This window comes from Talpa europaea (assembly GCF_964194135.1).
Source record: "Talpa europaea genome assembly, chromosome: 7".
Taxonomy (NCBI): domain Eukaryota; kingdom Metazoa; phylum Chordata; class Mammalia; order Eulipotyphla; family Talpidae; genus Talpa; species Talpa europaea.
In genome coordinates this window covers 10,499,604-10,571,692 of record NC_140074.1, presented here as the reverse complement: position 1 = coordinate 10,571,692, position 72,089 = coordinate 10,499,604, and the positions used below count along the sequence as shown (strand labels likewise).

Sequence of the window (72,089 nt, the reverse complement as noted above, 5' to 3'; positions counted from 1 at the left end):
CTGGTGAATTCTCTCACCCTCCCACGCTTCTGACTGTACCCAGTGCATGTATAAACAAAACGAACAAACAAACAAACAAATAAATAAATAAATAACATGCCTCTATAAAAAAAAATTAAAAAAAAAAAAAAAGAAAATACTATTCCCTTTCTTCCAGTTCATAGATTAACAAAACATTAAGATTTACAAGAGTAGAATAGCAAAAGGGCAAAAGCCTACAATAAACATTATTGGGAAATGATTTTTTTCCTGGTTATAAAATTTACCTTCTAATCAGCAATATTTTTATTTTAATCATTTTAGATAAAATACTTTAAGTTTATTAGCTATTTTCTTGCTTTCTTAAATCATATACTCAATAAATTTTAACTTTCATCTTGCAATTTTAACTTTTCACTTAAATTTTAACTTTTGTTATGTATTGTGGTACTAAATTATTTCTAGTGTCCTCAAGAGCTTTTGGATTGTGTGGTGCTTTTACAATGTTGAATAGCCCCTCCTTGCTTATATTATCTATTGCTATGTCGCAAAATAAGATTTAGCAGTTTAAAATAATAAACAGTCATTATCTCAGTTTCTGAGAATTAGGACTCCAGGAACAGCTTAGCTGAGTGATTCTAGCTCAGTGTCTGATATTTTTTCCCCCATGTGTGTTTTGGCTGTGATTGTAGTCATCTCAAGACTGAATCTGGAGGACACCTTTCCAAGATGGCTTACTCACATGGCTATTAGCAGGAGGTCTTTCTTTCTTTCTCACTACATTAGCTGCTTGAACACCCTCATGACATGAAACTTTCTTCTCCCAGAGCAAGTGGAGAGGAGAGGGATGGCAAGGAGGAAGCACTAGTGCTTTGTATGACATAGTCTCAAAGTCAAGTACCACCATATTTTTTAGTCACTAAGTCTAGCCCATACACCAGCTCCACTTCTTTAGGAGAGGAGTGTCAAAGATTTGTGGACATATTTCAAAACCACCATACTGGAGATCCTTAAATTCTTACATCCTACTTTGTACAATTTTCTCTCTTGATGTTGTTCTTATTATGTCTGCCTGTATTGCCCCTTCAATCCTTCTAATTCATTGTTTCTGGTCTTCTTTGGAGTTGTAAAACAGTTAAAACTCCTTATTAGAATTATGTGTAAATAAGAATAAAAAATAGATTTTGGGTGAGGGCCTAAGAAGCTCTTCTGTAAGTAAAATACTTCACTACATTGAGTTCATGTTGTCTATCTTGACTGTTCATTGGCTAATAGTTGCTTGCTTCTGGTTATCTACCAAATATGAACTTTATGATTGAGAGATTATTATAATATGAAGCAACTTTAAGGAACAAAGAGTAGAGGAGGGCTTCTTCTCTCCACATCTTATGTCTTACAACTTTTTCTCCCCACATTTTCCCTGTTACTCCTGCTTGTCTCGTAGTTGTTGATACACATTTTTATATTAATCTTAATACAGTGGTTAAAAGCATAGGTTCTGAAGTCAGACTACCTAGACTATGTTCTAGGCTGGCTTTGCTACTTACTAGCTGAGTGGTTGTAGGCACATTAATTAACCTCTATCTGCCTCAGTAACAACAGAGTGAATCTACTTCACAAAGGGTTCTTAAGGGCTAAATGAAAAATATATACATATATATGTACACACACATATATGTATGTATATTTGCGGACATTGGTAAGCTCTGAATTAATGTTGCCTACTTTTTAAATTAAGTCTAAAAATGGAGTTCTCCTGTTGACTAAGTAAAATGCCTAAAATTCATAGACATTTGTGGTTAGTTTTCACTGTCCAGTGGCTAGCTCGTCTTTTAATCTGTTTTGTCTCATTCTTAAGTCCTATGGAATTCAAAAACTTTTACCATGAACCAAATTAAGATAATTAGTAAACTAAATCTGCTTCTAAGATCATCGCAGATCAAAGCTAGCTTGCATTCCCCATGCCACTGTCCTCTACATGACTAATTGAGGATTTGCTATACTGTGACCACTTACCACAGTGAGCCACTATTTGCCCAACTGGTAAAGATAGGCATTCTAGTCCAGGTCTCGTAAGTGGGTATTTAGGAAAGCCAATATCTGGACCGTGACATTGTACAACTGCAAGGGCACAGTTCCCTTTGCAGTTTGTGAGTGATGACCACTGAAGATAGTGAACAATCTGGATGGCCATATGTGGTGTTTCATGCAAGAAAATATCCAAGGAAATTAGATACTCATTTTCTACAAATTTCTGGAACAAAGTCATTTGGAGACACTCCTAATCCTTTATTTATTTATTTTTTTGCTTCATACCTTAACTTTTCCTTCTGTATCTGTTTCTTCCTCCCTTGCCTCACATTCTTTCCCTCCTCTGAGTTTAACAGCTTAAATGTACTTTCCAGTTGACTGCTGTGAAACATAATGTGTACTGAGAAAGTCACCAGGTTGGTTGAGTGCCTTGTTCAAGCTTAAACAGTCATTACTCAGACCCCTGGCTGGCTGTAAATGCATTATAAGCATTTCACATTCCAACCAGTACTGCCTGTGGGGATTTGGCCAGGCTACCCTACAAAGCCACTCATAGCCCTGCAGGAGTTGGAAGGACTCCAGAACCTCAGGACATCCCATCTTTGGCTCTCTTCTCAGCAGCAGTAAGGCATACCAACCATACTGTGGGGTGTGGAACAGGGAGTGGAACTGGGTGCCCAGAGAGTGGTGATATACCGAGATGAAAATGCATACATTGTACAAAAATATCAAATGATATAAAATATATATAATATAAAATAAAATAATAATAAAAAATTTGAAATGATGCTTCGAACTTACAATTTTCAAGATGTTTTTTTAAAAACCCTATTTCTAAGGGCATTTCATTGGAAAGTTATCAGATTTTTTTCACTTAAAAGTATAATTTTTCTGGGCCTCCCATGGTGGCGCAGCGGTTGAACTGCAGCCTCTGCAGTGCCGGTTCTTTCCCCGGACGCCTGTGAGGATCCCACAAAAAAAAAAAATATATATATATATGATTTTTCTAAGGTAAAGAACTATTGGAGCTTTGATCATGGGGGAGGCATGGTAACATAATCTGAGAATGTGTGGACCTGTTCCCCTAAATTATATTCAGTGCTGTAAATCAATGTTTCCTCAATTAAAAAAAAAAAAAGGTGGTGATATTGGAACTGCAAACATTGGTAAGGAGAACCCAGATTCTATTGATAGAAGAAACAGACTTAAATTGGAGTACAAAACTTGTAGCCCAACACACAGTGAATTTTGTGTGACTGCATTTAATTTACTTTTTTGTTATTGTTATTATTTACAAGAAGCATGCACTGGGCCTCCCCTGGTGGCACAGCGGTTGAGCACTGGGCTACGAAGCTGCCCGCAGCCTCTGCAGCGCTGGTTCGATCCCCGGCTGGCCGGCGAGGGTCCCACATGGCGCGCAGACCTCTCCTGCCACCCGCTGCTCCCCTCAGCAGTGTACCTCGGTCCTTCTGCCTGCTCTGCTCCCCACTCTGGCTCTGGTGAATTCTCTCACCCTCCCGCGCTTCTGACTGTACCCTGTGCTTATATAAATAAATAAATAAATTTTTTAAAAAACAAACTAACCTTTAAAAAAAAAAAAAGAAGCATGCACTTATCAATTCATCACGGTATAACCAGCACTTCATTTCCTAGTGTTTTATACCTAATTACTCCCTGACTCTATTACTTATTAACTCCCTATTAACTCCCTGACTCTTAGTTATTTGACATGACTCTGCCTGGATTATTGAAATATGAATTGTATCCTTAATGAGGCCCTTTGGGACTCACTGAGGGCAGAACTGGAAGACACATTCTCCTGATAATTGAACATTCCTAGACTGGGAACAATCTTGGACTATATACTTCCCTCAAAATTATGAATTTTTTCCCTATTAATCTTGTTTGGGATGATTAAGTTGAGAATATCTCTAAAGCTTTCTAGTCTTAGCTCATCCACGTTTAATGACTTAAGAAATTGATTAATTAAAATACTTTATTGATCTCTTCGGAGTTAAGGATGAAGAGCAATAAAGGAAGAAGGGTTTTTCTGTGTAGAATTTTTACAGGATTTGATAAAGTATAATTTTCAGAAGGTTAAACAATACCGAGGAGTTGTGATCCCATACTTTTGAGTTACAGTGTTGTAAATCAGTGTAACCTCAATTAAAAAAATTTTTTTTAATTCCTGACTTATATAAATATAAAGTGACTAGGTATCACTGATTTTTATTTAATTCATTAATGAGGAAACAAGTAAGATGTTAAGACTCGTTCAAATGAAAATTTAGGAGCTAAGTATAGGGAAATTTCCCTAAGTATAGTGAAATCTGAAAATGTTACAGTAAAATTTCTGAATTATACACAAAACTAAAGTCCTAAAATGTATAACATTTGAAGTTATCTTTTACACCAGACATAAAATATTTGCATTTCTGCTAGATAAATGTCTCTTTAGTTAGTATCTGCCGTGCATGGTTATAGAATAGTCTAGTCAATAGAAAACTAATCAAAGGTATGAGTCCAGAACTGCACCAAGTTAATCAAAGGAATAAGCCCAAACTGCATTCGATAATTTATTTTGCCTGTCAGTTTACAGTTGGCTTAGATCTGGTTGCTAGGAAATGGAGTCTGTTTCCCAAACTTTGAAAATATAACTTTATGATAAAGACATATGAAATGAGTTCCAAAATTTAGCATATGTATCTTGGAGGTAGATTATTTTGGATTTCAGAGATTGAGTTCCAAATGTCTTTAAGCACATGTTTAAGTGAGGTTATATCAGAATGAGAAACTCTCGTTCTAAATCTTTTTATATCCTTTACAGAAATTCTTGGGAATTATCATTGGTACTGCTCTGCAATGTCTGTATTTGAAACCCATAGCAAACAAAGTGAAGGTGAGTGAACTCAGTAAAAGTTATCTAAGTTTATATGCCATGATTACTACTGTAATCATGCGCACACACACACACACACACACACACACTTGCCACCTAAGCAGACTGACCAACCTGCCAATAAAACCACCAACCCACCAAACAGCTGACCAAGAAAGGAAATAAATTTTGCAAAAGTAAATACTTTGTACTTATAAGAAGCTCCACTATTTTGTCATGTCAAAATTCTAACTTGAGTAGTAATAATTGCTCATCTTTTGTACTTTTCCAATATTTGGAAGTTCACCAGTAAAGTTGTGTTCCTTTCTGAACCCTCTCCATCCTTCATAACCACCTTCCACTGAGAAGAGGTGGTTAATGTGAAGAGCAGTTGCTGAGACAGAAAAGGTCGTCCTTTGCAGCCTTTTTGTGAACAGAACAATTGTTACTGACTGTGGTACTAGGGAGGATTTCTATACAACATGCTTTCCTTTGGTGAATCAAAGTGCTAAAGGGATCTGGCATAGTCATACCCAAGCCATGTTTCAGAATGAAGCTACCTAATGTGAAAATAATTTTTTTCTGAAGTAATGTAGCTCCATATTTAGGCTTCCTTTTGAGGAATGTGGAAAGGTGTGGAGAATGACGTTAACTTGGTGATTTAAGGCCACATTATACCTCTTCTTTTCTTGCTGTTATTGTTATTTCTGTCTGATTCCTGGAGAGAGTCTCTTCCAAGGGCTCTTGTTCCAGACAGAGGAAGTCTCAACCAAGGGAACCAGGAAGTCTCGCTTATTCCCAGAACTGCTAAAGGAGGGAGGACTGAGGAAAACAATGATTGGTTTCTCCTGAATCTTCTTACAAACAGAAAATAAGAAGAGCAAAGTGCTACAGGGAGTAATAAGTCCAAGGCAAATGAAAAATGTGGTAATCATCAATAAAGACTGAATGATTTACTCAACAGATATTTATTGCTCACCAAACGACTGCCAGTCATGTGCTATATGCTGGCAATACAAAGGCAACAAAATAAGACAGAATCCCTGCTTGTGTGGAGATGATGGCTTAGCAAGGGATGGCCTTTAGTTACATAATAGCACATTAAATCACAGCACAGAGAAATATCAAATTATTGCTACAATAATGCTGTGAAGTTCATTGATTATTTTTCTCATACCATTCTTTTCCTTTTTGTCTTCTTTATATTTTTTAATCATGATGATTTTAAATTCTCTGGCAGGTAAAGAAGTTTTTCCACGTCATTGTTGTTGAGTTCTGGAGGCTGGTTTTCTTTATGTGGTTTGCCTTCCCCTGAAGGCTTGCTTGGCAATTTGTATTTTTCCTTCTTCCTGTTGTTTGTTTTCTAATTTGTTTTATGCGTTGGGACACGGTGCTGCTGGTACTGGTGGGCCTCTCTTTGGGGTGCTCCTGAAATGTCTGGAACTGGTCACCAGACTGAGTCCAGCACTGTTAGGCCAAAACTCCACAAGAGCAAAGATGCTGTGGATATGTTGATGGTACTGTCACTGAGGAGCCCCACCCTCTGTATTTGTTCAGTTCCAGAGGAGAATTGTAAGGTTCCTGTCTTGCAATTCCCTATCTTGCAACAGTGGCACAGGGGCTGCGCTTACTCCCGGTGCCTGTCATTCCTCTGTTTGAGGGATCGCACCCTGCTGGCTTCACTCAGCTCCAAATCGCTGGTGTGGGCAAGGTCTCCCTCCATACAAGTCTTCACTCACCTCCTTCTGCGGACCTCACCCTCTCTTAGTTCCATCGGGATCTTGAGGTCCCTTTTCCACAACTCTCCATCCTGCAACAATAGCACAGGGTTCTGCACTCACTCCTGGTGCCTGCCATTCGCCCCCCACACCCTGTTGGGGTATCCCACCTGGCTGTCTCCACTCAGCTCCAAATCTCTGAGTATGGGCGGGATCTTGCTCCATGTGCATCTCTCTGTTTACCTCCATCTGCGGACCTCAACCTCTTTCAGGCTTTTCAGTTGTTTTTATGGGAGAGTTTAATCCTGGCATCCCTTGCCACCTTGTTGGATCCATGTAAATGTTTGCTTTCTTTTCTCAGTTGTAGTCCCCATAGAATTTCCACCACCAGTTCACCCATGCACTGTCACCATAGTCCCTTGTGCTTTTCCTACCCTTGTTTTGATCCCTCTCCCTCCCCATCCCCTGCAGAAAGCCTCCAATTTATAGTTGTCTGTCATTTCTTCTATGTTCCAAATGAGGTCAGAATGGTCAAGCAGAATTCCCAACTTCCTTCTGCCCAGGGTAACAGTAATGATGTTCCTGTCAGCTTTTCCCTGAGAGAGGAAAGAGGAAAAACCAACTGTTTCCAAGAGGACATGACTTGGGGCCTTTGGGGAATTGTGGCAGCCAAACCAGTGTTCTGTGACATCCCATTAATAAGTTAGGTGTGGGGAGGGGGCTTGCTTTTATTATTATTTTGGTTTTCTTTAGTATCTTGTCCTTCAAACAATCTTGTTTCTGTTAAACTTGAATAGTAGAATTAATGAATATATAGGGGATGGTCATAAGTGGGAGCCCCATAATAGTTTAAGGACTGAATTTTTTTTTACATTTGATTCCATTTATTTATTGTTTAATTTAAAAAATTTTTTTACATCATTGTTCATTTTTAAACAATATTTGCTTCCCCCACCCCCTCAGGTGTAGTCCCCATAGAGTTTCCTTCCCCAATGCACCTGTGCACATCACCTCAGTCCCCTGTGCTCCTCCCTCCCTCCCTCTGATCCCTCTCCCTCCTCCTCCCCTGCAGGATGTCTCTGATTTACAATTGTCTGTCTTTGCTTTGTTGTGTTTTGTATTGTTATTATTTTTTTACGCTGATGTCTTATTTGGTTCCCCTATAATTCTGCTATAAGTGAAACCATCCGATATTTTTCTTTTTCCTTCTGGCTTATTTCACTGAGCATAATTCCTTCTAGCTCCATCCAAGATATTGAGTAGAGTTCCACTTGCTAGTCTGGCTTTTGTACCCTTCCTTCTCTACTGGCTGAATCAGCTTAGTACATCAACAGAAGATAGCTGAAAGTTCAAAATCTTTCTTGGGCACAGACAACTATATCAGTGATGCTTACGGAAGGAATATCCTTGACATTGCATAGGATAAAAAAAAAATTTAAATGCCAGGAATTATGTAGGCGCTTTACAATTATCATGTCACTTAACCCTCATGTTAGTATGTAAAGTAGATTTTACTACCATGTTTTATACATGAGGAAACTAAAACCCCAAAGTAGAAAGTGACTTGCCCTAAGTCACATAACAATTTAGTCACAGGGCCCAGTCTAGAATAGCTAAAATATTTCCTGAGCATTTTTTATGTACTAGGAATTGTTCTAAAATGCTTTGCATGACTTCATTTATTAGTCCTCACAATAACCTTGTGAGTAAATATTATTATCATTTCTATTTTACAGATGAGGAAAATGAGTCTCAGAGAGACTCCTTAAGGCTCCACAGCTGGTAAATTGAGGACTGAGATTTGAACCCTTGCAATCTGACTCGATTGCCCCGTGTTATTAACCATTATGGGAACCTACCATATTTTTAAATTCTATGCTTATGGCAGATTTTATAATACCAAGATGTCTTGTTGCATCTGGCCCTTTCAATTCAATGGCTGGTATTGAGCACAGGACCTTATGAAAATAGGCTGAAGAGGCAGTAGATTCACAGAGGCTGGAGTGAGGTGTTTAAACCCTTGAATTCTATAGCCAAGACCTCCTTGTCCAAGCTAATTTCCAATCTTAAGTAGTTCTAACTTCTCACCTGTAACTCACATTTTGTCACTCTAGTTTCAGCAAAACAGGAATAAACTTTGAATTAACAAGTAATAAGAAAAATACTTAGTCAACCCAGTCTCTTCACAACAGTATTTGCAAGCCCTAGGGGATCTTGAATTAATCTTTCATTATCCAATCTAAAAACTTTCTTCTTGCCTTTATTACTTGAAACATGACAGCCTACTTTCTTTCCGTAAGTGTGTCTTCTTTCTCTCAGATTTTCAGTTTCTTCTCCTAAATTGTTGTGCAAACTGAAGTTTTAACCACTTCTCGCATCATTCCTGCTTTTCCCTTCTTAGAAATCCCTGCTTATACCTTCTCTGTTGTTCCCCTCCCTTCCTTTCTGATATTCTAGTCAGTAAAAATGCTACTTTCCTTTCTTCTTTTTCTTCTCCTTGGCAGGTCTTGTGTCAAAGAGACAAAACTAGATACAACTTTGGGGTCACATTCTGACTCTACAAAGTCAGGCTCTAAACTTTGGGATCTACCTGTTTTACTTTACATTTACACTCAAACTCAAGGAAGTAGATTTGTATTCAGCCACTGTGTAGAGCTTGGATTCCATGTGACTCTTTGGGCTAATGGGCTTAGAGAGAATAGCCTGCTGTACCCACATGAGTTGGGAAAACCTGATAAGGGTTTTTAAATTGAAAAGTAATCAGTGATAAGTGGGATTAAATTTAATAAAAGGTGTAAAATTCAATAAGAAAATATTAGAATTTTGTCAAGAGGCATAAAAATATTTTTGATTAAAAACAGGAGAGGCTGTGCTAGATTGTTAAGTGTGGTTGCAGAGAATGCCGCTGGCATGGGAAGATTGATTTTACTTACCAGTAACTGAGCAAATTGAGTATGACCATAGTAGAAAATTAGCCTGCTCAGGGATAATTTCAACACCAGTGAAAATACCTAGTTAAATACTGCCCCAATCCTCTGCCTACTCAGGCTGTTATCTGGGCCTTGTGAGACCATCCTAAATCCTCTGTGCAACTAAACTGTCTGACCCATGCATGTTCCACTGTTTGTATAATCTGTGCTGTAATGATCAGCAGAAATTCTTGTATCACAGGGTTGTAAATAAACCTAGTACTAGTCAAAACAAGACACAACAAAACTTCCTATCAATCCCAATCACTTCCTCAATCTTCATTCAAATAATTCTAGTAATTCACGAGAATGAACCAGAAAGACAGGCACTAGTCCAGTAGAGCAAACTATAAGCTGTAGTGCTGGGTGGTAAACCTAGGCCACTTATTTAGGTGTTTTTAGCAAGGTTATTATATAGACATGATCATAATGCACATAGGAGTGACTTCCCAGGGTTATACCATCTGTCTCCCTCATAAGGATATAATATGCAACTGGTGAATCAGAGTTTGGGGGAGCAGGCCTGGTACCTGAGGACCCTAGGCAGGCTCCTCTTGGTTCTTGTCTTCAGCTAGGAAAGAATTCAATGTTGAGACCAAAGCTACAGAAAAGCAAGAGATTGATTGATAGATAAGAGGAAGGACAGGAAAGCTATCCGAGTGGAGAGGGGTTCCGAGCGGGTAGCCACTGAGCTGAAGAGAGATAGGTACTTAAATAGGTACAGTGGGAAAGGAGTGGGGATTTGGCTGTTGGGTGTGTCTGCATCTTATCTCTTGCTGATTGTCTGGGCCCGTGGGAGTGTCCTAGGCTAACAAGGCCCACTGAGTTTTCCCATGTTACCCAGCCTACTATTTTGAAACCAGCTTTGGTCCATTGCTATTGCACTATTTTGGTGTTTTGAACATTCCATTTTTAATTGGGAGAGAGGACCCTCTTGATCTGTGACTTTTTCTCAGTCAGGTTGATAAGTGGATGTGGTGCTCCCTGTTCCTAACTGACTGCCTGTACCCATTTCCTAACTTCCTCCTTCACTGGTGGATGACTAATAGTGCCAAAATGTCAACTCTATCCAGATTAATCTGTATAATCCAGATCTGTATACTCTGAAATGCTTGGGTAAGAGTAGTTAAACATCCCAGTTTCACTTTTCCCACAACTTGTATGAACCTTGGAACTTGGTTCCTCATAATTTTCTTAGGTATTTTCTGTAGGAAATTTCCTCATGTTCTAGTTTCATCATGTTTAGCATTTTTTTCTAATTACTGGAGGAAGAACAGAAGAAATGACATGAAGACCCATAAAGGTCCTTGTCTTGTCATTGGCTCTCCCAGGTAGCTTTCAAAAGTTTATGAGCTTATTCTATAAAACATTTAAAGAAGACCTAATACTTACCCTTCTCAAACTCTTCCAAAACATTTGCTAACTCCTTTTATAAGGACAGCCTACCACTAATACCAAAGCCAGACAAGGTCTGCACAAAAAAAGAAAATTACAGGTAAAGATCTTTGCATAGATGGGCCTTTCTGGTGGCACAAGGGGTTAAGCACCGCACTATGAAGCAATCTGCAGCCTCTGTAGCACAAGTTCGATCCCTGGCCGGCCAGAGAGAAACTCACATGGCAAAGCAGACCTCTTCTGTCTCACCTGCTGCTCCCCTCAGCAGTGTATGTCAGTTAATCTGCCTGTTTTGCTCCCCACTCTGTCTCTGGTGAATCCTCTTGCCCGCCCCCATCTCTGGCCTGTACCCCAGCTCTTGTATGCATAAATAGATATATCTTTAAAAAAAAAAGATCTTTGCATTGATACAGAAATCTTCAAGAAAATATTATGAAACTCAATTCAACAATATATTAAAAAAACCACACACTATGACCAAATGGGATTTATTCATGGGGTGCAAGGAAGGTTCAACATATGCAAATCTATCAATGTGATTCATCAATAAGCAAAATGAAGGATAAAAATCACATGATCATTTCAAAGAATATGAATATGCTAACTTGAAAAACATACACACCCATGTATTCACTGCAGCATTATTCAAAATTGCCAAGGAAACAACCCAAATGCCCAAAGACAGATGAGTAGATAAAGAATACGTGGCATATATGCCAGTGGAGTACTACTCAGTCTTAAAAATTAAATCTTGCCATTTGTGACAACATGGATGGGCCTTGAGAGGATTGTGGCACTGCAAAAGTCAGGAGGAGGAGGACAAATACTGTATGATTTCACTCATCTGTGGAATGTAAAGGGGAGGAAAAAAGCAAGCAAACAAAACAAAAATAAAAAGAAACTTTTAGACTCTGACAACAAAATGATGGTTATCAGAGAGAAAGGAGGGTTGCTGGTGAGCGTGATAAGATATATACAACTGTCAAGGTGAAAAAAAAAAAACTGTACAGTGTTCTAAACTGTTACCTCAATAAGAATAATTTTTGAAAGTCTCTGATCTTAGATCCCTGAGAAATGCCATGTATTTTGCCAGTCCAATTGTTTTTTCCATGGGAGAGATTTCTGCCTCCCTTAATAACCCATCTTGACTCCAGTTCCAGAGTTCTAGTGAATAAAATTTTGCCTTTGTCTTTAATCAAAATTCTGAAGTTTATCCAGAGGAAAATAAACATTCTAAGAAGACTTTGAAAAAAGGAAGATTTGCTATCCTATATTAAAAGTCATGTAATTTAAAAGAGGAATAGAACAATAGAACATAATAGAAAACCCAAAATCACATTCAGTGTGTTAGAATTTAGTGTATTATGCAAGTGATATTTAAAGCCAGTGGGAGAAAATGCTTGCAAAATCATGTATCTGATAAGTGAATGTCTATCCGGAATATAGAAATAACTCTTATAGATCAGTGATTAAAAAGACAATGAATTCAGTTTAAAATGGGCTAAGAATCTGAATAGACATTTCTCCAAACAAGATATATAAATGTTCAATAAACACATTAAAAGATATTCAACATCAGTAGGGGGAAACAAATCAATAGTACAATGAGATAATACTTCACATCTACTAAGATGGTTAAAATACAAAACACTAGCAATAACAAAATTGGTGAGGATGTGGGTAAGTTGTAACCTCATACATTGTGGGTAGGGATGTAAAACAGTGTAGCTGCTATGAAAAACTATTTGGCAGTTCCTCAAAAAACTTAAACATAGAATTACCATATGACCCAGCAGTTCTCTTGAATATATACCCAAGAGAAATAAAAATATGTCCACACAAAAACTTGTACACAAATGTTCATAACAGCCAGAGTCATAATTTTCAAAAGATGGAAACAACCCAATGTTCATCAATGGATAAAAAGATAAATAAATGTAATAGAATGGTATTCAGTCATGAAAGGAGTGAAATACTAATACATGCTGTAATATGAATGAATCTTGCAAACATTATACTAAGTGAAAGAAGTTAGTCACAATTAGCTCCATATTATTCCTTTTATATGACTGTCCAAAATAGGCAAATCCATAGAGACAGAAAGTAAATTAGTGTTTGCCAGGGATGAGAGAAAGGGGAGAAATGGAAATGGGTATAGAATGTCTTTTGGGAGTGATGAAAATGTCCTTGAATAAATAGTAATGGTTGAATAACCCTGTGAATCTATGGGAAATACTGAATTGCTCTCTTTAAGGGAGTAAATTTTTTGTTAATTTGAATTATATTTAAAAAAATAAAATGGAACAGTTACTGGGTTGGGTCTGTAGGACCTGGAGACAGAAACTTCTTTTGAGGGGTAAGGTGAGTGAGTTCAAGATAGGTAGGAGTCCGTAGCTGAGAGGAAGAATTTTTGAGGGTCTTGGAAGAAAATTTACTTCTAATCTTGAGAGCCATGAGCCAACAAAGACCTTCGTGGGCCAGAGAGCTTTGAAATAGACATTCAGTATAATTCAGACACAAGAGTTTTTTGAACTTCCTAACTAAGGAGAAAAATTCTGTGGAAATGTAGTCTAGGAATTTCTAGAAGAGTTAAGGATAGAAGACTTATCTGCTGTATCGACTTTTGGGTAAATTTTAGATTGCTTGATATATATACTATCCAGACTCAAGAGAACTGAGAAACACACCTTGCCATCCAAATAATAATTCAAGCATTTGCTCCTCCAGGAATACTTCCATATCCAACTTTCCCTGACTTCTTTCCTCTTCTGTGTACCCCTAACAGCCTATTCTTACCTATATCACTGCCCTTGCAGTAGAGGGAAATTTTGTTTGTCTTCTCCACTAAGAATAGCAGCCCAGTATGGTCAGTGATAATGTAACTCTGGGACTTAGCACAGGGCCTGACACCTACCAAGATCCCAGTAAATGCTTTGTTGAACCAATGAAGAATTGAAGAGGCTACATTGTAGGAAAGTTTCATTCAAGACAGAAATCTCTGTTGATAATATATACTTTTAAGACTTTTCAAAGCATAGTAATGATTTCATTATAATACTTTTTAATGCCTATTTGTTTTGATGTGATGATTTTTATCATGTGTTACTATTATTGGACTCCTACAAAACTAAAACTCCTGTTAAGGACTCTTGTCTTACTCATCTTTCTAACCCTCACAGCATCTAGCACAATGGCTTCTGGGCCGTAGTGTCACCTCATGGGGCACAGCACTGGGAGCAGGCATGGGACAAAGGAAAGCATATTCAAACTCCAAGGGGAGAAAGGCCTAGAGCGGCTTACACCCAAAAAGGTGCAGTCCCGTTACAAGGGCAGTCTCATCTTTATTTAGAACCAGGTTCAGAGAAGACAGGAGAGCGGAGAAGGCGGGCAAATACATGGAGGAATGCACATGCATGGGGGATGCATCACCATCTGGTGCAAGCTAGTGGCCAGGGGCTATTGCATGGGGGGCTCCATTATTCTGCTCATCAAAGCACACTATCTCTAATCCCTATTTGCCTAACTTTCTGCTAATTCTTTACAAGTAAGGTTTTCTAGCTGATTTTGTTCATCTGACCAAAATGTCTGCCTGCTGTTCTCAGCAGATCCTGGTTTCCCAGTATGTTCCTCATACCAAGACTTTTGTCTTTGGTGAGAGGCCTGGTGCCTGACTGTACATTTAGCTTGACTAGCAGGAACTCCAGGCACCAAGACAATAGCCCCTATAACAAGGAGTGCTGGGATTCCACACAGTAGATAATCGATGATGATCTGTTAATTTAAATTTAATTAATCATATTTAGGAAAAGCTGCCTTGAAAAGAGCCACAGATATCTTAAAATAAGGTGCTGAAATTGGCCTTTGAGGGAGGACTGCATTTCTGTTGTTGGTAGTAATGTTGGTGCAGGCTGCCCTGTTGTCTGCAGAGACATATATAGGATTACTAGAAACATTAATTGTGGAGAACTTAGAAGTTACTTGTCCTGTTGCCTCAAGAAAACTTGAGTACTTAAGGATTTCCATTCTTATTATATTTCTTTAGTTTTCATTGTTTGGTCTTCATTTTATTATATTTCTTTATTCTTTGAGTACAGAAACAAAGTTCTACTGCTAAACAGCTGTCCTCAGTTAGAAAATGTGGGGATATTCACTCGGCCAGCTTCCAGGCTCATCTACATGGGGGCAGCCTTGTCATCATTTCTCTCCTCTTTTTCAGAATGTGAGAGACATCTGCGAGCCAACAACAGAGAATTCAACACTCTGTTCGATTATCCAGTGAGTATCAGGCCTCTGGCTATTTCAGAAGGGGGCTGGTATTCTCCTCTGATATTCCCCCTTGTAGATCTTACAACACAGATCTTTCAAGCTTCTAAACAATGGGAGCTGTGCTGCTTAGGCTCAAAACCCAAGGTGAATCCAATGACCTATGTTCAGGGGAGACTATATCTCAGATTTGGGGTCTTACATATATTTCCTAGAAATACTATAGTTTTTTCTTACAAAAGCATAGTTTCAAAGTTTTCCTTTGTCATTTAAACATCTATGACAATTGATCTGCCATATGGATCTGCCTAATTCACTTGGAAGTGCCATAGTTTACCACTGTATTGATATACCTTAATTTACTTAACCAGCCTCCTATCGATGAACATTACCAATGTCTGCATTCATATCCCCCTCCAAAAAAACATCTCCAGAGTTTTGCTATGATAAGTGATCCTGAATGAATCATTATACATATATCTTTGCACTTTTGTGTGACTGTAGGATATGAATGTTTCCTAGAAGTGAATTGGCTGGATCAAAAGGAAAACACATTTAAATTCTGATACATATTATTGCATTGCCCTCAAAAAATATTTATCCATTTATGTTTCTATCTGTAGTGGAGACCTCTCACATGTCTCCATTCCTGCCAAACTAGGTACTGTCATCTGTCATCTTTGCCAGGCTCCTAGATGAAAAATGACACTTTATCTATCCTTAATTTTGAATTCAATCAATACTCTTTTCATGTTAATTAGCCCTTTGTATTTCTTTTTCTGGAAACTACCTATGAATGATCTTTGCCCATTTCCTATTGGATTACTTATTTTTCACTTATTTATTGTTTTTGATAAAGTAACTCATAAAAAAATATATATTGAAAAAGTCAGGGGCCTCCCTGGTGGCACAGGTGGTTGAGCGCAGCACTGTGAAGCTGTCCGCAGCCTCTGCAGAGCCGGTTTGATCCCCGCCGGCCTCGGAGCAACCCACATGGCACAGCAAACCTCTCCTGTCTCGTCCACTGCTCCCCTCAGCAGTGTATTTTATCAGTCTGCTTGTTCTGTTCCCTGCTCTGTCTCTGTTGAATCCTCTCACCCTCCTGCACATCTGGCCTGTACCCTGGCTCTTGTATAAATAAAATAAATCTTAAAAAAAAAAAAAAGTCATGCTCCAACACCCTTGCCCACATCTGCTCCCTATAGGGAAGTTTCTTGTTACAAGTTTCTTGTATATTCTTTAGTGTTCTCTGTGCAAACAGAGCAAATACAAATATATATGCTTATTTTCCTACTCTCTGACACTGTTCTGAACTTCAACATATGACCTGGCATTGTTCTTATAATCATAATTTCATAATAGCTTTTCCCTTAATTTCTTTCTTGAGCTGCATAGTGTTTCCAATGCAGATTTAGCATAGTTTATATAACCAGTTCCTTATGAATTGACATTTAGATTGTTTCTAATTATAACAGATGCTTTTATGCATATATAATTTCATGCATGTATATATATAGAAAGAGATAGGTAGATGTACATATATATTGAGAGAGAGAGGCAGATATATAGGCATACATATTCTTAGTTTGTAGTCTGTAGGATATTAGTTCACAGTTTCTGAGGTAAAGAGGTTTTAGTTAATAATAATATTAAGGTCATGGCTGTGGAATCAGCTTTCCCCCCTACATCTCGACCTGCAGAAGAATACTGTGGTGTAATCAAGAGAAGTTTGGCATCAGACAGACCTGTGTTTGAACATAGCTCTGCTCCTTACTTTGTATCTCTAGGCATGTCATTTTACTTCTCAGATCTTCATTTGCCTCATTTATGAGGGAAAAGGGCATGATAATGTCCACCTTACATGGTAGTTGTGGGAGTTGAATATGATTTTGAAAACCATGAGTTCTCTTTCCCAAAAAACTATTACCCCTTGAATAAAAGGGTGCCAGTTTCATACTTCTCTGTAGCTACATTTCCCACCATGATGTTTGGCATAGAAAACGTATTCAATAAATATGTACTAAATAGTCAGTGAATAAACATATTTATCTGATTCATATGTATTTACCAACCTTTTCATTTCCCTGTCCCTACCAGTTACTCATTCTTCTCATTTCTCTAATGTTTCCCCTATTTTTATTCCTTTTCATCTTCCCAGCCTCTATCTACTGATTCCCAATAGATCCTTAGCCTTCTGTTCTCCTTTATTCCTCCATTTAGCCCTCAGTCAGGTATCAGTGACCAAATAAACCAATAAATAGCCAAAACCAAAGCCTATAACTTCTATCGTATTTAAATTTTATCCCTGCTGCCAAAAAAAGCTAAACACTGAGAAAGTTCCTAGTTAAGCAGATGTTCTACATTCTTGAGATATTTCCTCTCTTTGACATTTAAGAGTAGAACAAAATACTCTATCTGTAAGATAGCTGAGAAGTATTTATACCTCAGTCTTGCAAGAGAATCATAATGACTCTTGTCTTTGTTTGCTAAACAAATGCTACCTAAATGGGTAGAAACCTGAAATACATTAATTAGCTATTAAATGAAGTGAAGAATCCAAGCAAAGGATCAGATGAAGACAAATTGTATGACTGACCCTTGAAAGTAGACAGTAGATCTGAGACACTGTGGAAGACGGTGGGAGGAGAGCACCATAGAGTGTGGTGGAGGACTGTGGGCCCTTTGATGATGGGAAAACTATGGTGACGCACCTGAGGGGAGAAATTCTTTATTGTGATTTTTTCCTGTTTCTGAGAATGGTCTTGGTCCTTTTTGTTAAGACTGGGAGTTGGGGGCAAGTACTTACCAGAGAAACTGTCCTTTGTTCCTCCAATTTTACTTGTTTTCTTTTACTTTCAGGACAACTCCATCAAGACCTCAAAATATAATGTCTTGAACTTCTTGCCCCTGAATCTATTTGAACAGTTCCAGAGACTTGCAAATGCCTATTTCCTCATCTTGCTGATCCTTCAGGTAATTTCCTTTTGGGGCCTTTTCCACAGAACACTTTATTAACCTCTCTGGGGTTAGGCTGTATAATCAGTTAATCTCTCCAAACTGAGAAATATCTTTTATTTCAGATAATAGACAAGTAGCTAGTCTCAACAGTGCTCTAGAGTAGCTGCGGTCAGGATTAGCCAAGGAAAGTAGGTCACCAAACCCTGAGGAAGGGGCATTCCCTTATCATGGCTAGGCAGTCAGAGTTCAGCTTGACCGTAGGAAGCCACAGATTTCACCCCAGCCACCTCCTCCTCCTCCTCCTCTCCCCAGCTTCCCTGCCAGAAAGTTAACTTGCAGGAGTGTTGAAGGAGAAAGGTTTAGAACAAAAGTGGGCCAGCACAGGGAAGGAAGCAGGGAAGGGAAGACCCAAATTGGAAGAAAGGGTTTTCCCTTGTGCCAAAAGGGTGTGGACGGGTTTGTGGTTTCCCTGTGTCCACGTAAACTCCCCTGTCCCCAGCAGATTCCTTATCAGAGGAGAAGTGGCCCTTTGCTGTCAAGACAAAGGTAGTGGGATTCAGGGCAGATCGGTGGCAACTCAGAACCTCCACTTGTGTTGTCCTTTTTGGGGAGATGTTTACTTATATTTGGGGAGCTTTACAAAGACTGTAACAGAGGAAAACAAAGAGTTGTATTTCTTACAAACCCGTAGGGATGTCAATGGTGGTGGGATAGGGAGTTGGGAGAAAATATGTTATCCTGTAAGCTTTTAACCCAAGTTTCTCTCCCTTCCCTCTCACAGTTGATTCCCCAGATCTCCTCCTTGGCATGGTACACAACTGTGGTCCCCCTGATAGTGGTGCTGTCCATAACAGCAGTGAAGGATGCCAGCGATGACCTGGTGAAGTGACCTCCCCAGCCTTTAGTCTCTCACCATACCTAGTCAGACCAGGGCAGGCGGGATGGGAGGTGGGGCAAGGCGGACTTCCCAGACTACCTAGAGCTAGGAAGAAGTGCCGAATGAGAGAGATGTCTCCTTTCCTTGTTTCCTTCTTTATCCCAGATAAATATTTATGTAATTCAGTTAGGGCAAGATTGGTGGTCTGTGCGTGGCCTGAAAGTGGTAATGTAAGACCTTCTCTGTCTTCCTCCTGACACCACTTTTGAGCCCATTTTTTGGGTTTCCTCCTTTTAAATAACCCACTTGTCCCTTTATTCCCTTCTTAGAATTTTCCATTCTGCTCTCATCCTTCTTCCTCCATTCCCCCTTTTCCCATTTGTATATTCCTCTTCCCTTCCTCCCTCTTTCTCCTGTTCATATCTTTGTTCTCCCCATCCTGCATTCCCCTTCTCCTCTCCAACTCTCACTGTTCCATTTCCAATGTTCAGTTCTGTTAGGTATACGCAGCTAGGAGCCCTCTGGTTTTAGGAAGCCTCATGACATAAGCAGAGGCTGACTCCTTTGATGGCCTTGGAGGGAGAAACTGGCCCCTAGTGAGTCTTCCTCTTTGCTCCTTTAGCAACTGGCTTGGAAAAGTGAGGGTAAGGACTCAATACTCTGCCTCCTAGTGGGATTTGGGAAGCCAGTCCTATTGACCTGCTTGAAATTTCCATAAGAGAGTTCTGATTTTGCCAGGATAGATATTTAGACCAAAATTTGAGAGCAGGGTCTTTCTCCAACTCTGTAACTTTATACCTGTTTAAACCCAGAATTAGTACATATAGTAAGTTAGGTTTTAGTCACAACTCAGTTTTACCAAAATGCAACTTTATTTCTCAATAAGTAAACTCATACCACCCCCCATCACCCAAACCTTTTAAAACAACCAACAAAAACTTAACTTGCCAATTCACAATAACCCAGTTACTTCTGATTAGAACTCAGGTCTCTTTAAGATAAACAGGCTGACAAATTCAGGATTCTCTATGTCCCTTTTCCAGTCCTGCCCTGGAAGGAGGGGATTCAGTGAGCCCCAACATCAGGACATGCGCGGTACTTGTTCTCCTTCTATTTGGCTGTTAAGTGGAAAAATCTTCCTCTTTCCTCATTGCCACCGTAGAAGCCTTTGTGTGTTGACTATCTGTGGGAAGGAGGTGAGGATGTGCTTGAGAATCCTCAGTTTTCCTTCTACCTGCTAAGGTGTATGAGACTCTAGGCCTGCCTGTCATTTTGTATTGGCTCCTCTGGAGGTCTAGACATAAGTCATTTTTTCTTATTCCTGTAGGCTTTGGTTTTTGACATTTAAAGTCAAGATTTTGCCTTCCTTGTCACCCTGGGTTTTTTTTCTGACTCCCGCTCCCTGCTTCTCAGATTCATGAAATCAGCCTCTTGGCCTGGTTTTAATGGTAGAAGGGCTTCAGGGGGGAAAAGGAAAATTATAAAAAGGGAGAACAATATTGGATAAATTTTTCATAATATTAACTTTCTATGCATTTTAACTAGTTTCCTGAATATTTGCTTGTGTCATTTTAGAAAAGGCACAAAAATGACAATCAAGTCAACAACAAGTCTGTTCTGGTGCTGACAAATGGCAGGTAAGTCCTTCTAGGGAAGCCAGTTTAGGAAAGACTGGCTCTGGGGAAGCTGAAGCTTAATGTGATGGGTACTTTGGAAAGGTAACTCAGGACAGTGAAAAGAACTTTGGGTTGACATAAGAATTTGTTTCTAAGTCTACTATGTCCTAAACTTGCCATGTGACTGTAGACCTCTCCAGTCCTCATATTTTGTATCTATGTAGTGGAGATAGTATTTTCTACCTTATGGGATGCTTGTGAAAATAAAAATTAAATATTGTGCATTAAATCAATTAGCAAATTATAACCTGGTATTAACATGCAGGTAATTATTATCACTGCAGGAATTAGCATGGAGACATCTGTCAGTAGACGATCACTGGATTCTGACATGTCTTGTTGACCTTTTTACTATAACTTTTGCTCATGTCATTTTTTTGTTTACATTTTTGAAGAAAGTACTGATGTTGACCCCATATCTGTGGTATTTGGTCATAACTATCTATACCGTTGGGCTAGTATTTATATTTGGTGGAGATCTGCAAATTTTGAGCAAATTACCTTAAGAGGGAGGCAGGCATAATTCCTATACAAAGCAAAATGTGGAGACTATCATAAGAAGGACAAAAATTATTCTTGTAATTAATAAAAATAAGCAATGATAGCTGGCTAAAAGAATCAAGGAAGACTCTCTAGAGGAGGTAATATTTGTGCTAGGGCTAAAGGCGTGGGGGAAAATTCAACAAGCAGAGATTGTATGAAGGGAAAAATGACCAGTCTGTGCAGAATCACAATCATAAAGACACACAAACCTGAAGGAATTAAAGATTGAGGTCCAGTCTTTTTTCATAGAGTCCTTACAGTAGCTATCATTTTTAATCATATAATTCTGTTTTGTGAAATTCTTTGGCATCTATATAATCCTATTATTTACTGTGTCTGCTTATTCCTACTCAAGGTATTTCCTTATTATTTTCTTACTCATTATTTCCTTAAGTGTTTTGGTCCTTTAAAGCCTCTCATGTGATACCACAAAAAAATTGAGTTGTGATTTAAAAGAACATTTTAAAAATCAAGGAAGGAAATAGAAATAAAATGAAACATAGATAAAACTGGATTAATCAGAAAGTTATGAGGCTAAGGAATTACTGACCAAAGGAACTCAATAGCTTGAACAATTGGGCTTTTTTAAGATTATTGGAGAAAAATTTGTCTTAGAGGGGTACTAGGTAGGAGCTCACAGCAGGGCCCTGGTTAGACTTTGTAAATCAGTGAGTGTCTGATTAATTTAATATTTGAGGTGAGGCTAGTTGTTGAAACAATCTGTATTCTAGAAAATGGCTTTTTCTAGAACACATGGATCTCAAAGAAGCTATCTTTCCAGAAAAGATGTTCTGAAAACACATGCCTTTTGTGTGTCTGTCAAAGTGATGATGTATATCATGCTTACAGAAAACAAAGTGTCTTTCAAAGGCGAAATGGGCCATGGTCTCAAAATGTGTCCTCTCTTTCCCAACTCTTTGAGTGCTTAGCATAATAGAATTGTTAGGGGTAGTTTCTATTTCCAAAAGGTTTATGGCAATGTATAAATCTCAGTCCTTTATTAGGAAGGAGTGATTTATGGGCCCTATACAAGTAGAGAAATTGAGATACAAAAAAGAAGAGAGAACAAAGCCACTATTATTGTAGAATCTGCTTCTATTATCAGACTGCCTTGTACAGGAGGTGGGAATTTGAGGATTTGAAAGTAATCCAATTTTAACATAAGTAAATAAATTTAGTACAGCCATATGATAGAGAACATTTTAGCTATTGAAAAAAAAGCCACATTTTCTCTAAGTGCTCTTCAAAATATGTTATTAATATATTATTAAATGAAAAATGCAAAGTACAGAAAATTATGCATCGAGTATGTAACTTAAACATGTATGTTGTATGTGATTCTATGGACTGATATTTTCTAGGGAAAAAATTACTAATAGTGGCTACCTTTGGGAAGCAAAGTTAAAATCTGGAGGAAAAAAGAGACTTTACTTTTTCCTTTTATATACTTCATTATTTTAACTGTTTTGCCATGTGCATATATTACTTTTACTTAAAAAAAAAATGTATGTCTTCATATACTTTTATACGGTCTGAGAAAACCAAGACAACCTAAAGTCCAGAGAAATGGGCCCCATTCTAGATTGTAGCCAGAATACATCACAGACCAGTTTGGTCCTCCTCTGAGTCTTGACTTCAGCTCAGCTATTTATTCTTTCTTTCTTGATTGTCAAAACAGGACTATGGGGAAATTCTCAGAACAGGCATTCAAGGGTCATTTTCTTACAGGATGCAGAAGGACAAATGGATGAATATCCAAGTGGGAGATATAATAAAAATAGAAAATAATCAGCCTGTTCCGGTAGGTGCCTCTTTTGGCTCTAGCTTTTTCTTTTTTGGCTTGAGTGGGTACGGGAACCTTTTTGGTCCTTCTGCTCCCACTGCCTTTGGTAACCTCCATCTGCCTCACTTCACATCTGAAGAGCAGCAACTCCTGTGGTAAGAAATTTGTTCTTGTCTGCCTCTTACAGGTAAAACGAAGCTAGTTTTGGGGGAGGGGCATCTGTCGTAGCAGTGATGGGTCCTAGACAAAGTAAACCAAATGTCTGTAAATTCTTAGAGTGAGCTCCCATTCCTGAGGTAACTGCTTTTGTCACTGTAATGTCAAAGGTTTCCTTATCCCTGCTTTCCTTATCTTGTCTGACTTTTCTCACCACAGGCTGACATACTGTTACTCTCTAGCAGTGAGCCCTATAGTCTGACGTATATAGAAACAGCAGAACTAGATGGGTAAGTGTTCCCTCCTGATGATCCCTTAAGATGGTTGAGCCTAAAGCTTAGAGAGGCTTCTCACTGGGAGAGAGCATGAGGCAGACAATGAACTATATTCGCAGACGGAGGTAGCAATGTAGAGCTGAGGAGGCTATCCAAACAAGAGAAATAGGAGGCCAGACACTTGGGACCTCAAATCTAAGGCTGTCATTGAGCATCTACGGGATGTGGAATCTGAGCAAATAAGGACCATATTCTCCTTCTCTAAACTGGGGATACTCTGGCTATATCAAGGATGCTGATTGGCAGGAAAGAGGATAACAAAACTGTAACATTTCAGAATAGAACTCCAAATTTCTGGGGGCAGGGGAAGGGGAATGTCGAGGCAAATGAGTATGGAGGAAATTATTTAGTAATCAAACACCATGTTCCATAGAGGACTTAAGACAGAAATTCATTAATGTGCAAAAGACAAGGTTTTAGTGTAGGATAGAGGCCATCTTCAGAGAGTTTGTCCTGTGGAGTTTCTATCAATCTGCATCCTAACAACTATTCCTCTCAATGCCCACAAGTTTTTTTTTTTGAAATGTAGCTTCCATTTTGCTTCTGCCTCTGTGTCTCCTGTATCAGTAAATGGTTAATTGGGATTCCTTCATGGGTCCTATAAATATTTGTGAGGTGAGGAGCATGTCTACTTGGAGGGATGTACAGGTTCTTACCAATCCTGCTCCTTATTCTCGAAGGGAGCAAATGCCACCTCTGAGTTGTTTCATGATGTCTCTTCAGCTTCCCTAGAGCATCTGACTTGGAAGATCTTATGGGCTGGCTAAAGTAGTGGTAGTGTGTTGCAGAGGAGAGTAACTGGGCTAACACATGGCTCCCTCGTAGCTTCTACTTCAATACTGTCATTGCAAGAAAAGAACAGTGAGAGTGACTCTTAAGCTCAAACCTAAGCAGTAATCTCTTTTGGCTCAAGTCTAAACTCCTTTGCAACATCTCTTTTGTAAATCCCATGAAGTAGGAGAAACTGGCCCGTGCTGCTGTTGTCTTTATGCCTTGTCGTCTGGTGACTGTGCATCCTTTACTCTAGTGAAACCAACCTGAAAGTGAAGCAGGCGCTCTCAGTTACCAGTGACTTAGAAGATAACCTGAAGCTTCTGTCTGCCTTCAATGGTGAGTTAGGGTACAGTTTTGCCCACCCAAATTTTCTTCAGTAGAAGACTGGTTAAATAAATCATGGTACATTCGTACAGTGAGTTCTATAACATAAAAAATAATAGGTTGACACTTATTGACATGAAAAAAATCACAACATATTTATAAGTGAAAAAAGAGGTTACAATAGACTGTGTAATATGAAGTTATTTTGGGAAACATATTTTTGAGTAGCTATACAGAAGCTAACTAGGAAGAATGTACTTCATACATATTTACAAAGGGCCTATTTTATTTTACTAATCAGGAAAAAGTCATTTTGAAAAAAATACTAGACTTGCTTTAAGTTAAGTAGTTTTTAAATTTCTTCAGATTCAGAGGCCAGACCTCAGCTGATGGTGATGAGTTACCAGGTAGGTTTTCTTTCTCTGAATAACCTGTGTCACCTGCAGAATTACTCATCTTTGATGCCCAGAAACCTTTGCCTGCCTTTATAAAGGTTGCTGGTGAGACATGGGCAGCAGCTAAGAGAGGACAGGGAAAAAGATGTATATGTATTTTGAAAAAGGGATGTTCTTCCCTCTTGTTAAGCTTTCTTCTACCCTGTTAGGAAAGGCCTGTGATGACAAAACCAGGTCTTTCACTCCTTCATTTTCCTTCAGGAGAAGTGAAGTGTGAGACTCCCAATAACAAGCTGGACAGATTCGCAGGAGTACTGAGTTATAAGGGAAACAACTACTCTCTGGACCACGACAAGCTGCTGCTCCGAGGCTGTGTCATCAGGAATACAGACTGGTGCTGTGGCTTGGTGATTTTTACTGGTATGTCTCCAGGGTATGTCTGTCTGCCCCACAGACTGCTGGATTTCATGCATGGCCAGGTTGTGGGTATTTTAGTTTACAGGATGTAGATATGGCACTCAGAACACTATGGCCTTGAGACAGATAGAAAGGGAGGGATGTGGGTGGACCAACGGGTGGTTTAAGAAGAAATGTTTTTCACATTAAAAAAAATTCTTTTATCTCAAGCAATGAGTTGCCAACATATCAGCTCTGTCTTTGTTAGAGGAAGGCTTTGTGTTCCAAGACTACAAGGCATTCATGAGTCTTTCCAGTCATATCTGGATGCAAGAGAAGGTATACATGTAGAAGAAGTACACACAGAATTAACAAAGGGGGAACATGTGAAAGGGGAGAGTAAACATGTGGATTGCTCCCAGGAGGAGAAAAAGAAACACAGTGCTCATTGTTAAGAATATAAACTACAATGTGAAGCATTTGTGCCAGAGAAAAGGCACCTGTAGATTGTTAGCAGTGGTCCTTTTGAGATGTCATTTACAACCATATTCCCTTTATACATATAGAAGTATTTTCTTGGACTATGATATGGTTCATGAAAATGGAGGACACCTCTGTACAGTCCTCTGTCCTCCCTGTGCCCTCAGTGACAATGGGCTTTGATGACAATCATAGCAAGATGAGGACACAAGAGATTAACACTGAGGAGAATTCACCAAACTGAATACCACTCAACTCAGAGATCCCCTTCTTGAGAATTTACTCCTAGACGTGGGGATCCTAGTTGCTTCACTTATGTGGAAAATAATGGGATCTGTGCTCTAGGGGGAGCTTAAGAGTCTAGGGAGCTGAGGGTGGAAGCTTCTTCATTGGTTCTTGACCTACAGCAGCAGCTTCTAAAACTCAGAAGATTTAAAGTACACTTAGCAGTATAAACTTTTTCACTGTTCTTCATCAGCTACCCCCAATGCACACATTGTCACACATAAAAAGTGCATTTCTTAGCAAAAATTATTTTCTACAAAGAGGCTAGCACAAATTTAGTTAATGTTTCCTGCTGACTCTTTGCTGGTTACAAGGTAGTGAAAAATCCTTGGGAACTTTGGGAAGTTCAGAACAGAGGGGAACTGATGCCATCCCAAGAACATGTCAGCTACTGAGAGCAAAAATGAGTTGCTTGAAACCTTTGTACACAAACTCTAATAAAGGAATTTTATCAATGTTTGCACATGGGGAGCTGGAACTTCCCTGGGTAAGCACTGAAAATGCAGGGCATAAGCTATGCCACTCTTTCCTCTTAAACATTCCTTGAAGGCCATGAAGTCATGAGAAGTTTGGTTGAGAGACTGGAAGCTACAGGGACAGTATCTTCCAAGGGTCCATAGAAAGATGGATTCCACCCCAGGGGTGGCATAGCTTATGCCCTGCATTTTCAGTGCTTACCCAGGGACGTTCCAGCTCCCCATGTGCAAACATTAATAAAATTCCTTTATTAGAGTTCATGTACAAATAATAATCAGATGGGAAAAAGCTAGAGAAATTGCTACATACACTTTCTTCTAAAGGTCTGTGTTTTCTCTGCAGCCCCATCTCTGCCCAGTAATTTACAACTTTGGTTCCAATTTCCATTAAAAACTTTTTACATATTTTTGCTGTCTGCCCTTATCATGAAGAAATACAGAATTTCTGTCTCTCAGCTCAAGAAGTCTCAGCTCCTCAGCTTCCTTTCAGAGGAAATCACAGCCATTGCCTTTTTGTTTCTCCCTACCCTAGCTAGAAATTTTAAATATAGCTTGTTCAAGCAGTGGGTTTCCTCAAAAGAAGATAGAGATCTCTTTTTCATAAAAACCCTTTCCTAAGTTAAATAAATCAGATGGTGATAAGAGAGAAGCATGTGACTCCTATTTTTACTTAACTCATCTATGAAAGACTAGACTGTCTAAGGTGCTACAGGAAGGGGGTCTGCATTATAGAAGTGCTTTATAGAAGTGCTTTATCCTTCGAAACAGCTTTTTCTCAAATTTTGTTGATTTGCTAATCATTTCATAACTATGTAATTTTGGGAATATGCACATAAGTGCTTCACTCATTCTCCACCAAAGTTACAGCGCCAATATCCTATCACCTGCCCTCCCCTCCACCCTCACACACTCCCCAGACCCTTTGGTCACTAGTGTGTTTTCCACAGTCTAAGATTTATTCTTATTGTGAGAAACATACTTTTCATTCTTTGAGTTATTGATATTAACTATGAACCTTTTCTCCAGGCTTTATCCCCTGGCGCTGGAAAGAGGTTTGGTCATAAGGTACATTTCAACCCAATCTCAAGTCTTTGAGTATATTTAGTGATTCTAAGAGCTGATGTCTCCCTGTTTCATTTAGGGCCAGACACCAAATTAATGCAGAATAGTGGAAAGTACACCTTTAAACAGACACAAATAGACCATCTCATGAATGTCCTTGTGATCTGGGTAAGTTAAAGACTTTTTTTTCTGTTTCTTCACAAAAAGACATACTTCCTTATCTTCCACAAAGTAGCTGGTATTTCCAACTTGAAATTTAATTTTTGGAAGTCTCAAGCAGTTTCAGGACTCCACATGCTAATGTCTAAAGTAGGAAAGAAGAGAACCAGTTGACAAGGGAGTCTCTAGTTTATACCTCTGTTGTGGAGGATAGACACAATTTGTTTAAGATTTGATGCTCTGATTGGTACTACCAGAATTGCTGTGTGCCTCAGATCTGTGGTCAGCTTGCAAGTTTTGTCTTTTCCCTGACCCTTTGTTCAGTTTCTCTATATTCCACATATAAGGGAAACCATCCATTATTTATCTTTTTTTTCCTTCTGACTTATTTCACTTACCAGAACCCCTCCAGCCCTATCCATATTGCTGCAAATGGCATGAGTTTAAGATACTCTTCTAATGGAGAACCAAATCGGGAGCCCCCAAATTCATCTACCAGAAGTATCAGAAAGAAAAACTGGAAGGGACAACATTGTCAGAAATTAGTAGAATATTTCCTAGAATTAAAGAAGGCTATGAGTTTCAGATATGAAATATCCCTTAAGCATCATAAAATTTTAGAGCTTGAAGGGAATAAAATAGTTGCTCAAGTTTTTCATAGGGAAAAGAATGCAATACCAACAACAACAAAAAAAAAACCCCTGAGTTTTAAATTAGTATCAAATTTCTCAGCAGGACTTCTGGGTCTTAGAAACCAGTGGACTCATAACTTGGCAATTCTCAGTGAAAACTGTTTTGAACTGAAAATCTATAACCAGGGGAACTACAAATCAAGTGAGAAAGCAAATTTGGTCCTATCTTAGAACCTTTATCCTTGCTGACAGTGTCTGCCCCAGGTCTTTGCATGGCATGGCTTGCTTCTTTTTCATCATTCACTGTCATCTTTGCAGATGGGCCTTCTCTGTCACCAGTTGAATCCCAAGACCTTTATTTCATGAATCTGTTTCATATTCCTCACAGCACGTTGCACTAATTAAATTGTATTTTTTCCATTTTGTAACTAATTTTTTGTCTACCTAGCTCCACAGGATTGTAATTTCTCCAAAAGTAAGGATACTGTCCTTTTTTCCTCCACTGTATCCCCCACCCCCCACAACGTAATTGGAGCTTCAGTATTATTTGCTGAGTGAGTGAAAAAAATGGTTGACTCTCTGAGCTCCAAATTATGACCCTGTAAGGTCATATTCATCTCTGTATTCTTGGGAGTACCTTGCACAAAGATATACTCAGGAAATAGCTCTTGAATAGTTATGAAATGGAGAAGTATCCTTGAATTAGCTAGGTTTGTCGTATCAGCTCAACAGTTTTGTTTATGTCATCTTTTTGTCAGGACATTGTAAATGTGGTCAGAGGCAATGCACTCTCATTTCTTGAAGCTGAAGCAGAAATTCTTCCTAATTTAAACATTTCATTTTTCCCATTTTTGGAAATGTTTCTTAGGGGGAAATCTGGCAAACACAGGAAGTATGTTTTGCAAAGCTGCTTCCTGATGCGCCCACAGCTAAATTGTAGTTTAATTCCATCATTCTCTCTAGTGACCAGAGCTCACAGTGGCAATGCTTTCTGAATGCTGTCTATTAAATAAGAGCCTATTTGTAGGGCAAAGCAGCAGACTGGTTGAAATTGGAATGATGCCAGAAACTTCCAATGTATTTCTCGGGAAGGCCAATGAAAGGCACAGATGTGAAGGTCCGAAGGACAAGGAGTCCTTTCTCTTTACAGGCTGCCTATGAAGCCTGGGAGCTCCACTTTGACAGCTGTGACCTTAGTTTTCAGTCAGTTCTGTTAAGTGACAAAAAGAGTGTCTCTTTCCACCTTTACTGAAAGTACCTTTTGCTAAGTGTGAGGCTGCCATGCTGTTCTTACATCTGACTGCTAATGAAATCACCTCTAGGGTTTGTAGCAACAATCAACTTATTGTTACTTTCTTTTTTGTTTGTTTTTTAATTTTATATATATTTTTTTTACAATATTTTTTATTTTTATACATTGTATTCTTTATCATCTCAGGTATAGTCCCCGTGGAATTCCCACCACCAAGTCACTGGAATTCCCACCACCAAGTGCACCATCACCATAGTCCCTTGTGCTCTTCCCACCCCCATTTTGATCTGTACTGTTCCTTTCTTCTTGCAAAAAGGAAGTAAAGTGAAGCTTTAGAGACTCAAGTATCAATAAATACCATCACAAGAATAAGCATAGAGCATCTACAAGGGTTTAGAAAGCCTTAGGTGGAGGAAAAGCTTTAGAAATATAGAGCAGCAACAGCAAGCCAAATGCTGTGATAGAGGTAATTTTCCTTTCTGGTGGCTCAGTCTGAGCAGAAAGATCTGGTCTGGAGGACTTCTAGTCTAACAGTGGAAGCACGTCACTGGGAACCATGGGTAATTCTCAGTTATCCAGCAATAGAGAAGGGACAAGGGTGTTGAAGGTCACCCTGTAATTTTCTCCCATAGCCTTTGAGGGTTTAAAATCATTTATTATTATAATATCATTATAATAATATTATTATATGTACTATTATATAATATATACTGTTATGTAATATACAATATATAATAATTTATATATTATATAGCATGTAATAATTTATAATATTTATATTATATTATTTATATTATATATAATAATTTATAATAATATATAATATAATATATAATATATAATGTTATATAAAATTATATATTATTATAATATAAAAGATCATAAAATATATATTTTAATATTATATATTATAAAATATATTATATATAATATATTATAAATATATTGAAATATTAAAACCAGAACTAATGAAGTAGGGCCTGGAGAAGTGGCAGGTAGAAGATGGTTTTATATTTTAATATTGGCCATATACAGTATTCAGAAAAAGGCTATGAGGCCAGTTGAACTCATCATTGAGGTTCTGGCCCATGAGCATAGCTTTGCTCTTGCACAAGTCACTGAAGAGAATGAAGAGAAAGTGAATCACACAACTTCATCACAAAGAGCTGAACTACTCAATATAATTCTGCATTAGGCTAAGAATAAAAGCAGATTTTACTCTGTTTTATCTCATTCCTCCTTTGTTTTGTTCTTTCCATCTCTCACCTAATTGTCAAGTCTCAAACATTGAGTGATAGTAAGGATTTATTGTTGATTTTTTAAGTGATAGAGGCATTGTGGTCACATTTTAAAATAAAATCCTTTAAAGCTATATATTAAACTATTACAGATGAAATTATATAGTGTGAGAAATTTGTTTAAAACAAAAGGAAAACAGATGTTTGACTAAAACAAGACTGGCCATAAATTGCTAATTGTTGAAGCTATGTCATGGGTCTGTAGGGGCTCATTAAACTACTTATATATCTTAATAGTGTTTGAAAAAATTCATAATAAAACGTTTTTTTAAATGTCGTTTTCTGAAAAGGGTCTCAGAACTGCTCCTTCTGCCTTTCTATGCTTGTCTTCAAAGACTTTCCCACCAGTAACTCATCTAATAGTGGGGATGGGTTGCTTTGAGCTCGTCATGCTTTGTGACAGTGGGCACGGGTTTAAAGACTACTGAGTCATGTTAGAGGTGGTTCACAGTACAGGGTGACCTTCAACACCCTGTCCCATCCCTATTGCCTGGATGACAGAATTACCCATGGTTCCCAGCGACGTGCCTCCACTGTTAGACTAGAAGTCCTCCAGAACCAGATCTTTCTGCTCAGACTGAGCCACCAGAAAGGAAAATTACCTCTATTACAGCATGAGGCTTGCTGCTGCTGCTCTTAATGTCTTCTCTACAGGCGTTGCTGGAATGTAAAATTGTATAACTATTTATCATAACCAAATATTGGGAAATATTTGGCAGTTTCTTAAGAAGTTAAAAATACACTCACATAGGACCCCACAATTCCACTCCTAAATATTTACAAAGAAAATGAAAGCTTATGTCCATGCAAAGTCTTGTACACAAAATATTCAATGCCATTTGTTTGTAATAGGCAAAAACTGGGAACAACTCAGTTATCCAACAGAAGATGAATTAATAAACCAATTGTGTGGTATCTATGCAGTAGAATGCTATTCAGTAATGAAAAAAAAAATGAATGATTGTTAGAAGCAAAAATGTAGATGACACTCCCTACAGCAGTCTGATAGTTTCTATCCAGTCTGATAGTTTCTATCGCTGGATTAATGGCTATGTTAATCCCTTCTGTCCCCACCTGTGTGAGACAAGTTCCTGACCTTGTGGTGTCTCATTTCTCGTTTATCTATTCTTAACCTCTGTCAGTGAAAGGTGAGTGAAGCATGTATGCATATTGCAGTGTGAGAATGTACTCCCAAAAGATGCAGTTCTATAAATAACTGACAAATTAATAAATTACAAGGGGAAAAAAGAGAAGTAAATTCAAAGAAAAATGAACAAGCAAACAAAACAAAAAACCTATCTTCTAGTCAAGTGATTTTAAGTAAAATACTCTCCATTCTTATTATCAAATTCCTCACCTGTTATTTAGAGAGGGGTTACAAATATTAAGTTAACCAACATACATAAAGTACTTAGTGCAGTTCCTGGCACTTAATTAGTATCAATTTATTTTAGCTACTATTTTCTCCCATCAAAACCCCCAGGGTGGCTCCTGCTGGGCTTTCTTTTCTGTCCTGTGTGCTACCACCTAGAACCTGTGAACTCCAGGGTCCCTCTGCTGTCCTGGAAAGGACAGAAGCTTTTCTTCAGCAATCAGGCTCCAAAAGGTAAGACTAAAGCAGCACATGCCATGGGGAAAATGTTAATTTAATTCTCTTTTTTATTTCTAGATTTTCCTGATTTTAGGCAGTATGTGTTTTATCCTAGCAATTGGGAATGGCCTTTGGCAGAACCAGAAAGGCTACTACTTCCAGACTTACCTGCCATGGAAAGAATATGTCTTTTCATCATTTGGATCGGCCAGCCTTTTATTCTGGTCCTACTTCATTATTCTCAACACTATGGTTCCCATCTCTCTCTATGTCAGGTAGGCTTTTTTGATCATTTTGGGTTATGGGTGAGGAACCGACTTCTTGCTTTTTTTTTAAAGATTGATTTATTTATTTATACAAGCACTGGGTACAGTCAGAAGCGTGGGAGGGTGAGAGAATTCACCAGAGCCAGAACGGCTGGACGGGGAACAGAACAGGCAGAAGGACCGAAGTACACTGCTGAGGGGAGCAACACAGGAGAGGTGTGCGCGCCATGTGGGACCCTCGCCCTGCGACCGGGGATCGAACCGTGCTACAGAGGCTGCAGGCAGTTTCGCAGCCCAGCGCTCAACCACTGCGCCACGGGGGAGGCCTGACTTCTTACTTCTTAATTCCCCTACTAGAGTATGAACTTTCAGAAAGCGTAGACTGTGCGCTGTCTGACCCTTTACTTCAATAGGATCTGATGTACAAAACACATGGAGAAGTATCCAGAGATTACATAAATGCTTTCTATATCCAGAATGCTGTGCTAGAGACTATGCGGGTTATGCAAACAGATTACAAATTTGTCCCTGCCCTTACAGATGATTAAATGAGAAATGCAAATACATGAAATAATTAGAAAAAAATACACACAAATTTGGTAATGCCAGAGCCCAAGCGAGACAGCCCCTAGTTTCACATCTCTTCTAGTTTATCAATGTGATGGGTTCCAAGCATTCACTTGTAAGTCAGTTCCTCAGAACTCAGAATGTGTTTTCCTACAAAAACAATGACAGACGAGGTTCCTAAGTCCTGGTTCCCAAGATTTGGCGAAGAGAAGGAGGATGTTTCCTCTCCCTTTTCATAAGCAACTTGCACAAAAATATGAAATAGGTAAAACAAGTCCTTATTGTACACTGATCTTTTTTGTGCTCAAAATTCCCTTTCACATATGCACACCTAAACATTTTCACAGCCTTTCTAGGTTTCCTGAACCCTGCACTATGGTATCTGAACCGAAAATTATACAACTAAATTTTATTATTAATTGAAAATATATTTATTGAGCACCTACTATATGCCAAACACTACATTAGGGGCTAGAAGTGGAAACATGAATAACGAGATAGTCCTTCTCTAGATAAACTGACAACATAGAAATGAAAATAGATAATTTAATTATAGTATAATATGAAAAATGATATTATAGAAATATACTTGTGTATACTATGGGGACCTTGAAAAGGAATAGATTAGTTCTGTGTAGAGTTGGTTGCTTACAAAAAAAGGTAATAATCAAACTAATATTTGAAAAAAGAGTAGAATCCACCAAGCATAAAATATGAAAAAAATTGCAAACAGAAAGATCAACGTGTACAAAGGTTTAAAAGGTTTTAAAAAGCCTGACATGGTCATAGAAAAGTTGTTATAGAGCAACCCCGATATTAAACGGGTTCCTGGCTGTGGATCCTCACCCGCGCACTTTAAAGGGACTTATGAATACTCTACTACAGACACACACAAAAGGGTTAATAAAAGGTTTATTTACAAGAGAAAAAGAAATAAGGAAAATGTACAACTCAGGGAGAAAATAGGGAAATAAAGTCTTTAATGCGTCCTACCCGATCCAACGACCTGGAAACCCAAAGTCACTCTCCGAGCTGGCCGGACGCTGCGAGCTGGCCGAGAGCCCAAAAATGGAGAGAGCCCCCAAAGCCCACGTGTCTGCCTTTTGTATCCACCTGGCTGCTTAACCCCACCCTCAGGTCCCAGCCACCTTCCCTTTGGTGGTGATGGGATTTGGAGTTCCCAGTGTCTTTGGCTTTGACCTGGGGTGGGGGTGGAGTCCACAAAGCCTATATGGAATTTGCTTTGGGACATCCTTTTCCCCCTCACAATTCCCTAACAAAGTGAGTAACTAGACTAAGGTGTTGGATAGTAATTTAGATTCAGATCCAGGAAAGCCTTAAATGCTAACCCCAGGAGTTTGAATTTTATCTTAAAACCAGCAAAGTTTTTCTAACAAAAGAACAATGTGGTTAAGATTGCAGTGGTGGCCAAGATTTGGCACATGAGGACCAGTGGAGTCAACAGTGTGGGCCTGAGCACCTTCTCCCTCCCTCAAACAAAGAGTCCATGTTGCTCTGTGCAGCCGTCTCAGATAGGGGTTACTGATGACGTAATCAAAACTAACATATACCATGTATGAATGATGGATAGGAAGGAGGTCCTTTAAAGATCTTCGCTGCTTTAAAATGAAGATGCTTTCTTAACTATAACAAATATTATAGATTTCCCTGCCTCTGCCAAATGACACAAAGGCGGAAGTTCATATATATTCAAGATTCCACTCCACCTGTAACCCACCACCATGACTGAAGAAGGTGTTGCTGCCTGAGGTGTCATGGGCATTAATACTGCTGGACAAAAGATGCTGAAGAACACCCTCATCCACCATGGCCTAGCACATGGAATTTGCAAAGCTGCCATAGCCTTAGGCAAGCACCAAGCCCATCATTATGTGATTGCATCCAACTGTGATGTATATCAAGTCGGCATAGGGCCTTTGTGCTGAACACCACATCAACTCTGTTAAAGTTGATGACAACAAGAAACTGGAGAAATGGGTAGTCCTCTGTAAAATCAGCAGAGGGGAAACCCCATAAAGTGGTTAATTGCAGTTGTATGATTGTTAAGTCTATGGCAAAGAGACTTTTAGGCCAAGGATATCATTGAAGAATACTTGAAATGCAAGAAATGAACAAATAAAAAACTTAGCACTTGTTCCTTAAAAAAGAAAACTATAATGTATGCTATTTGGAGTACAAGAGAAATGTGACAAAGACAATAGGGAACTTTCAGATAAGAGAACAGAGAAGAGGCTGTTGGAGGGAGAAGCTACCCTCCAAGCAGGCTGGCTCTTCCTGAAAAATTTATCAGAGGGTCAGCTTCTGTAAACTGTTTCTGATTTTCATAGCTCCTTCCCTTTTTCTTCCCAAAGAAGCTCTGAGTGTTTCAGTTTCTCTTTCTTCCCTGCCAATAGATTTACATGAGAGCAGCAATAATCATCTAATTAAACCTAGGCAGTCTTTTATCAATGTAAGTTAGCTCTCTACTCTGTCAGGCCTTGCGTTACTATGTAAGTTCAAAATGTATGACTTACATCTTGAAAGAAGAAAGAATGAAAGGGGGATATGCCTCAAAAAACTTAGTATGTCTGGGTCCAAATGGTAAAGCTTTGAGTGATAAAGGTCAAAGTCAGGATGACAATAAGTTGGCTAGTGGGAAGGATCCTTCAAATTCTAAGGTTCCCAAGGAAGATGCTGGCCCTGACCTAGCACAGGACTGGTAAGGCGGAAACCAGGATGATATATTTGTTTCTCAGGCTCTGACCCAGGACCTTTCTTTTCCTGCTTTCTCCTTAGTGTTGAGATAATAAGATTGGGCAACAGTTACTATATCAACTGGGATCAGAAGATGTTTCATGCACTAAAGAACATACCAGCACAGGCTCGCACCACGACGCTTAATGAAGCGCTTGGCCAAGTCAAGTATATATTCTCCGACAAAACAGGAACCCTAACTCAGAACATCATGGTTTTCCACAAGTGTTCCATTAACGGGACATTCTATGGTATGCATGTCTTCTTGCTTTTCCTGAGTCCTGGGGAAATTCTACTTTGCAGATTACTTTCAAGAATAGCTCGAAATCTGTGTACCTCAGATTCACATTTTCCTCTATTCTCACATCCTTCTTTATTTACTGAGCAAAGAGCCCCTCACCCATTCAGTTCTAGCCAAAAAGCATTTGTTTAGCACCTTGTAGATGCAATTCATCATGTAAGACATTGGAAATACCACCATGTACAAGACTTAATCTCTGTTCTCAGAGAATTCCCAATGTCTTAGAAACAATTCATCCTCATTCTAAACCAGATGTAGCGACCAGCATTCACTGAAGCTGCTAACCTCTCAATTCCCAAACCAATAAAGTCTTAAGAGAAGCTATCAAAGGTAGTCAGAGTTTGATCAATGTACTCCCACACTCAATTTTTCATTTATTTCATGCCTTAACTATTATCTTTGTGATCATGTTAAGTCCTCACATGTGTGAACATCTATCCCCAGGGTGCTAACTAGCAGAAGGTGATTACATCTAAAAAGCAAGAGCATGTGTGGGGATGATGAAAAAAACGTTGAAACTAGAGAGATGTGATAATTGCTCAAAATTGTGAATTCACTAAAAACCCCTATACTGTACACTTTAAAATGGCAAATTGTATGTTGTAAATTTCACCTCAATTTAAAAGTAATTAAAAAAAACACTAGACCCCTCTAATATTTCCTACTATCCCTGGAAAACAAGTTTTCATATATATAAACTCTAAAAATTTATTTTTGCATGAGTTCATTTGGTGAGGATCTTCATTCTCTGGCTCAGTGTAAGACCTGACCATATACTGTGTAAGGCTGAAAGGGTCATAGGTTTCTTTGCTTGACATCAGACTGTCTTCCACCCACATTCTGTCTGTACTGTTTACTTGCCCAGAATCCTAAACATTCTAGAACTGTTTTCACATCTTTTCTAGGTAACTTCTTTTATTGGAGGACTTTCTGAGGTACAAAGTCTCTCCTAGGCCCAGTGACTACTAACACCTCACTTTTTTTTAAATTTTATTTTTATATTCCCCATGCAATTGCAACCCCCTTATTTTGACCTCAATCCCTCCTTTCCCCGCCCCCCCTCAGTGTAACACCTCACTTTTAAGGGAGAAGAGTTGGGGCCCTAGATGACCTTCTTAGCATTGGTTCAGGGATAAGAGCTCATTGGGGCAGCAGTCGCTGGGCGGCCTGAGGAGATTCCATGCAGCTTGATGGCAAATCTCAGAATATAGAATCAGAAGAAATAGCTCTTTGAGAGATGATAAATGCCAGTTTCAGAGAGATGGATGGATGCCAGTGTTCATGCAGCACAATAGCCCAAAGGTAGAAACAATATGTGTCTGTGCATCAACAGGTGAATGAATGAACAAACAGTGGTATATCCGTGCAATGCAATGTTACACGGTTAACAAAATAATGAACTTCTAACACATGCTATATCATAGATGAATCTTGGAAGCATGCTAGGTAAAATAAACTAGACATAAAAGGAAATATTGTGTGATTCTACTCACATGAAATATCTAGAATAAGCAAATTCATAGAGACAAATAAGTTAGAGTTGCCAATAGCTGGAAATATGTATTGGGAAGTTTCTGTTTAGGATACTGAAAAATTTTGAAAACTTGTAATGATGATTGTTGCACAACATTGTCATTGTAGTTAATGCCACTAAATTGTACAATAAAAGTTGTTGCAATGACAAATTTTATTATATCTATTTTACACAATAAAAAAATTTTTAACCATTCCTTTAAACCCTTACTTACCAACAGGTGATGTCTTTGACGAGAATGGAAAGAAGGTGGAAATTTCTGCTGTGAGTGACTACAGATACCTGTGAAATGCCTGAGGGAACTAAGCAAGGCTGTGCTGCACAGCAGCATCGTTACCACCAATGGGGACTCCCTTAGCCTCTGAATATTGAAATTGGCCCCATAATATAAGAAAGCATTTTATAAATGACCTATGTTTTTATTTTGGGAGATTTGGGCTTGTGTTTTTAAATGAAAATGGCTTTATTGTTTTTTTCTGTTTAAAAAAGAAGCTATGCTCACTGTTTAAAAAAATCCAAATCATTTAGTGCTATTTAGATAACCAATATAAAATTATATCCCCTCAGATGCTTTTCATATTTATATATACACATCTAGATCTAGTGATAGGCAGGTAAGTAGGTAGGTAGGTAGTTAGGTAATAGACAATAACATCATCACCTAAATGCTATTTTCAGCCTTCTTTTATTCACTTGACACTATATTATGGTGATCTTTCCATGTCAGTAAAGTTAGGTCTACATCATCATTTTGTCATATCCAGTTGTATTGATGTACCTTAATTTATTTAACCAATCCCCTATTTTTTGTTCCATTTTCTTTTTCTAATAGAAATAGCATTGTGGAACACATACATTTTTTGCTTTCTGATGATTTTTTTCCTTAGAATAAAGTCCTAGAAGTGGAATAGGTTGGTCAAAGGATAGCCACATTTTATTTTATTTTTAATTTTTAAATTTATTTCTTTCTTTATATCATTGCTTTTTTTAATTATTGATTTACTTATTTATGCACACAAGAGAGAGCTGGGGTATAGGCCACAGGTTTGGGAGCTGAGAGGATTCACCAGAGTGAGAGCAGGAAACAGAACAGGCAGACCAACCAAAATACACTGCTGAGGAGAGCAGCAGGTGAGTCAGGAGAGGTCTGCTGCGCCATGTGGGAAGCTCCCTGGCCGGCCAGTGACTGAACTCATGCTGCAGAGGCTGTGGATAGCTTCACAGTGCTGTGCTTAACCCCTTGTGCCACCAGGGAGCCTCCCCTCTCCCCATTGCTCATTTTTGTACAGTGTTTTATTTCTCCCCTCAGGTGTAATCCTGATAAAATTCCTGCCACCACATCACCTGTGAATTGTCACCATAGTCTCTTGTGCGCTTCTCTCCAGTTTTGACCTGTCTCCCCCAAACCCCTCCACCTTCATCCCCCACTTTTACCTCCCCACCCCCACTGTATGTCTCAGATTTATAGTTTGACTGCTACTTTTGTGTCTTTTTTTTTTTTTTGGACCTCTTGTTTGCTTTCCCTATATTCCTCCTATAAGTGATATCATCCAATATTTTTTTTCCTTCTGATATATTTCATTAAGCATGATCCCTTCCAGCTCCATCCATGTTGCTGCGAATGACATGAGTTTATCTTTTTTGATTGCTGAATAGTATTCCATTGTGTATATGTACCACATCTTCTTGATTCAGTCATCTGTTTTGGGGCATTTGGGTTGTTTCCATCTCTTAGCTATTGTAAATAGTGCTGCAATAAACATAGGAGTACAGGTTTCCTTTCAAATTGATGTTTTTGTGTCCTTTTGGTAGATTCCTAGGAGTGAATTTCTGGGTCATATGGTAGCTCCATTTTTAGTAATTTAGGGAGCCTCCACACAGCTTTCCTTAGTGGTTGGACAAGTTTGCTGTCCCACCAGCTGTGTAAGGGGGTTTCTTTCCCCCCTCCCACCCTCGATAGCATTTGTTGTTGCCAGTTTTTGTTTTTGTTTTTTTTTTTTAATATGGGCCATACTCACTGGTGTGAAATGGTATCTCATTGTGGTTTTGATTTGCATTTCCCTGATTATAAGTGGTGTTGAGCATTTTTTCATATACCCGTTGGCTGTTTGCAGTTCCTCTTTGGAGAAGTGTCTTTTTAACTCTTCTACTCATCTTTTGACTGGTTGACTGCAATCTCTTCCAATGACACTTTGATAATTTTCTACCTTTTTTGTGATCAGCTTCCTATTAAATTCTCCAGAATTCACTTTCAGGCCCTCAATCAGTATGTACCCCATCCTCCCTAGCATGCAACAGGTGATATAACCTTTTACTTTATTGAGAAAAATTCAAACTATCAGCTAAATATACTTTTCAGTACATATATCAGAACCCATCTTTACCTATTTCCCTCAGTCTCAAGAGAGGTATCACTTTTTCCTTTACTACCAATCTCTTTATATATTCTAGATGCCATCCCTTCCTACGTCTTCAGGAACTTAATCATGTTTTCTCTCTTTCTTAATATCTGAAACGTATTCCCTTCTGTGATTCTTTCCCAGGTCAATTTCCCAGGTCAGTTCCTTCCTTTCTTTAAAAAAATACTCAGTACATCTACACAGTGGAGTATTATTCAGCAGTCAAAGAAATAAATTATCAAGCCACACACACAAAAGGAAGATCTTTAAATGCATCTCGCTAAGATAAAGAAGTCAATCTAAATAGGCTACCTGCTGTCTGATTCCAACTATATGATATTCTAGAAAAGGTATAAAACTATAAAGACAGGGCCTCCCTGGTGGCACAGGGGTTAAAGTCTCAGTGCTATCAAGCTATCGCTAGCCACCAGTTAGCACCAGTTCTATCCCTGGCCAGGGAGCAACCCACATGGCACAGCAGACCGCTCCTGTCTCACTCTCTGCTCCCCTCAGCAGTGTATTTCAGTAGATCTGCCTGTTCTGTTCCCCACTCTGTCTCTGGTGAATCCTCTCACCCCTCAACCACCAACCCCACAACTCTGGCCTACTCCCCAGTTCTTGTGTGCATAAATAAATATTTTTTTAAAAACTATAAAGACAGTAAAAATGCCGGTGGTTTCAGGGGCTTGGATAGGAACAGGGAGAGAGATGAAGCTTTGGAGCACTGCTTTAGGGCACTGAAACTATTCTGTGTGACACTGTCATAGAGGACTCATTCCTTTATGCATTTGTCAACATCCATTGCACAGAGAGTGAACCCTGATGTAAACTAGGACTTTAGTTCATAATAATTGTGTCAATTGATTGCTCAATCGTAACAAATTGTAAGATGTTATAGGGGAAACTGGAGTGGAAAGGAGAAAGGGGAATATATAGGATTTTTATTTTCTTCTTGATCTTTCTATAAACCTAAGACTGCTCTAAAAAAGTATTAATTTAAAATAAAACAAATAGTTAAAATAACAGCCCAGCAAAGAGAGGTACCTACTAATAATAAATTTTATTCTGCTTTTAAAAATAATTATTTTATGTGTAGGAACTGGAGTATAGACCAGAGGTGGGGGAGGTGGTGAGAGGATTCACTACAGCCAGAGCAGGGGACAGCACAGTTGGATTTACTGATTTGCACTGCAAAGGGAACATCGAGAGAGACAGGAGAGGCCTGCTGTGCCATATGTGGACTAACTCCCTGGTAGGGGATCAAACTCAGGCCAAATGGTGATAGCAGTGCGTCTTAACCCCTAGGCCACCAGGGATACTCCCTTCATATTCCTTCATATTCTTTAAAAAGCACTTAGAACTTTTCCTTTATCCTGATTCACCCTACAGCCATTATCTGCCTCTATCAGTCAGTCCAGGTATTTATGGAGTATCAATCATAAGTCAAACACTGAGCAAGTTCTAAAGGTTCAAGGAAAACAAGAGACTTGGTCCCTAGCTTCAAAAAGTTGGCAGCTTAGAAGAGGAGCCATATAAATAAATAGGCAACTACAGCAATCTCTAATTCCTCACCTTCCATTCATTCTTCAGCCTTCTCTGTGTAGTCACCCTAACCATGTATGTCCACTGAAACTATCCTGACCAAGGTCCCTAATGACTACCTTGGAAAGGCCCTACCCAGCTTCTCTGCTGATCTTAACACTTCCACTCCACTTTCTTCTGAAAGCTCTCTTACCCCTTGGCTTCTGTTCAATACATTCTGCTTTTCCTCCCATTCTGATTGCTTTTTTCTCACCTCCTTGGCCATTGGTGCTGATCTTCCTCAGAACTGTTGTATTGTACCTCTTCTCGACTGCCACCATATTCTCCTGGACAATTTCATGCATTTACATGGCTTTAACTACCACCTGTGTGCTGATGACCTCCAAATCCATATATTCTATTCACCCTTGATGGATCCCATTCCGTTTATGGCCAAGGTTAAAGATACCCTATAAAACTATCTATAGCTGTGTCACAACATTCCAACAACTTCATAAATTGTCCTCTACCCTCCATTCTGCATCCACTTCCTCTCCTCTGATAACTCCAGCTTCTGTCCTTCTGACTAGTATCTGGATTTGCCTCTGGCCCTTGTTTAACTGGTTGTTTGGCTTTCCATTTCAGAGTTAACCATGAATGCTGCCTTTCAGGTCACGCTGTCCTGTAGCTCTAAGCCAGTCCTGCCTCGTTCCTGAACCCAGCCACGACCAGTGTTCTCGAACATTACTTACCTAGAAGGAGAAATGGGGAATTAGCTCAGATCTCTTACCTGAACTTCAAAACTTTATATGCCTGCTTTCATTACTACCTGTATATTCTTCCGCTAGCTCCAATTCAGTCTGTCAAAAACCTCCTCTTGTTGAGTATCCTAGCTCAGTGAACAGTTTGACAATCAATCCAAGGTCCAAATTAGGAAATATCATTTATTCTTAACTCTTTCCCTCTCTCTCTCTTTGTATTCCTATCATATCACTTCTTGTTCCTTGTTTTCAAATGACCCCCTTAATTTCATATTTATTGTCACTATTTAATTTCTCTTGACTGAATGATCTCCTAACATCTCCATTTACTAGTTCCAATATATTTTCCATGTGGCTACCAAAGGAATTTCTCTGATACAATCTGATTATGTCGCTTCCCTCAGCAAATTGCTTGACTCTATTACAAATAAGATGGTAATTCAGGATCTGTCTCATGTGTACCTCTCCAATTTAGCTCTTATTTACCAGCTTCTAGTTTCAAAGAATGTGCCAGTACAAGAGCCCAGTTCTAGAAAAGCCTCAAGGAATGCTATATAATGAGTTATCTTAAATTAGCAAAACCACCAACATCCCAGAAATCACAACTCTGGTTGGCCAGGTTTAGGACTTGGCTCTGGACCTAACACTACTTTCTCACTGCTACACAAAACTTCCTCTAGAAAAGAGCCAATGTAGCTCACTATAAATTTCCCTTTCACCAGCATAGCACCAAGTAGGACAGGTGTTTCTGTTTGTGACATATTAAGGCTCAGCTCAGGTAGAATACCACTACAAATATGGGCTGGATAAATCTGTTAATAACATCACACTGAAGGGTGAGGATAAGAGAGTCTTTGGGCCAAATTGAGCAGAAAATAATTTATCCAAGGTGGCTACCAACAGCCTAACTGAAATAGAGAATGAGAGTCAACAGCTGGAAAAATGGTAGTGAATATTAGGTCCAAGAATTGAGGCAAGGTCAGTGAGGTCTGACCTGTGAGGTCTAGAGATAAGGAATCAAGTATGCTGACAGGTCAGGAAAAATGGTTTAAAACTAAGTCGATGAACAACCCATATGTACTGAAGCACCCTTGTTACGTAGCCTTGCCTCTCTCTTGTAATACGCCTCTCCAACCTCCTTGGAGGATTAAAAGGAATAGTGAAACACGGTTCCCCTCCCAACTCCAAAATCAGGCAGAGGACAGCAGGAGACAGACTCTTTCCAGTCACCATTTACAAATAGGGCACAGCTAACCTCATACCCTCCGGTTTGATTATCATGGATTTGGGCCCTGAAAGAGCAGAACCTGAAGACGGCCTCTGATCATTTGGGAGAGCTGGTGTAGAAAGGGTGCAAGAAAGGCTTGCCAGTTACTGCTTAGCTTATCTCCTGGGGTGACCCAAGTGAATGGATGAACCAGGTCGCAGCCACAAAGGCCTTAGACACAGAACAGAATCTCCCCCATTTTTCTTGCCTTTCTTTCCCCATCCTCCCAAGAGTTCTCATCACATTCCAGGAATTGCCCCCAAATTGACCCCCTGTAAAGTATCAAGCCACTGCTAAGACATTTGTTCTGCCTTCTATGTTTCAGGAAACACAAAAGGTTGACTTCTCCTACAACGAACTGGCTGATCCTAAGTTTATATTTTATGACAACACATTGGTGGAAGCAGTAAGAAGCGGAGATCATCAGGTGTGCTTGTTTTTCCTCTCACTCTCACTGTGTCATACCGTGATGTTAGAAGAGAAAGAGAAAGGTGAGGAGCGGCCTGAGACCTCAGCGGGATGGCTTGATATCATTTATGATGGCTTAATCTAAGAAAGAACCTTTTTTTTTTATTTGCAACTGAATCACTTTTATTTTTAAAAAGTCACATATTAATCAATTATTTCTAAAAAGAAAAATGAATTTTACAGTAGGAGAGCTGTACATAATCCCTATTGTGAAACCCATATGACATTTGAGTTTTACAAGAGCGTGCCCTTGAATAATTTTGATAAAATTAGAATATATAATCTGTGTCCTTATTGTAGCACACATTGTATTATTTGATAAGAAAGAATCTTCTAATAAGGAACATTATCTAGTAATGGAAAGGATAATCAATGTAAGTAGTGAATGCCCAGTCACTGGAGATAATCAAGTAGAAAAGAACCTCTTGGTCTTAAAGAAGTTTTAGTCATTGGGCAGGATCAAATTTGGTGTTATCTAGAAAATTACTGACTTAGAGACTGTGATGTCCACCCAAATTGTCCCAAAGATCTGCCCCTCTATCACTGATAGGACTTTTTTTTCCCTTGTTTTTTTCTTTTCCATGGAAGAACTAGAAGCGGGCCACAGGTGCAGAGTGGAGGGTCTGATAGATGATTCACCAGAGGCAGAGTGGGGAGCAGAATGGGCAGATTGACTGATTTACACTGCTAAGGGGAGCAGTGGGCAAGACAGGAGAGGTCTGCTGCACCATGTGGGTTGGCTCCCTGACAGGGGATCGAACTCAGGCCATAGCTGTGATAGCACTGAGACTTAACCCCTAGGCCACCAGGGAGGCCCTGACAGGACTTCTTGAAGGATGAGTTGAGTCATTCTGTTTTCGATTTACAATGTAAAGTTATCCCCACATATCCTCATGTATTTAGTAATCAAATATGACTATGTCATCCTTGAATTCATCCAAACTTATTTTATAAACAATGAATAAGAATTGAGGCAGACAAATCACATCCTTTAAAGTCCATCTACTCTTTTTTTTTTTTTTAAATATTTATTTATTTATTTTATACAAGCGTTGGGTATAGTCAGAAGTGCGGGAGGGTGAGAGAATTCACCAGAGCCAGAGCGGGGAACAGAGCAGGCAGAAGGACCAAAGTACACTGCTGAGGGGAGCAGCGGGCGCGGCAGGAGAGGTCTGTGCGCCATGCAGGACCCTCCTCTGGTGGCCGGGGAGCAGCCGGGGATCGAACCGTCACTGCAGAGGCTGCGGGCAGCTTCACAACCCAGCGCTCAACCGCTGCGCCACCAGGGAGGCCCTAAAGTCCATCTACTCTTAAATAGAATACTACCAATAGTAACACTTTGTACCACTTTACAGTTTTATAAACTGCTTTCATTTATATCATCTCCCACAAACTTCACAACATCTCTCTGAGATAAGCAGAACAAGAAAGCTGATTCCAGTTTTATAGATTAAATGACTTCCCTAAAATTCTATAACTAAGAAAGACAGAGATAAGAACCCAAATCCCATGTCTTTTGGCCCCATGAGTTCCTACCCCACCAACAGGCCTCTTTGGGCTTGAAATTCCAACAAATTGCTATTATTTGAAGCATATTTGGACTTGTCCTTGTTTATTGTGTTGAGTGACAGGTAGGAAACACACCAGAAAATAGTCTCATTGTCCCATAGATGCATCTTATGTCTGACCTAAAATTATACTACCCTGCCTACCTTATTCGCAAATATAACTCTAATGATACATAATGTTTTAAAAATAAAATGAACCTACAAAAGAGAAGTAATCCAAAATATACTTCAGGTTATAGTGGCATTCTAAAGGAAGACTGCCCTTTTCTTCCTTATCTTACTTAAGATATCAGAAATACCTTAAGCAATATCAGATTCAACATGGTGAATCATTTGGCTTCCCAGGGTGAGCGTTTTAAAGGTGACAATACTCATTCATATTTATTTCTTGATCTTTTTGCTAAACCATTAATCTTATCCTTATCCAGTGTTTATCAATATGTGACCAGTCGTATGTAGGTGTCCCTTATGATTAAGACTCACCCAATTCAATTTCCTGGGCCCTCCTTCCAGATTTTGTGGTTCTGCTTTCATTAAGTTTAGGTAGAGCCAGGACATGCATATTTAACAAGCCATCTGAGCCATCTTTACTACTAAAGTAGGGGGGTAATTGTCTGTGTTTTACTTGTTTATATGAATTGCATGTACCTAATTAATACTAACTCAGGTCTGTGAAATGAGTTAAAAATATTGGAAAGGGAAAAAATGATCTGTTCTAGTCAATCTGGTCTTTTAGAGCCAGACTTGTAAGGCAGTTTTGAAGGAAGGTGTCCCCACCTGGGTGCCATCTTTATGTAAACCACTCAGAAGAGTGTGTCATTCTGGGTGTACATTAGCTTCACATCTCTGTGGGCTCTAGCTGTCCTCTACTCTCCTTCCAGGTGAGCTGATATACCAGGCTCAGTCCCCAGATGAAGGTGCCCTGGTCACTGCTGCCAGAAACTTTGGCTTTGTGTTCCGTGCCCGCACATCTGAGACTATCACAGTAGTAAAAATGGGGAAAACCGAAGTCTACCAACTGCTGGCTATTTTGGACTTCAGCAGTGCGCGCAAGCGGATGTCTGTTATTGGTGGGTGCCCTCCTGGTCAGTCCTCTCCCCTTATTTGTCATATACACATTCATGATTCAACTTTCTCTTCATCTCACCACAATGTTTTCACACACCAATGCTTTCTCATGGGTACTATGACTCATACACAGCCATTCCCACTTTTTCCTATCACATATTCTTCTTATTTTCCTGTATGTACATCTGGCACTCATTACGATATGCTAGGGCACTTCTTTAACATTCTTAGGTAGTCACTTATCAGAACCCTCAAAGCTAACACAAAAATAGACAATAAATCCATAAAACCTGAACTTGGAATAAAAGATGGGGACAGATCATATAGGGGAAATTCATACTATATTATTGTCAATTCCTTCTTCATCTTTGGTCCTTACTAGGTGTGGGGCTTTGTCTTGAGACTTGAGAACTTGGACTTGAGACATTAAATGCAATTCCACATCAGAGTCTTCAGCATGTGACATTAGGCCTGTGGAGGAATTGGTTCTGTTAGGTCCTCTCTCCCACTAGCCCTTGCCATATCATTTCTCCTACCTGACCACTCACTGAGAGCTTCACCCCCAATGGTATCAAAAAATGTCATGGGAACAGCCTCCTGTTCTCCTTCAGTGACCCAGACCAGTCTCACAGCAATAGTCCTATGTGGTTATTTTGTTTAATTTGTTTATCCTTAGTAAGGACACCTGAAGATCGGGTAATGTTGTTCTGCAAGGGTGCTGACACCGTCCTCTGTCAGCTGCTTCATCCAGCCTGTAGAGTCCTCAGAGATGTCACCTTGGAACATTTAGATGTAAGTGTTCAGATTGCATGGAAAGAAAGCTGTGGGTGGTTCTGTGTATCTGGATATGTGACCACTTATATGGCCCTGTGTCAGCATGTTTCTGGTGGGTGTATGCTGGTGTCTGTGTCTCTTAAATTGGTGGAAGGATGAAACTACCACATTCTGTGGGATTCTTGTTGACCATACTGCCAACTTCTTTGTTGAGGAATTGGATGGCCCAGGATCTCATGGCTATGATGAGGAACATGTCTGTGGAAGGGCTTACAACAATCAGAATAGTTCTCTATATAATTCCTGGCGTAAGAGGTCCCTTGGTCAGACCTAGAATTTGCTTTGCCTACTGCAAAACCCTACCCCACCAACCATGCTGAAAACAGACTGCTTTTAGGGTATGGAGCATAAAGCACTAGGCCTGAGCTATTTTGGGGACTGTTTGACACTGTCCTCTGTTAGACTCAGTATTAGAATCCCCAAGGGTACCTCCCCCATACCTATTCCACCCCACACTAAATCTCTAGAATTTGACATGTACCAGGAAGAAGTGGCTCCAATCTGTTGGAACTAGAAAGAAAGTCCCTATCCATGCTCTCTTGGGTTTCTACCCTTAAACCTGGATAAACAAAGGGTTAGGGGAGTAGGACAGGGGACAGAATGGGGAAGGGGTAGATCAAAAAAATATTGTATAAAAGAAGTAGATTGGAGAAAATGCTATTTTACTAGTTCATTTTGGCCTAACTCTACATTAATACATAGTCAGAAGTCAGAGAACAAATGTCCAATGAACACATCAAAAGATGTTCAATGTCATTAACCATCTAATGATATCAGACTTATAAATCAAAACCACAAGTTCCTACTTCACCACTAAAATGTCTAAAACTGAAAGATGACCACACAATAATAATTATTGGCATGGTTGTAGAGAAATTATAACCTTCATGCATTGCTAACCAAATGTAAAATGATGCAGCTATTTTGGAAAAGTCTGGTAGTTTTATGACAGTTAAGCACAGAACTATCATATGACCTAGGAATTCCATTCTTAGGTATATTCCCAAGTGAAACGAAATACACATCCACAAAAAAGCTTGCACATGAGTGTTTGTAGCGTTATTCATAATAGCAAAAAAGTAGAGACAACCTGAATGCCTATTAATGGATGAGTGAATAAGTAAAATGTGGTATATCCATGCAATGATAATTTTCCAGCCACAAAAAGGGATGTTGTACTGGTAATGCTGCAGTCTGAATGAACCTCAAAAACATTATGCCAAGTGGAAGAAGCCAGTCACAAGAGACCAAGTAGAATGTGATTTAATTTATGGCTAGAATAGGCAAATCTATAGAAACAGAAAGTAAATTAGTGGTTGCAGGGGGTAAGGAAGAGAGATGGAATGATTGCCAGTGGGTACAGGGTTTCTCTTCACAGTGATGAAAATGTTCTGAAATTACATAGTAGTGATGGTTGCACAATTTTATGAATATTTAACACCATTTTTTAAAAACACTGTATTTATTTATTTATTTATTTATTTATTTATTTATTTATTTATTTTTGTGGGACCCTCTCCAGCGGCTGGGGAACAAACCAGCGCTGCAGAGGCTGCGGGCAGCCTCGCAGCTCAGCGCTCAACCGCTGCGCCACCAGGGGAGGCCGTGTATTACATAATTTAAAAGGGTGATTTTTATGGCATAAAAATTATATCTTAAGTTTTCAAGAAATCAGTGAACTGTCTCACATAGGGTGGCTTTTTTATCTAATGCTGGACCCGAGGGCCACAATATTCTTTGTGGATTAGCCTAAAAACTTATATTTTAACCTTCCAAAACACATGAATTTTGGTGTTTTCTCAGACAGCATTTTTGCAGACTGGTTTCAAAGGGGTTTTAAAACTGTTTCAAACCTTTTGTCCTGCTTCCTGCTGTCTACCTTAACAGACATCCACAGGTAGAGCCTGATTGGATTACAATCTCTTAACCATTAATGATTAACCTATAAAAGTCAAGCTCTAAAAATTCTCACATGCAGAGCCACAGCTTCAGTTCCCCTAAGATGAGGATCAGCAAACAGGTCATACATAAGCAAGTGGCGGTAAGGAGTCACTCTAGGCTCCTATTTTACCCACCATAAGAGAAAAGGAAAACGTATGAGGGATAAGTAAGAAATAATATTAGTACATTGTTGAATGGATTGAGAATCTGTTCAGCTTGTTAAATTTGTCAAGACCTCTTCTCAGGACCCTACTCAAAGTCATTTTCTGCCAGATCTTTCCTCTCAAAGTCTCTGCCATCTTCTCTTGGGTTTCTTTTTCATAGCTCCACCTGCCAACCATACAGAGGTTTAAGAAAAAGCATTCCCTACATAGATTGTATTATGTTACTTTCACCTGATGACTAATATCAAAGACTCAGGAGTTATCCAGGGAACTAAGAGCAAAATATCAAGATGATAAATTCTGTTTCTTTACTTTCACAATGCCAAAGTGAACAGCCACTTTGAAATTCAGTGTAACCATGATCATGTAGAATTGCTATTTATGTGCAGTTTTCATACACAAAATCTGCTTCTGACACACCCTCTATAGAACAGTAATTCTGTCCTAATCCTCCCACACTGTCACCTAGCCCTTTTTATAACCAAGAGTATACTTTTCCAACATAGCAAGTATGCTTGGTTGGTTGGTTGGTTGGTTGGTTGGTTTAGTTAGTTAGACTGTATCCATACCCAGGGAACAAAAAGGTGCTAACTCACTCAGAAAGCAGTTCCGCAATTGCCTCATTAACCTGTTGGCTACAGCTGAGCCAATCAGTTGTAGACAAATATACAAGGACATGTGCTATTTGAAATGCCCATTTGGATACTTGATGAAGGAAGACAGGGAAAGAGGAAGGTAAATAAATATATTCTTGTTAAAAAAAAAGTAGTAACACCTTTGATTTTTCTTTTTATTGTTCCTCCTTTTTACTTTATTACCCCCCTTCATTCTCATATTACAGATAACATTATCCTCTCTGTAAGAGAATCATCTCAGTTTTACAAAAAAGAAATCTAGAGGACTGAATTTTTCTCAGGGTCACGTTACAAATTACCCATCTTTAGGAAGAAGCTAGAACTTTTCATCTCTAAAAGCGCTCTCCAACTATCCCCATCTGTTCTGGTCACAGCCCCATTTTGATGAGAATGCTCAACAGTTACTTTCCATTTAGGCTTGCTTCTAGCCTAAAATTATACCGTATTTTGCAGGCAGATTGGGGTCTATGAGGGCAGCCTGCCACTCCTTTAACTCAGCCCTAAGCCCAGCACAGGAGCACTAAGTACACAGATATGTCTTCCAGGATTTTGCCAGAGAAGGTCTTCGCACCCTTATGGTGGCCTACCGAGAGCTGGACGATGCCTTCTTCCAGACCTGGAGTGAGAAGTACTCTGAAGCCTGCCTGTCTTTGGACAATCGAGAACGTAAAATATCAAATGTCTGCAAAGAGGTTGAAAGAGAAATGATGGTTAGTGTGAGGAAGCCAGGAACAGACTGGGGGCAGGATGGGAGGTAGTGGTTAGTAAACTAAGCAGGGGTTCAATAGATTAAGACTTTCTCTGGATACTAGATACTGGTTACTGGAATCCAAGCTGGTTCAGGGTATCCTGGATCTTTGAATTCCTTAAATAATAATAAAAATGCGCTGGTTGTAAATTTCATCTTTTTGGCAATGGTTGCTATCCCTAAGATGCTTGCAGAAACTAAGTAACCTGGGAGAAATCAGGATCTGGATAAGGTAAAATTATTCACTTATTCATTAAACACTCACTTATTAGGTGGCTCTTATGTGCCAGGCACTATTTTAAACCCTACGCCTTTAGAAGTAGACAGACGAAAAGGTAACATATAGCGTATGCTAGATAGTGAAAGTACTATGGAAGAAAATGAAATAGAGTCAGGAAGAAAGGTAGGAATATAAGGGGAGGGGGGAGCGAGAGAGAGAGAGAGAGAGAGAGAGAGAGGGAGAGAGAGAGAGGGAGAGAGGGAGAGACTGGTGCAGTAACAGCAAGGAGGAGAGAACAAAAGGACATGAGACAGAGAAAAGGTGCCTCATAGGCCAGTATAAGGACTTGTTTGGAAAACCACTGAAGAGTTCAACGAGAGAAATGAAGTGATAACTTAAAATGATCATCTGGCTGCCGTGTTGAAATTTTACTGAAGGGGAACCAGTGTAGACTAGGGCGATCAATTGGAAGGTAGTTGCAGTGGTACAGGTGAGAAACGATGGTGGCTTAGTCCAGACAGAAGCGGTGGAAGTAGTGAGGAATGGTCAAGCTCTGGTGATCTTTAAAAGTAGAACCAAAAATAAAGAAAAGAAGAAACATGCATGTACACACAAATAGTAGAGCCAACAGGATTTATGGCTGGATTAGATCATAGGCTATAATAAAAAGAGAAGTTGAGGATGACTCCAAGGTTTTTGATCAGATTGATACAGACTGACTCGACTATAAAGGGAGAAATTACTGATATAAAATGAGAAAATTTAGAGATTCCAAAGGTCACGCATCAGCTTCCAGACTGCCCTTCTAGAGGCGTAGGAGCACTCAGGCAATAGTTTATTCATCTCCCAACTCCTCAAACTCAGTCCAGGTGCCCATCCCTGTGGTTGGCACTGTTGGGGCATCATAGAGAAAGTATGGTGTTAGGAACAAGACGCTTTTAATCTGGTGTGGGAAGAGGCCTTGAAAACTTCAGTACAGGGTTCAGTGTAGGGTTGGAAGTAAACCTGAAGTGGGTGACGGAGATTCATTGTCTGGGACCCACCATTTTTGGAGACCCAAACCAGGCAGTGTGCTATGAAGCCAGGAAGAAATGCAAGTGTATTGAGAAACATGGTCCAGAAGTGGCACGTGGCTTGATATATGACTTGGGCAAGTGTATTCCCTCTCTGCTCTCTAATATTCTGTTTCTAAATTTGATTTCAGTGTGTGATTGAAAAGCTGTTACTGTGGAAAGGCAGAATATGCTGGGTTTTATACAGGACAGAGCCAGCTTCCTAAAGAGGATGCTGAGGTGCCAGTTAAGTTATTAGGTGGCACTAAATGCTGTGATCTGCTCGCTTTTCCTCACTCATATTTCTGTTTGAAGCTGTTAGGGGCCACAGCCATAGAAGACAAGCTGCAGGATAAAGTGCCTCAGACAATTGCCACTCTGAGCAGAGCCAGAATTAAAACATGGATTTTAACTGGTGATAAGCAAGGTAAAGTGGAGTTCCTCACCTGATTACCCCTCTCCCTGGCCCACTTAGCCATTTTTTCTTTTTCTTTGTTCTCATTTATTTGACAAATGCTTTATAATACAAATCAGATCAAGTCCTTACAGGACACATTCACTCCCGCTCTTGTATACAGTTTGCCAAGCATAAACGTTATACCACATACTGTGTTAGACATTCAGGACATGGAGATGAATCAATCAGATATGATCTCTGCCATCCAGGAACTCGCAAACTAAAAACTCTAGAGTTGCCTTTGATTCTACCCTCTGTGTTGTTCCAAAGATACATTATCTCACCAAGTCCCACCAGTTCTTCTGAAAATCCTCTTGTCTATGCCACCACCCTAGTTCACTTCTGCAACAACTTGTGAACTGATCCCTCTGTCTCTTGCTCTTATTCATGTCAGCATAGCCTACATACATCAGTTTAATCTTCCTAAAATATACTACTTTTATGACATTCTCCTCTGCTTGGGCACCTGTAGCAACTCTGTGGTCAAGTCAAACTCCTTTGTCTGATCTTCAGGACCTAGATATTTGTTGCTATCTACACATCCCGATCTCCATGTTAATTTGACCACTGTCTGACCGTGCATGGCCAGTATGTCCCAAACAAAGCCATTCCCACACTAGGGCCTCTGTTTCAGTTGTTTCCCATTTTAAATATTTTGCACTTCCCCTAAACACGTCTTACTCATCCACCAAAGCCTTCCTCCAAGACATTTTTTATGACAATTGCTATCTCTCCTCTGAATTTTGAGACCATTTGCATTCAGGGCTTAGGACTTAATTTTTTCCCCAATTTTTGCTCTAGTATGAGTTTGTTCCAAATTCCAGATTTCTTATGTAAAGGAAAGTCTACAATCTAAACATATCTCAGTCCCCCATAAAGTCTAGCATAGAAATAGGCACAGTTTTGTTCATGGATTTTATATGTAGAAGTGGAGGATACAAACTGGAATTGCTTTAAGAAACAGAGAAAGGCTTTGTAGAGAAGCCTAAGCCACAATGAACCCAGTTTTTTTTTAATTTTTTTAAAGGTTTATTTATGCATACAAGAGCTGGGGTACAGGCCAGATGTGCGGGAGGGCGAGAGGATTCACCAGAGACAGAGTGGGGAACAGAAAAGGCAGACTGAGGGGAGCAGGGGGCGAGACAGGAGAGATCTGTTGTGCCATGTGGGTTCCTCCCTGGCCGGAGATCAAACTCATGCTACAGAGGCTGCAGATTACTTCATAGTGTGGTGCTTAACCCCTTGCGCCACCAGGGAGACCCAATCCCAGTTTTTTATAGTAACTTGCAAGTCTGTACCTGGTAGAAGTCTCCTGTGGACATTTGAATATGGTCTCCACTACACATGAAAAATGCACTTTGACTGCATTCATGGCAAATGTGGACAAATGGGTGCCAAGGCCTACTGTTAATGCCTGTGTATTTGTGAAGACCTTGTCCCAGCCCAAATGCAACCTATGTTCTCCCTTCCCTGCAGAGACTGCCATGAACATTGCCTATGCCTGTAACATATTTAAGGATGAAATGGATGGGATCTTCATTGTGAAAGGCAATAATGATGAAACCATTCAGGAAGAACTCAGGTATAGATGGGAGAGATACCACAGCCAGTCCCTGGACCCAAGATTTCTCACCTATCTCTTCATCCAAAATGGATCCCACACTACCAGAAAGAACAGAGAAGAAATAATGAAGGAGGGAAAACAAAAAACCTAAAATAGTTGAGAGACTTTTATGAAGAAGTGTTGGTGCTCAAGGAGTTGGAATGTGGGAAGATAGAGAAGTGTGGTGTGTGGATGGTCAGAGACCTAAGGTTGTGCAGGTCCCAGGAGGCAGCTGAGTGTGAGGTCCCAGCTGGTGCTTTGCACAGGCCCTACACCACCTTGCCTGTTGTCCCTCTGGGACCATTTCCTTTCCTCACCTCTGGGCTTTCATTTCGGACTAACCATGACTTTTGGCTTTCAGGTCAGCAAGGTACCAGATGAATCCCAGCTCTCTACTGAAATCAGACCCAGTAAACAGTTCCTTCGCCACAAACCCCAAAACACACCTCACCATACCCGAGGAGATGTCCTATGGCAGCTATGGCTTGGTCATCAGTGGCTACAGTCTGGTGGGCAACACAGAGTTGTAATTCTGCTCTCTTCTTCCAAGGAACTCTTTTCCTAAGCCCAGCCTTCTCCAGGGAAATTTCAGGACCTCTTCCCTATTCCATGAGTCACCCTATTCCCCCTCCCTTATGGTGCCCTTGCCAGACAGACACCTTTCCCAGCCTTCTCCAAGCAGGAATAATGAGGAAAGAGAAGCCAAGGGCATGTTCCTCTCTTATCCAGATTCTTCACTACTGATGCGGTCTGTCACTTAGGGAGAGGGTAGACACAAGCATCACCCGGTTCTCCAAAAAGTCCCTTGGACTTGGAGCCCAGCCAACTGTTTTCACCCAGTGAGAGACTTTGACCAGTTCCCCGCTGAGAAATGGTTAAATGTGAGGGTGCCTAGAACTGACTGGGCCTCTGTTGGGGTGGAACACCTTGAGAAGAGCTATGCCTGACCTGTGTACAGGAGGGTATGGAGAGGTGGGAAAGGGCCTAGTAAGGTGGCTTTAAGGGCCTTTCTGGGCAACATGAAGAGTGGGTGTGTCCTGATGCTACAGGCCTATGCTCTCGAAGGGAAGCTGGAATTGGAACTGCTTCGAACAGCGTGCATGTGCAAGGGGGTGATCTGCTGCCGGATGACACCTCTTCAGAAGGCCCAGGTGGTAGAGCTGGTGAAGAGGTACAAGAATGTGGTGACACTGGCCATCGGGGATGGGGCCAATGACGTCGGCATGATCAAAGGCATGTAGCCCCTTGCCATGGGCTTGCCCTGTCCTTCCTCCACATGGCACTGGGTTGCTGGCTCACACTCCTGCGTATCAGATGTATTGTGCATTTATACTGTCTTTACAACTTCATTCATGCTCCTCTACACTTTATTTACACATGTATACATCAGCCCATATCCATAGACAAGCACACAAATTGAGATTTGTGCACTAAACACTCACACACACAGACACACCTGACTCTCACAAGAACACATGCACATTTTCATGCAATGGGCTATGCGACTACCACACCATCTTTCTGAGATGTCATCAAAGTCCACAGAGAGATCCCTGGGCAGGAGTCACATTCTGTCCCTTTTCTGAAGGCTGTGGGCCTGAGCAATGTTAGATAGGAGACAGGCTGCCCAAGCAGGGAATTAGCTGTCAGGGCCGATACAGGGAGGCCTGTGGCATATCCCCAGGAGCTTACCTCACTCCCTGGCTGCAGGAAACTAACTGATTTACCCAAGCTGGACCTAGAAAAGCAAATGGCTGGAACTCACTGGATTTAATTTCAGCTGAAAGTTGTTACCCTCCAGAAACTGGGCTACTCTGATATATGGACAACATCTAGGGGCTCTTTAGTCCATTCACTCTTTCCAGATAGGAAACACTAGCAGATATTCCAGATTTGGCTTCAATACTGAGATGCACTTTTGCTCTCTCCCCCAGTTTCTAGGCCTTCTCTGGTTTTTAAGAGATTTCAGTTATTTCACTAATCATGTATCAGACCAGTGGATTTGCCTACACTACAACAGACAATTAAAATATTTAGGAACTTCCATCTTATCTTCCATCAAATATAATCCTTGCTTTATTCAGAAAAAGTTACCTTAGGCCTCCTGAAGACTTGTTTCTCACTAATAAAGTATATACATCCATTATTCCTACCAACTGTTGGACTTTAACTCCTTAGATAAACTTAGGTAATTAAATATTGTATTAGATTAACCTCTACCATGCATCTTTGATTTAAATGGCCCGAAGAGATAGTAAGAAATTTTTACCGCGTCCTCTAGACAGTAGGAAAGCACCCGATGGCTGTAGTAAGTGCACAGGCCACCTAGGACAGCTTTCTGGTACTAGCGTGCTGGGCATCCTGGCGTGGAAACTCAGCAAAAGTTACCCTTGGAGACTCCTCCTGCCTTTGTTGCCTTGGGCTCCAGGCCAGCTAACAGGCAGTAGTAGACTTATACATAACCAGACTAGTAAAGCCAGAGCACATGAAGGGGGCTGTTTTTTGGTTTTTTTTTTTTAACTTAAGGAGTAGGGGTAATCCACTAAGGAGAAAAGGCCCCATTAAGTAGGTACCATTTTGAGTTGGGCTAATAGTGTTTCCCAAAAACAAAATAAGGAGTTCTTACAACATGTCCTCAGTTTCCTTTTTTACACTTAAGTTAGGAGCTGAGCACACAAGCTCTGTGACTGAAAAGCTTCTGGGGTTTCTTTGCAGCTGCCCACATTGGAGTTGGCATCTGTGGCCAGGAGGGAATGCAGGCCATGCTCAGCAGCGACTACGCCTTCTCTGAGTTCCACTGTCTTCAGCGTCTACTCTTGGTACATGGCCGCTGGTCCTATATTCGCATGTGCAAATTTCTCAGCTACTTCTTTTACAAAAACTTTACCTTCACCCTGACACACGTTTGGTATGGCTTCTACAGCGGGTTCTCTGCACAGGTAGGCAGTCAGGTGGCACTCTAGTCAATGGGGACTTCTCTAGTTACTTCCCACTTCAGACCCTTTTTCTCCCTTAGAGACCAATCAGTGTTTGGCATGTTGCCACCCACCCATAAAGCTCCTGGGCCATGCTGTTCCTGTCTCCCAGCCCTGCACCTAACCCTAGATTTCCAAACAGTGGCTGTTCTGGCCTGGCTCCAACATGGCGCTGACCCTTACTTTCATAACTCTTCCAGAAGACAGTTTCCCCTTAGACATTGAAAGCTGTGGTGTCCAAACATGGGGGTTGAGGGCAGCTGTTTTGAAGTATTCTTTATGAAACAGGCCACACCTCAAGGGCCCTCTGGGCCTCATCAGACAGGCTAGTTATGGAGTTCACCTGTAGTCAGACTTGGAAATACAGTTTCCTTTACCTCTCCTTCCTGACCTCAAAACACACATACCCCAAAACATGTAACTTGCCTCTACTAAATTAATTCCCTATTTGAATATGAAATCCCTCCCATGATAGTTGGGAGAGGTGACACCTAGATTTGTATGTTCTAAGAGGAGCTTCTTTTCCTATGATAAGCATTCCCGGAGTCTTTCATGGATTCCCAAGAGAACGACCTAGGTTGTAGGGGTCCCTCTGGTAGCAAAGCCAGTCTGGTTTGTGAGAGACTGGCTAGTGTGTGTATTGCTGCTGCCCCCTTGTGGCTAGAAAGGAAAGAAGCCCTTCTAGGCCCCAGGATGGAGCACTCAGCTGGGTCTGAATTATTCAGCTGCCACAGTTAGAAAATGTCCAGTACTGCGGAAGCACTGTACAAATGCTGTAAAGCAGATAAAGAAAGGGGCCCAAAGACTTGTTTGCCGGGGTATAGGGGTAGAGGTAGCTTTCCGTCACCCTGGGCCCCTCTGTGCAGGGAGGGGTGGTGTAGGTCACGGCAGGGTTGGTTCAAATCAGATTTCTAGGATTGGCCACAAACAAGCTTGGGCCTTGCCCTAGCCTGGGAGCCAGGGTTTTTAATAGAGTAGGAGCAAATTGATAGTGGAGTCAGCCTCGTCAGTCAGATTTCTGAAATAAATCCTGCTTTAGGTTAGTGTGGTACTGGGTAAGTGGGGGCAGAGAGGGATCTCTTGGACCTAGAAAATAGAACAGAAACTTTAGAGAAGAGAGGACTCTAAGACATCTCCTGGGTATTCTTCCAGACAGTTTATGATACCTGGTTTATCGCTTTCTACAACCTGGTCTACACTGCCCTCCCTGTCCTGGGCTTGAGTCTGTTTGATCAGGTAAGACCAACAGTAAATCTCTTTGTCAGGACTTGAAGCCTCTGGGCCCTTGATGAGTATTCACAGGAGTGAGGAGACAAGCAAGATATGAGCGTTACAAGATAAAGTGTAGATTGAATAATTTCTAGAGCAAGGGAAGGAGCTTATCACCTGGAAAGGTATCATGGGATAAAGTACAGAATCGTCCCCCAGAGAATAATCATCAATTTTAGAAGTCTAAGCTCTCCTGAATCCATTTCATTTTTATAGAGAGAAACATAGAAATTATGCTATATAGTAAATTGAGTATGAAAAGCTTCAGAGCACATCTGATGAGTTGTGTCACTTAATAGTCCTGTCTAGCTTCGATGATCTAACTCTAGGGCTCTACAAACTCTCAAAAAAAAAAAGTCCTAAATTTTGTCATCTAGAATTCCAGATTTAAGAGAGAAAGACGATCCAGTGTCATTCACATAGAGAGTTCTCTCACGGGAGTTCACCATTAGCTGTGGAAGGGGAGAAACACCACAGAACGTGACTATCTCTAAGGAATTAACTGATCTCCATTGGCTTCCCCCTTTACTCACACTGGCCTTTGACACAAAGAATATTCAACCAAAAGAACACTTCAAACTAGGGATGCATGTCTCCGTTGCCTCCCCCATCCCAAGGCCCAATCCTCTATCCCAACTACCCACTAATTGCCCCTGTTCTTAACTCCCGGTCCTTCCCACCATCTCGACTTTCTCCTAGCTTTGTCCCACTACCTAGATCCTTGTCTAAAGAATAGGACTTTCAGGAAAGGTCTGTGGCCACTGTTCTCTGGTTCTGCTTCTCAAGTAACCCACAAGGAAGCTCCTACGTAGCCTGGCAGCAGGCTCAGTGAGGGGAGAAGCCTGTCCTTTGATGGAGATGAGATCTTCCATGGAGAGACCCTGAGCCTTCTTCTTTATCCTCTGCTGCTTCCAGGATGTGAGTGAAACATGGAGCCTGCATTTCCCAGAGCTGTATGAGCCAGGCCAACACAACCTCTATTTCAACAAGAAGGAATTTGTGAAGTGCTTAGTTCATGGGCTCTACAGCTCCTTGGTGCTATTCTTTATCCCCTTGGGGACCTTTCACGACTCAGTGCGAAGCGATGGGAAAGAAATCTTCGATTACCAGTCCTTCTCCCTGGTTGTGCAGACCTCCTTGCTCACGGTGGTCACAGTGCAGGTGTGGCCAGTGGGGGTCGGGGTGAGGGAATTGGGTCGGGAGCCAGTCTGGAAGAGGGAGGTGGGGAGGGGGAGCGGGAAAGTGGGGAGAGAGGGCCCTTCATTAGGAAATTAGAGAAAGGGGGTGGCTGGTAGGTCCCAGATTATAGAACATTACACATAAGAAGGTGCTTTTCAGATTGCCCTGGACACCACCTACTGGACAATGATAAGCCACTTCTTCATCTGGGGTAGCCTGGGTTTCTACTTTTGCATGTTATTCTTCCTGTACAGTGAAAGCTTGTGCCTAATGTTTCCCGGAGTCTTCAATTTCCTAGGTAAGACTTGGCCCAGCATGTGGCATTGGGGCAGGGAGTGCAAATAGAGTACAATTCTTTTTTTAAGATTTATTTATTTATGCATGTAAGAGCTGGGGTACAAGCCAGAGATTCAGGGGGTGAGAGGATTCACCGGAGACAGAGTGGGGAACAGAACAGGCAGACTGACTGAAATACACTGCTGAGGGGAGCAGCGGGCGAGTCAGGAGAGGTCTGCTGTGCCGGGGGGTAACTCCCCAGCCAGGGATCGAACTCAGGCTGCAGAGGTTGCAGACAGCTTCATAGGTTGTGTCTTAACCCCTTGTGCACCAGGGAGGCCCTCCAAGTACAATTCTTTGATAAATGTTTACTGAGCAGCTACTCCTATGTGCTAGGCTCTGTGAATATAGATACGAGTAAGACATGATCTCTGCCTAAAAGGACTCAAAATCCTGTTTGTGAACATACTTTACCTTATCAGAGTTTCTAAGATACTTTCAAATTTCTTATCTAACTTGATCTTTATAGACAGCGTATGAAGCAGGCGGGACAGACAATTATTAACGCCGTTCTAGGTACTGGAGGATTTTAAAAATGAAGTGACTCAAACAGAGGTCCCCTAGTTCCCAGTCCAGTGTTCCTTCCCCTGCACCCTACTGTGTTACTGCCCTCTGTATTAATTTCCCTCTCTCATCTCCACTCTGGTGAGGGCAAAACACAGAGAACAGACGTGTGGAAGTAAGCTGGCCTCCCGCCACTCATCCTGCCGCTCAGTTTTCCCTTCCAAACCCCTCCAGCCCATTTTTGTGTCTAGGCCATTGTTCTAGGATTCCTATTTCCTGCCCTCACCTGCCCTCCTGTACAAAGTGCCCTCCCTGCAGTTCTTTCACATTTCTATTGTTTCTCAGGAGACTAAAATGCCTCCAAATCAACATCTTCCTCCCTTGGATTAGAGAGAGACCGAAGTTCTGACTGACATCCCCTCCCCTGAGCCCATCCCTCCCTCTGGCTCTGGTTCAGCCTTTTCCCTCAGGGCTGGCTCATTGTTCACAGGTGTGGCCAGGAACTCTCTGACCGAGCCACAGATGTGGCTGAGCCTTGTCCTCAGCGTGGTCCTCTGCATCTTGCCTGTGATTGGGTGCCACCTTCTCAGATTACTGATCTGGCCCTTCAGCGTGGAACAGGTGAGTGAAACAGGAAATCTACCCAGATATAATTCATGTTCCTTTTTGCCTTTGCCTCGGTGGATGAAAACCTTGCCCCTCATATTCTGGCTCTAGGTTATTAACAGAATTCATCATTGCATGAAACAGCCACGGCCCCCAGTCTGGTCCAAAATGACAGCAAGCCCTCGACGTTCAGCCTATGCATTCTCCCACAAACATGGCTTTGGGGCCCTCATCACTTCTGGCCAGACAATGCGGTCCAGAAGGTCCAAGAAAAACTTTATAACCAGAGGAGGCTTTTAGGGAAACTGCAAAGGAGTCAGTCATTGCTTATCACCCTCGTCTTCAGGCAATTTAGGAGGGACTAGAGGACTAGTCCCTGGGACACCAGTGTACATGTGCTCCTCCACCCTCACTCCACGGACTCAGGCTCTTCATTCCCTAGAAGACTGTGCTCCAGCAAGGCCAGACAAGGTTAGGAAGGAGCCCCCAGGTGCCTGTCAGAGGCGCAGCATTTCAGGAAAGTAAGGTCAGGCCTCCTTTTTACAAACCTTTCTAAGTCTTATTCCAGACAAGCAAATGTGGAAGTAGCAGGAAAGGAAGAACAGGGAAAAGTGGGGAAGGGAAAAGAAAATAGGACCTAAGAATCTTATCCCGGGCTGTTTCCCATAAATCTTGCCAGGGCCCCGAACAAATATATTCCCACCCAACACCCTTCTCAGGTTTATCTGGGATATTCAGGGTGAGGCCTTGGCTGGCCCCAGGGATAGTAAAAGGAGGAGGCAGTTATGAAAAGTTGGTCACAAGAAGCTGAAGGAGAGTTTCTGGACCCCCAAAATGGAGGTGTTTTCTGCCTTGATAGAACAACTGAAGATTTTGCCTTCTTGTGCTCTCTTGACCCCTTTGACTCAAGGACTGACATCTTTTCGGGCCTCAGAACTGGGGAGGATCTGTAGAAATCTTTTCTCAAGGGGACATAACATTGGATTAAATTGTATGTACTTGGGGAAATTGCCTCTGAAGTTTATGCAATAATAAATTGCTTATTTTGGAGTGGAGATATCTGTATGGTTGGTTGGGGACCCATGCCAAAAACTTAGTCCAAGCAAGATCATTGTCCCACAGAATCCTACCACCCTCCCCTCTTCAAATTAGACCATTATGCCACCTTTCCTGCCCCCTGCTGCTAACCTCTCTTAGGCTAAGTATGATCAAATCTTTTAAACATATAGATCTACCCTCCATCCTCTTTGCACACCTTAAAAATTGGTTCCCAAAGTTCAGTCCTAGGTACCCTATTCATCTTCCTCTATACATTTTCCTAAATAACTTTATCCAAGCTCATAAGTTCATTTACTAATAGAAAAAATGATTCTCAACTGTCTATATATGCCAGATCTCTTTTCTTAGCTCCAGACCCATACATTAAGCTGACTCTGAGACCCTTCACTCAAGTTGAATCTCGGGAAACTCACGCTGAACCCACCAACCTATATTAAGCACTTTGCCCCAAAATTTCACTCCAGAGTACCATTACCATCATACTAGTCCCCCAGGCAGAAGGATGGGAATCCTCCTACAGTGTTCCTCCAGCCTGGCATCCAGTGAATCATTAAGAAACATAAATTCTACATCTTTATTATGCTTTGTTTTCAGTTCTCTCAATTATTGCTACCACTGTCTTTGTTCAGACATAAATCCTCTCTCACCTGAATTACTGCATAAAATCTCCCAACTCACTTGCCTGGTCTTCCCCTCTCTAACACATCACCATTATTATTTCCAGAGTAATCTTTCTGAAAGTCAAACTCAATGGTGGCAAGAGCCAGCTTAGCATCCTCTAAGGGTTTCCCATGCCTTCTGGACCAAGTTAAAATCTGGGCATTTTATTATTAGGCACTTTCTCATTTTCCACTACTCTCGTGTGCATTTACTCCCTATGCATAATCCAAATGCATTGACTCTATTCATGCTACGTCTGGTCTTCACGTCCTCAAACATGCTATTGCTACCTCCTAAAATGCTTTCCCCTACTCCCTTCTTCATCCAGCAAGCTCTCTGTCAGCCTTCAAAACTCAAAATAGTTGGAACCAGATCAGGGTGATGACCTAGCAACATTGTGAATATACCAAATGCCACTGAAACATAGGCTTCAAAATGTTTAATTTTATGTTATATGAAATTAACCTCAATTGAAAAAGTAAAAGAGCTCATAGTAGGCATTCTCTCCACCATTATCCATAATCCACCAACAGCTTCCCCTAGTTCTCAGTATGACTTGTGCCCATGCCTTGTTTGTTCCTTTCTTCCCCTGTGTAGTGACACATGTCATAGGGCACTGTAATCATAGATTTACGTGTCTATTCATAGCATTTAATGGGCTTTTAATAAATGTCTGTTGACTGAGTGAACAAATGAAATGAAAGAATATTGAAGTCTGCTCCTCTGCCAATTTCTCTTCTTTCTCTGAATTGCACCATCACCCAAACCAGAGACCTAAAAGTCTTTCTGGTTCCTTAATCCGATATTTTCAGTTACCAAGTTCCATAAACTTTGTCTTAGAAATGTCTTCACATCTTCCCCGCCTCCATCTCTCCCCAGTCCCATTTTTTTCATTATTTCTTGCTTAGATTATAGTCACATCCTTCTTTCTGGTCTCCCTGCCTGTGAATTGGCTTCTTTCTAATCCATTATCCACACCACAGAGAATGATCTTTCAAAAGTACAAATCAGGGGCTTCCCTGGTGGCACAAGGGGTAAAGACATAGCACTGTGGGGCTTTCCGTGGCCACTGCAGCACGAGTTCGACCCCCAGCCAGAGCTACCCACATGGCACAGCGGACCCCTCCTGACTCATCTGCTGCTCCCCTCAGCAGTGTAATTTAATTATTCTGCCTGTTCTGTTCCCCACTCTGTCTCTGGTGAATCCTTTCACCCCCACATGTCTGGCCTGTTCCCCAGTTCTTTTATGCATAAATAAATAAATATTTTTTAAAAGTACAAATCAGATAATGTCATTTGTCAGCTTAAAATCCTTTGACATGTCATAGCTTCCCTAACTTGGTGTTTTCTACTTCTCTATCTTCATCACCACTTTCTGCTGCATATACCCTCTTTTCTGCCATACCAAACTGAACTATTACAATTCCTCAAAGATCCCATTATCTTAGAAGCCTCTATGCCTTGACTTTTGCTATCTTGTCCTCTTAGAATACACTTCCTTCCTGTGTCTAGCTAATGTCTATCTGCTCTTCAGTCTCAGCTTTGGTCACTTCCTCTTGGAACTTTCACTGATACCCAACCTCCTATTCTTGAGTTCAGTGTCTCTTCCTCATACTAGACCACACTGTACATTGCTCTTATCATCCCCCAAGATTTGAATGTATTATCACTCACGTGCCTACATTAACTGGTTTACTTCTGTCTTCTCTGTTACATATTGATGATCTTCTTGAGGACAAGAGCTTTCTTTTTTGTATTCTTATCACCCAACAGAGTGCTAACATTTAGATTATTGATGTTTTTTAATGAATGAGTAAATAAATGAATTTTACCTTTCATCTGCCCTAAATGTGCTTCTTATCCTGTCCTTTCAAAATGAATCTCATCTGTCAGCACCTAGTTCCCACTTCGACCTTAGGGCTTCTTTCATTAAACATGACCATTCATCATCTCCTATCTAAAGGATTGTAAAATACACCTTGGACCAGTAGCTCCCGAACATTGGCATCCTCTCCTGTAGTTTGTGTGCATCTTGGGGAGATTTGAGTCTCAGTCTCTTCTGAGGATTCAAAACAATAGGTGTCACATTCCAAAGTAAAGTATGGGGCCTCCCCTAGTGGCACAGGCGGTTGAGCGCCACGCTGTGAAGCTGTCCACAGCCTCAGCAGCGCGAGTTTGATCCCTGCCAGCCAGTGAGAATCCCACATGGGGCAGCAGACCTCTCCTGTCTCTCCCGCTGCTCCCCTCAACAGTGTATTTCGACAGTCTGCCTGTTCTGTTCCCCACTCTGTCTCTGAAGAATCCTCTCACCCTCCCGCGCATCTGGCCTGTACCCCAGTTCTTATATAAATAAATAAATCTTAAAAAAAAAAATAAAGTATGAGAAGACCTTACAAAAAAGGGGGTTGTGAAAAACCAGTGTGCAACTCTTAATCATCTCACCCACCTTGATAAAGGGACCATAAATTCAGACATTGGAAAGGAAACTTTGGAAAGAATTGCTAGTGGACTTTGAATCTCACCCCTAGTTAGTTCAAGTTAAGGAAATTACTTGGAGAGACTGATATGATGAATGTGTTAGGGAGACACAGAGGACTAATTCCTGGAAAGTCTGAAAAGATATATTTTCTATGGCAGAACAAGAAGAGGTGCCTGTGGTGAAATTCGTGTGTGTTCGCGTTGTACTTCAGGACAAGGGATGATGGGTGCACCCGTAGACTAGATATGGGCCACGCAAGAGACATAGTTAGGATTTCTTTATCTTGCCGGAGAGACCACCTGAAAGGTTGAGGAGACCTTAGCAGGAGGAAGCAGGAGATATAATGCCCAGAGATTTCTCGTTAGATAGAAGGTTGCCTAAGAGTGGGGTTGATTATCACTGAAAGGACAAGGGGTAAATTTTCTATCTTGGTTTTGGAGGTGATTACATGGGTGGGTATGTTTTTCAAAACTCAGACTGTATAAAATCTGTATACTGTATTTTCTGTACATTATACTTCAATAAACCCTTTTTTTTAATGTCTGGAGATTTCTAAAGGAATTATAAATGATCAACTGGAGGAGCTAAATTCATCCACATGAAGGTAACTGTGGAGAGCTGTCTCCACCAACGGAGAAGGGAATCTCTGAGAAACCTACAGAAGGGATCCTTCAGAGTCAGTTTTAGGTAACTGTTAGTTTTTGACAGTATTATTCAAATAAGAATCTTCCTTATCTCTTTTCTCTCCTCCCTGTCCAAACCCTGCAGAAAGAGGCTTAGCAAACTGGGGAAGGGAGAAAAGTTGAGTGGAAAAGATACATATCTAAGCCCCACCCCTTTCCCCACTGAACATGGCCTTCCATCTGCAGTGGGCTGAGGCAGGCAATTGTCAGTTAAAGTTTAAACATTATTTCATTGGGCTGAACACCTTAATAATCAAAGTGAAACTTAAAATGACAAGTACCAGTTGCTATACAAAATGACCAGAAAATTCATGGAGTACAGCTTCACAGAGTGGACTTAAAGAGTGGAAGATAGGGCCTCTCTGGTGGCACAGGGGGTTAAGCACTGCACTATGAAGCAGTCCGGAGCCTCTGCAGCTCGAGTTCGAGCCCCAGCCAGCCAGTGAGCAACCCACATGGTGCAGCAGACCTCTCCTGACTCACTTGCTGCTCCCCTCAGCAGTGTATTTCAGTTATTCTGCCTGTTCTGTTCCCCACTCTGTCTCTGGTGAATCCTCTCACCCCCGCATTTCTGGCCTGTACCCTAGCTCTTGTATGCATAAATAGATAGATCTAAAAAAAAAAAAAGTGGAAGATAAAGAGAAATGGTATTATATTCATCCCTACCCCACAAACGCCATTCATGCCTTTCTGTGAAGGTTCAAGTGATATATTCTCCTTCTCTCAATTCTTCCTCCTCCCTTTCCCCCTCCATTCTTCCCTCTCCAAATTCATTCAAAAACACTAAATATTTGCTGAACATGATGATCTGGACACCGTTCCAGAGGCTGGAGATACAGCGACAGACAAAAATCAGAAAGGTTTAGGGCCTCCCTGGTGGCTCAGGAGTAAAGTCTCAGCACTATCACCTCTACAGCCTGAGTTCGATCCCCGGGCAGGGAGCTATCCACATGGCGCAGCAGACCTCTCTTGTCTCTCCGGTGCTCCCCTCAGCAGTGTATTTCAGTCAGTCTGCCTGTTCTGCTCCCCATTCTATCTGGTGAATCCTCCCACCGCCCCCTCACCTGGTACCTCTGGCCTGCACCCCAGTTCTATACCAAAAAAAAAAAAAAAAAAAATTCCAAAAACTTTTTACTGTCACAGAGTTGACTTTCTAGCAGGAGAGATAGTAACAAAGTAAATAAGGTCATCCAGATAGTTCCACATGAAGATACTACAACAGCTACATTCGCAGTGAGTGTCTGTGGAGGGTGGGGAATGTCTCCTTTATATTTAGTAGTCAGAAAAAGCCTTTCTGAAGAGGAAGTGAAATGTGAAGTGAAACCTAAATGACTACGAGGATCTAGCCTTGCAAAAATCTGATGGAAAGGCCTTCCAGGCAGAGTCAATAGCTAATGTAAAGTCCCAAAAATAGGAGCAAGTTTTGTGTATAAGAAAACAGAAGTCGAATGTGGATGAAACATGGTGAGCAAGGGGGCTGGGGAGGGGCTAAATAAGCAGGGTCTTTAAAGTCAGTTTTAAAAGATTGCTCATATGGACAAGTGGGGCTCAAAGGTGGCGTCAGGGATACTATTTAAGGGCAATTAAAGTTGTCCTGTCATGGTGGTGGCTGGATTAGGATGGAAAGCAAGAGATGGCAGCATCCTCAATATGGAGAAATAAGTGGATGAATAAAGGATATATTTTAGAGCTAGAACCACAGGACTCATGTATTGGCTACAGAAGATGCAGGCACAGGTTTATCAAATGATCCCATTGAGTTAATGGTTTCTTCTCTGATACCGGGCACTAAATTCATGGATTACTGACTCTTCCTCCACAGTTCCTGATGGAGACGTATGTCTAGGTAGTCCATGTTTGCCTACTACCCCTAACTACAAGTGGCCAAGAGTGGATTCATAACCCAATATCGCTTCTCTCTCGAAATTAGAACTCTGAGAAACTAAGTGATAGCACAGGAGCTAAAAGATCATAGAAATAAACAAAAAATCACCCCCCAAACTGGAGGGGAAACAGATCAAAAGTCATAGAATTTCAGAAAGTGAGGCCATTTATTTATTGTTTGTTGCTTATTTGTTTATTTTTTTACTTTCTGAGGTCTTGATTTTAGAGTGAGCTTGATTTGTTTTCAGTGCTGTTGCATTCCAGGAGGGAGCCCCATGATGAGCTTTTTGAAGTTGGGTTTTTTACTTGAGCTAGACTGAATAGCTGCTGTAGCAAAAACACAGAGACAATTCCAATTTACATAGGCCAGGGTTACATTCCTTCTTCATCTACAACCTCTCAGAAACAGGGAGCGCTCACACGACCATCTGGCTCACCCTGTACTTTTTCTTTAAGAACTTGTAAGGGAAATAACTCAACCCTATTTACCACTGCGAGAAACTGACAAGGGAGCATTGTCCTAGCCTCAACATTTCCCTGCAAACCTTGCTTCAAATCTTCTATATTCAAATAGTTGTGGAGAAGCCTCAGCATTAGGAGGGCCCTGGGAGTCATCTGAGACTATTCATTCTATTTTACCACCCTCCAACTACACAATTAATCATTCCATTCTACAGATTTTACATCCTAAATCTCTTTTGAATCTGTTTCCTCTTACTTTACCCCTCAGTCACTGCCCAAATTCAGACCCTCTCACTTCTTGTCGTAATTACAATGTCCTTCTACTGACTCGTCTTTATCTTCCTCAAATTCAGTGACACAAAAGTGAGATTCTGAAGCGCAACTCAGTTCGAATCACTACCTGTTTTAAATAATAGTGTCCATGACTTCCAGGATAAAAGTCAAACTTCTGAGCATGCATATAGGACCCTTCATAATCCCACCAGCACCACCTATGCTTCACCTGTTATGAACTACTTGCTGCTTCCCTAAGGCACTGTTCTTTTCATGCCCCTGTAGTTTTATCTAGCCTTTGATTTGCCAGTGTCAGAAAAAACTTGTGAAAGACTTTGAAATGGGTATCATTTTAATGAAACGTTGGGTGCTGTGGAATGGATCTCCTGGACTTTGTGATTCTATTAGAGGTATGAGCCTGTCATTGCTTTAGACTAGGCTCCTGTTTTACAAGAGAGAGAAGTTAACTTGTAGTAGAGTACTGCAAAATGTCTCCTTCCCATAGCAGTACAAATGATTCTTGTTCCCAATGATGCAAATTAACTCTGTCTGGTAGAGAATATACATTTCTAAAAGTCAAATCCTTATGTGAACCGGTGTTAGTATCTTACTGGAACCCTCACTAACTAAAATGTGGGAATGGATAGAGAGAAGAGTGATGAAGCTCAGGTAAAAATCAAGCTCGCCTTAGTACAAAGTGGAAACAGGTGCTCAAAGGCCCCAAGAGCCTGGGGACTACTCTTTCACATCTGGGCTTGGCTCTTCTCTATGCAACAGATGACATTTTTCAGTAAAATGGTTTTCTTTGCTACTCAGGCCATTTGCAAGTAAAATCACAGCTCTCAGATTTCCACTATAAGTTCAACTAAGCATATGGGTATAATTCTGTCTCCCCCAACACCAAATTCTCAATGAAGGGATTCTAATTGTCCAACTCTCCACCCTGGGCCATTTAACTATACAAACATGCAGCTTTTCACTCTGCTGGCAGTCCTAGCCTTCGTCCTTCTACTCCAAGAACTTTATTTCTAAAATTCATATTAGATTTGCCATTCCTACCTCCACATAAAGCCCTTCAACATCTCTTCACTGCTTGCAGGATGAGAACCACCTCCTTAGTGTGTCATATATACTATAGTGTGTCATATATATATATATATATATATATATATATATATATCAGCCTGAATTTCTCTACTGTGCTCTCTCCATTGCATCCACATCGGTCACATAAGTTGTTTTACCCCTTTGTTCTTTTGCACATGCTGATTCCCCCCACATCCTTTATTCCCACTCATTTTTCAAAACTCAGCTCATACTTCTTCTGTGACATTTATCTCCTCCCTTGACTATGACCCAAGAAGGCTGTGAGTAACTAGAGCACAGAGTCAGTCAATAACTCTTTCAAGGAGCATGCATGGAACCTGGTGGGCTTCCAATAGCTATTTGCCCAAAGACTGAGCAGGATCCTCAGTTCCACCCCCTGCCGACCCCCCCATGCACCCCGTCTGTCATGAGGAGCATAAAGTGCATGAGTTTTCATAAAAAAATAAATAAAATAAAAAATAAATTCATGACACTCTCTAGGATGATAAGGCAGATTTTAAGCAGCCGCCATCAAGATAGACGCCTGGACCACTGCAGTGAGATTTTGCAGTAGGGGAGAGATTGAACTTAGACCAGAGCATGGACAAGTGCGGATTTATAGCCATGGAGCAGGGTAGGGGCCCATGGATGGAAAATTAGTTTTAGTCTGTTCAGACTGCTATAAAAAAAAACCACTGACTGTATAGCTTACAAACAGAAATTTATTCCTCAGAACCTGGAGGCTGGAAGTGAAGACTTCCCGGGGCCTCACCTGGCAGGTCGGGCTAGGGAGCACCATGCCATCTCTTCTGTAAGAGCTCTGCGCCTATCGTTGGGGGCTGCCCTCCCATGCCCTGGTCTCTCCCCAAAGGCCCCACCGAATACCGTCACCATTAGGGGTTAGGATTTTAACATTTGGATTTGGGAGTGTCCCAAACAGACCATACCAGTTACTGAAAGGAAACACCAGGGGGAGGGGGCTCCTGACTCAAGAGAATTCTAGCTAAAGGCAGGCCAGGCCGGGGTAACAAACAGCGAGAACGGTCAACTAACAAGGGCAGGAATTTCCACGCAAGGAACTCCGCAGGATTCTTGCGCAAACAGGATTTTACAAGGGCACAGAGGGAAGCCGAAGGTGGAGCCCACACAGCCCAGCAGAGAAGCCTGGCAAAAGTTCAGGCCCGAGGAGAGACTCACTGCGGGGTGCTACCGGGACCTCCTAAATTTGGCTCTGCACCGGGCGCTTTTAAAAACATTCCTAAAGGGGTTAGAATTGAAATGATTTTTCATATTAAAAGAAATCAGAGCTTGGGCTCCACCGACCCTACTCCACCCCCCAGTGATTCCATTCCCCCGGCCTGGGCTGCGAGCAGGGCCTGGTTATGTCATTTTGTTTTCCCGTCTGCGCCGAGAGCCGCCGCGGGGACCCCGGGGCTGACCCTGGCTGCCCGGGGCGCAGCCGGGCGCCCACGGCACGCGCCCCGGAGGCGCGCAGGCCGGCGCGGAGGCCGCCCGGGGCGGGGGCGGGGCGGGGCGGGGCGGGGCGCCCCAGGGGCGGGCCGGGCCGGGCCTCGCCCTCCGGGTGCGCGGAGCCTGCGCGGGACCCGGGCGCCCACCGCGGCGGGAGCGGCACCGGGCGAGCCCCGGCGTCCGGCGGGCCGAACCAAGCGCGCCGCGGGGGCGGCGGGAGGCCGGGCCAGAGCGGACCATCGCGCCGGCTGCAGGGGCGCCGGGCGTCCCCAACCGCCCGCGGAGGAGGGGTGCGGGCCCGCCTCGGGGGGCGCGGGACGCGCCGCGGCTGCCCGCTGCCAAGGACCGCGC

At 40.9% G+C, this 72,089-nt stretch overlaps 1 protein-coding gene across 1 annotated transcript; it reads left to right on the top strand.

The window, feature by feature from the left end:
- Positions 1-14,551: 14,551 nt before the first annotated feature.
- On the top strand, positions 14,552-55,343 carry LOC311172831 (phospholipid-transporting ATPase FetA-like; the record flags this gene model as incomplete). Its single annotated transcript, XM_084236358.1, has 20 exons — positions 14,552-14,621; positions 15,187-15,245; positions 18,093-18,206; positions 18,973-19,071; positions 20,644-20,705; positions 23,016-23,088; positions 23,446-23,516; positions 24,589-24,671; positions 25,316-25,474; positions 27,833-27,921; positions 32,764-32,960; positions 36,315-36,523; positions 38,328-38,371; positions 44,381-44,546; positions 46,973-47,161; positions 47,836-47,951; positions 51,279-51,443; positions 53,069-53,180; positions 54,687-54,792; positions 55,175-55,343. 20 exons carry the CDS (start codon positions 14,552-14,554, stop codon positions 55,341-55,343), a joined length of 2,352 nt encoding a protein of 783 aa, XP_084092484.1.
- Between the last annotated feature and the right edge of the window lie 16,746 nt (positions 55,344-72,089).